Raw genomic sequence first — 72,089 nt, 5'->3', positions numbered from 1 at the left:
GATCTCCATTTTTATGATTTGAGCTTTATCTTTGGATCACTCAAGGCTGTTAGGCCTACAAAAATTGAGCTTTAACTCTGATACCAATTGTTAATGTAGTAAGCTCGATATAAACAAGATCAAGATTGGGGTGAATTGGGCTTCTTGAAAATCTTTGTGAACTTAGTAAAATTAAGTTTCTTTGAAATAAGTTTCACCACTTAAGTTGAAAACAAAGGAGTTGGTTTTCTTGAAATAAGTTTACAGCAAAGAAATTGATTTTCTTGAGTTCAATTGCAACAATAAAAACCAAAGCAAACTAAGAACAAACACACAAGAATTTTTATTGAGGTTTAACTTTTTTCCCTACATCCTTTCGTTTAGCTCAGTAAGTAATTTTTAATCCATTATGAAAAATAATTTTTAAGGCTTAAGTATAAACTTTATATTGCCTTTTTCCAAGCTTGAGCACAACCATCACAATGCCTTTTACAAGAGCCAGCATAACCCACACAATACCTTTTTATGGGAGAAAGCACAACCCACATTAACTTTTCAAGGCTAAGTTAGAACCTTTACAAGAGTGTTTACAATGAGAGAGTAGCAATAAATGCCTTTTAAAGGCTATAAAGTTGAGTGTTTAAGCTTGAAAGAGAATGGGTACAATAAATTTCAAAATATCAACTCAAGATAATTTATGAAAGATTTAAATGCTTTTAAAGGAAAGACTTAAATGAGGTAAATAACCAAAGCAAGTGAAGCTGAGGTTTTTTTCTCAAATCTTGGAGTGAATTTAAGCTTTAAAATAAGTGGGAAGCCTTCTTTTATACTCTTTTAAGGAATTAAAGTTGTTAAAGACAAGTTGGGTTAGAAAATTACTATTAAAAGCATTAAATGCACGCTTGTCACGTCTCTAGGATTGAGTATGGTGAAGGGAAGTCGATCTTGATTTTGAATTTCTTCAAATTTGTGCTTTGAGGATCGAGTTTTTAAAGTGATAGTAGATCCTCAGCCTGAGGCTTGCATCATTTCTTCTTTTCTTGCTCTAAGATCGAGTATGGTAATGTGAAAGTCGATCTTTTAAGCATCCAAGGGCTCTTTGACTTCTTTTCTTCCTTCTAGGATCAAGTATGGCTTGTCTAGAGTCAATTCCTTTAAGCTTCCTTCAATTTTTCAAGCTTTTGCCTTAGGATTAGGTTTTAGAGTATGTAATCGATTCTAAAGCGAAGGCATTTCCTCGTTCTCTTTTCATTTGTGCACATAATATCAAGTATGGAAGAGTATAGTCAATCTTAGATGAGTTTGAATGTTTGCTCTTGGTTTCCTTAAGCTAAAAACTCAAAGTATAAAAGACTTGTCAAACATTTTTTAAAACCTTAAGGGATTAAAACAATGAATCAAATTATTTTAAATGCTTGTGATCGAGCTTTAATCAATGCAATTTTGTCGAATCTAAACATAAGTCATTTTCAAGGCTAACACTCTTTATCAATTCCCTTTCTCACTTTCTTTTTCTTTTTAAATGCCTTATTAGGGGAAGGCAGTGATTGGTGGAAGCCGCATAATCAATCGGCATAAATGATTTTTTATCAAAAATGGTTTAGTTGATCAGTGTCAGTTATTTAGTCAATTGAAGGCAATTACTTCAACAGTTTATCGACTTTGTTGTCGACATGGAAACCTTCTCCCTAACATCGACAAAAAAATTTTTATTAAATGATATGAGAGGAAATTATTAGCCTTTATTAAATCCCCTTCATTGTCCCACTATGGCCCACAACTTGTTGAAACTCTAAATCCCTAATTTCCCCCCACACTTGTATGTTGCAACCTTCCTTGGTTCTTCCCGTTCTGCCTTTCCTTTCATTTAAGCTCCCTGTCGTCAATCGTTACCAAGCTCGAGCTCATCGCCCCTTCCGTCTCCCACATGTTTGCATCTCCATTCCTTAAAAAATGATTAGCTAATTGACCATGGTTGGTTACGATTTTTTTTTGTTCCCCCACCATGGTTGGTTGGTGGCAATTAGTTACTTTAAATTATGGCTTGATCTTTCCTTTATTTAAATTCTTTTTATTATTAAGATTTTTGGAAGGGAAAATAAGCAAACCAAAAACATCATTTTGAATGGTTTAAAGGGCATGAAAGAGCTAGATGGATAGTGTTCTAGATGGCATAAGAGAGAAATCGAGAACATCTAATTTATTTGAAAGGGTTTGAAGGGCTTATTTGTTAAATCATAGTAAAAACAATTAACTTTATATTAAAAACTATTTTTAAAATGAGCTTATGAGATTGGTTATTCTCACAATTTACTTTAATATTATTGCTTCTGCATATGTTTTGCAAATTTCCTACTCAATTCTCATGTTTATTAAATGATAAAGCTTTCTTGCACGCTTCGATCAATACCCATAAAATACTGATATCTCCAGTGCAACACGTAGGGAACACACTAGTATCTATTATAAACAAAGGCTTTATTTGATTAACTATCAACTTTGCATGAAATCGTGCATGAACTAGCATTTAAAAACAAAAAAGCATTTGCTCCAAGCACGTTGACAAAAAGGCCATGATAATTGCTTAATTGGGTCAAAGTAATTGCACTCAACACTTATTCTTTGTGAATCTCATTAACTAAAATAGCAATCAATACAGTTTGGTGCAAAGTTATCATGCAAGAGAACCGAACAAGACAATGACAATCTATTAAGAATTCGGCTAAAGCAACGAATATTATATCAACTCAAGCCAATACCATAAATTATAGTAACCCGATATCAACATAACCCAATATATCAACTCAAGCCACTGCCACAATTGCTAACCTCACTACCATTCTTGTTTTTAATTTCACCTCAACTAAACTCACTCCTGTGCCAAATATATCCATAATAGAAATAAGCTTAGCACTAGTCCTACTAGGAAGTAACCACCACTACGTAGTGGATTTGTAAAACTTTTTAAATTATTTGTTAAAAAAATTTATTAGAGAAAAATAATATTTTTATATGAGAGGTTTGTATTAAATTTTCTCAAATGATATACAAATATGATGAAAAGATATAAAAAAAATTATTTATAAGAGTAAACAATTGAAATAGTAACCCATAAATGGAAAGTAAAACAACAAATAGCTAACGAAAGGTTGTGGCATGATATTGATTGAGTTATGCTTCAGAAAATAAAAAATAAATGTTACAGTAGTTTTTTTAGAATGATATGATTAAAAAGTGTCATGTTATGACAAAACAAAGAAATTGAGAGAGATTTTTGTTATGTTTCTTACAACATTATAAGAAAAAAGATGTTACATAGTATATAACAAAAAGTTATTCGTCTGCAATAAGTTGATATCTTCAGTAAAGGTTGCTATGTACAAAATTAGCAATGCAAAGTAATAAATAATGTTTTAATCATTTTATATATACATTGGTAAAGTAAGCAGTTATACACAACAAGAAAAAAAGAAAAATAGTTTCGAAGGCATAGAAAATGAATCCAAATTCAATGAAAATGGAGGAAACCTTTTGGATGATTTAACCTAAAGAAGAGAAAACTTGGCAATAATGCAAGTTGATCATTTAATACTTGCAAATAAGAAGCACATGATGACAGTTTAAACATAAGATTTTAGTGATATAAAATTTAGAAAATGAGAATAAAAAAAATCTTAATAGAAATTTCATAATCTCCTAAGGCAATAGTTGGTTGTGTAAGGTTGATCAAATTATTGATGATACTATTAAATAAAAAAAAAATTTTTAGTAAACACAGATTTTTAATAGGAAAATGACAAATTTAAGACATAACAATGATTAAATATTTTCATGTCAATAATCCATTTTTGCAATCTACATAAACATTGAAATTTGTAGGGCAAAAAATATTCTCAACATGAGTAACAATTGTTTAAAGAAGAAAATACAGAAAGCATTGAAAAGAATCAACAGAAATATAGGTTTACCAATTCTCATAACAATATTTTATATAAACTCATTTGCTATATCATTCTTAAAATCTTTATTCACACTTTTATCACTTGGTATTGTCATCTCTTATCAATATCTCATACATTCATCTAACCTTTCCCTCACTTCCTCTTTAACCTTTTACAAGATTCACTTTATTTCTTAAGATTTGACTTTAGTCAACATATTATTCCTTTTAACACTCCACATGTTAATTTATTTTTTTATGTAGCCATCTCAAAAACTCTCTAACTTTTCTTTCTCTTACATGCCCATATATAAGGCAATAAAGAAACTCTACAATTTCACTCATCATCTTTATCTTAATACCTCCCTAATGCACTAAAGACTCCAAACAACAAAGCTTAGCATCAAAACCAATAACCATATTTCAACTCATGAATTTCATCTTTATGCCGCTCATAATTTACTCTTGCTTTCTAGCCATTAGGGGTTTTTAACGCGACAGCGCTGATAGTCAGTACTGTGGTGTTGCAACTATTTGAATTCACTTTATTCCAACAATTCTTCCACCTTTAAAACTACTACCTCAATTATTCATACTCGTGTGGCTTCCCTCTAAGTCTATACCACAATTAGCAAGACTAACTTTCTATCACGAGTGGGCGATCAGAACATTGATTTAACGTATTTGTTTTGCCGCTACCATTCATATATCTTTACCATATTATTTAGTACAAATTTGCTTAAGCAAAAATCTCCAAATTTATTCATAGCTACATGTATCTCATATTGCACATCACTTATCACCAGTCAATAAATCTCACTTTAGAACACTCTTTCCATATTGTATAGTAACTTCACCATATAGTATCACGACACTATATTCCTCCATTCTACTATCATGCATACTCCATAGAATTTAATTAGAAGATTTATGTACCTTAACTAATGCCAATTCCATTTAATCATATCTTAAATACTCCAAACTTGTAAATTACAACTCCAACTGTATGTCCATATATTGATAATCCTTATATATTTCATGATCATGAAAACTACAACTTACACACTTGCTTTCTATCATATGCACACTATTAGAATATTAACTTCAACATGTTTAATTCTCCTTTGGTGGTATGTTAAGATCATTTCTGGATACATTTCCATATTAACATTGATATGCCTTTACCATAGCATTTAGTGCAAATTTGATGAAGGAATTGTCTCCAAATAACTCTTAAATACATAATTATCAAATTGTACACCACTAAATGTTAAGATCTTGACTTTACTCATCAATAACCAATCACATTTATTAAGTGAATAATTTACTTAGTTATTACACCTTGCCTTTGCAATCATAAGATCAAAGTTGTCCTAAATTTAGGATGTAGAAGTTCTCTCTCTTAAAGTATATCCAAACATCAACATTTTCTAAATTCTTTACTCTGGGGAGATTACCTTCAAGACTGATCATTTGTATCATAGGCCACACTTTAAACCGAATAAACTTTTAAATTGATCTTCAAGTAATTTGTAATCAGTCTTAATTATAGAACTTTATATGGCACTTAAACTAGATTCAACATTTTCAAGTCATTTAACCTCAAGCTGCCAATTCTACATCTAATCCTTTAATCCCTTGGCTTCCCCTACTATGCATAGCAAAGTTCAAACTCATCCTTAAAGCAGATTTGTTTACTAACTTCTTACTTCATGACCACACATCAATTATAGTAATCATTGATACTCACTCTCGAGTTAATTCACGTGCTTATATCCATGAACTATAATAGGTCCAATTAATTCTTAGAATCTCACAATCGCTTAATTGAAATCAACATCAGTTCCCTCTAAGCTACTATACCTATTCAACACATATTCACATATAAAATATTTCAAAATCCCAACACCACTTTTATATGGGCGTAACAAGCTCAATCAACATAATGTTCTTATCTTCATGCACATAAGTATGGGTTTACTCTTACCTCAATTCTTAATTTATACACTCCAAGTGAATTACAACATCACTATTCATTCTAATCAAAGTGCGCTCCTTATTACTAATATCACACGTGCTCTTTTATATTAACCCCATTACAATCCATAGTCTCCAAATCTTTTTCCAATTGACAACCATGAGTTCAATTATAACTCCACCGAATGAATAAATTATCACGGCTTATTAGTCCAACTCCAAATTTCTCCATCCTTAATCGAAGCGATATATCATTTCATTAATCTTTCATTAGGAGCATTCGTTTTAAGATCTCTCCAACACTGGCTCGTGTCACGGGTGGCATCTTAAACCCAGACGACGACCGTACTTATGACCTTTGCATGACATTAACAAAGAAGTGGATTACTAGGAACAAGAGTTCATATAGCTCCCTGTCTATGACTTATGCTCCCATAAGATCTATAAGAAGAAATAGATCGAGTCTAAACAGCTTCAAATTCTATGTGCAGATGCACGTATTCTATTATATCAAACCTAACTTAACTTAACTCGGGCTACACTGACACTGTAGTTTTTAAATAACTTTAAAACCAAAAACTCTTATATTTAAAACCAAAAGCTCTGATACCAATATAATTGTCATGACCCAGAACTCCCATCGAGCCCGAAACAATCGCCGCGTTGTCCCGATCGACACTCATTACCCAGATTATCAACCAGAACCCCGCAAGGCTTTAATATCAATTTCTCTTTTCCTCGGTGAGCAACCGTTACCAAATATCATGTTCTAAAAGAATTAAAGCTATTTCCAACTGAAATCAATAAAAAAATAATTTTTGTCTCACAGGGGCATTTTGATCATTTTTCCTCAAAAGTTTCGAAACCAGTTAAAAATGTAGTATGCAAGTATAAAACACATAACTCATAATCAAAAATAAATTTAAAAGTCTAAAACTTTCATTTAAAATAAAATTATAACTATTTGAATATAATAAAGATATAGAATAAAATATTCAATTTTTTCATAAAACAATATTTTTAGAACACTGCGTAAATAATTTTTTACAGCGAAAAAGCAAAATAAATTCATATATATTGTAATATAGATAACCAAAGTATAAAATTAAATTTGCAGTGACACATGGGCCTACGAACGATTAAAAGTGTCAAAAGAATTGAACCTACATATTTTGAGGATGCTAATCCAATTGTAGTCCTCGATGAAATGAGTTATTTACCGACTATCCTGATGCCTGATGTCACGACCCGAAACTCCCATCAAGCCCGTGACAACCGTCGCGACTTCTCGATCGACATTCACTACCCGAGATGTCAACTAGAACCCCACAAGGCTTTAATGTCAGCTTCTCATTTTCCCTGTGGGTAACTGTTGCCAAATACCACATTCTAAAAGATTTTAAACCGATTCCAACTTAAACAAATAAAATAATAATTTCTGTCTCACAGGGGTATTTTGATCATTTATCTCAAAAATCTCAAAATCAGTTAAAAATATAGTAAGTGGAAAACACATATTTTATAATCAAAAATAATTTTGGATGTCTAAAACATCTGTTTAAAATGAAATTATGACTGTTATAATAAAATAAAAATATTAAATAAAATATTCAATTTTCACAAAAAACGATATTTTAAGAACACTGCATAAATAATTTTTACAGTGTAAAAGCAAAATAAATTCCTACATACCGTAATGCAGATAACCAAAGTATAGAATTTAATATACAATGACACGTGGGCCCACGAATGATCAAAAGTATCAAAAGAAATGAACCTACAGTTTTTGGATGTGGCAAGTTCAACTGTAATCCTCGCCGATATCAGTTATCTACAATCTATTCTAAGCCTGAAATGGGTGGAAATGAGGGTGATGAGATTATAAAATCCCAGTGAGTAAACAAACATCACTCAAAATATCTAAAGTCGAGTAAAAAGAGACTATTAAAACATTTCATCAAACTGTAATTTATCATCTTTCAACCTATTTCAACCAAATGAAATCAATTTATTTAAAGCAAGTAATCAGTATGGCTTATGAATTTCTTAAAAAGCTTGGCTCATGCCAAAAATTATTATCATACTCAGTTATCTAGAATACCTTGGCCGAGGGCTATCCCAACTGAGTCCACCAAGGCTATTAGAAAGTCAAGTTTTTATTTTGAAAACATAGCCGTTCCTTGGCGTTGGCCGAGTTCCCCTTCATGTTGTGGTTTGGCGTGAAGCGAACTCTAAAAGTTATACCTTGGGAGTTATCCTACTCGCCTCTCCAACTGAGGTAAAAATATAATAGGATTTCGTGGCCCTCTAATAGGCTAGTCCACAGAACCCAGCCCACTGCAGCAAGTCAAACCCACCATACAATAAAATTCGATAACATGATATGGCTATTATTGCAATTCACAACCTTTCAAGGCTAAATATATATTTTATATATTTCAACACAAATATCAATTCAGCCATTCATGCAAATACTGTCATAAGCCATTCGATTCAAATAATAAATTGAATTCATAACAAGTGGTCTCCAATTACTCTATTTTCAAAATCGTTATTTCGTTTCAAGACAATTTATAAAATATTTTCATTTAAACTCATTTTGTTTACAAAACATAAAAATTTACCATTTGAACTCATTTTCATAAAATTCACCAACACCGAATAAAAATATACTTTAGATAATTAAAATGATGGTAAGGTTATTCACAGTGTCTAGAGTGGGAATTTTCGAAATACTCAGACTACTGGTCCTCGGGTGCAATTTCCTTGTCTTTATCGGAGGACTCACCACCTTGACATAGTACAAAATCAAGAAATTCACCACATTGGTACTAAATTGAAATTAAACTAATTTAGACTACTAATGCATGATATGGAATGCAAAAATGTCTAAATTTTGCCTAAACGCGGTGTTAGCCTATTTCGGTCTTTTACCCGATAAATTGATATACACGTTCGTTTAAACTCCAAATTAATTTTTTTCAGTTTCTATACCTCAATTGCACCCAAATTGACTTAATGTCCCTCAGTGTGGTGCAAATTATCAGTCTCGATAGCAAATTACGAAAATACCCCTAGTGGGTAAAAATTGGTATTTTTGCTCTGAAAATTTCCATTATTTTTCTAGGCTCATAATTCATCATTATTCATCATAATTCCTCAAATAAACATCAAGATCAGCAGCCAATATTCTCCTAAAAAATTCGGCATAATGGGTTTCAATGGGAGAAAATTATTTCTCTAGCTTATTTTGCTATATTTCAATATAACCTAACTAAAATCACTTAATTCAATTAAAATCAACCAAAACTCAAGCTCAAACTCATCCATGGAGGTTTGGCCAGCATGGGTGTCCATACCCACTTTCTAATTTTGCATGGAAATGAGAAAAAAATGCATGGGCAGTGAAAATTACAGGGAAAATCAATGAAATTTACCTTTTTAATGCTTGATTTCTCTTGATTTTCTCCAAAATTTTCAGCTAGGGTTCTTATTTCTTTTCCCCCTTTTCTCTCCTGATTTTGGACGGCTTGAAGAAGATGAAAATTCTAGAAATTTTGACCTTTTTAAAGGCTAAAATAATATAATATTATTTTATTCATTTTTTTTTGTTTTATTAATTCCTTAAATACTAGCCATCCATTTGTTTCCAAATTTTCACCATACACTTCTCCCACATATCCATAGCTTAGATAAAATTCTCAAACTTATCCAAAGTCTTGGTGGAGTAATTTTTTTGAAATTTACACTTTTGCCCCCGTAAAAGTCAAAAATTACATTTTTACCCCAAAAACTGAAAAATTACCCATACACATATTTTTCATCCCTTATACTCATACCATTCTCCAATTTGTCAAATTTGATTTAAATTCTCTCAAAATCTCAAATTTTGTCCACGAGTGGCAAAATTATGATTTTGCCCCTACACTCTAGAAATCACTGGAATTAAACTTTTTCACTGCCAAACCTTCAAATTATACTCCAATAAGTCAAATAGGGCCAAAAAAATCTTTTTTAAAAATTCCCATTGTGTCCTTAGGTGGCAAATGACCATTTTACCCCTAGACAGTGAAAATTTCAATTTGACTCCAAATTGATCCTCGAACTCCAAATCACCATATCAAACCATTCTGGGACTTTAATATTCTCAATTTCATTTTAAATTCTCTATTTGATTTAGTTCGAGGCTTAAATTAACTTAATTGTACCATTTGGTGCATTGTCGTCTTTTAACGATTTTTCTTTCGGGGCTTTCCAAGTATGCAAGCATATTGTCAATCATATGAATGACATGGCAAGCATTTTATAAGGTCGGGCTTGACACCTGAAATGGGTGGAAATGAGGGTGGTGAGATTATAAAATCCTAGTGAGTAAACAAATATCATTTAAAATATCTAAAGTGAGTAAAATGAGACTATTAAAACATTTCATCAAACTGTAATTTATCATCTTTCAATTTATTTCAACCAAATAAAATCAATTTATTTAAATCAAGAAATTAGTATGGCTTATGAATTTCTTAAAAGCTTGGCTCATGCCAAAAATTATTATCATACTCAGTTATCTGGGATACCTTGGCCGAGGGCTATCCCAATTGAGTCCGCCAAGGTTATTAGAAAGTCATGTTTTATTTTGAAAACATAGTCGTTCCTTGGCGTTGGTCGAGTTCCCCTTCACGTGGTGGTCTGGCGTCAAGTGAACTCTAAAAGTTATACCTCGGGAGTTACCCTACTCGCCTCTCCAACCGAGGTAAAATGTAACGGGATTTACTGTGCCCCTCTAATAGGCTAGTCCACAGAAACCCGTCTACTGCAGTAAGTTAAACCCACCATACAATAAAATTTTGACAACATGACAGGGCTAATATATTACTACCCAGCCTATAAGGATAAAATAAAACAATTCATACAATTCATAAAACACGACCCAGCCAGTCATGCCAACACAATAACATAAGCCATCAATTCAATCTTAAATTTACAACATATCAGTGGTCTCCAATTACTCTATTTTCAAAATCATCATTCAGTTTCCAAAACAATTTATAAAATCTTTTTATTTAAACTCATTTTTGTTTATAAAACCTAAAATTTGCCATTTAACTCATTTTCATAAAATTTCACCAAAATCGAATTAAAACATACTTTAGATAATTAAAATGATAATAAAGTCACTCATAGTACTAGGAGTTCGATCTCGATCTTCGGACACAATCTCTTTACCCTTGTTAGAGGGCTCACCACCTATACATCATACGTGACACGAATTTCAATAAATTGTGTCAATTTATCATAAACTATTTCAGGCTCTCTAAATCTAAATGAATGCATGCGATGGGATGCAAAATATCTGATTAATCACTTAAATGTGATATTCGACCTAAGTCACACTATACTCGGTCTAATCGGCTAAAATCTCCAATTTAATTCCAAATCAATTCTTCTCACTTTCTACACTCCAATTATACCTAAATTACCTCAGTGACTGTGAATGAGATTCAATTTATCAATCCTGGGTCAATATTCACACATGTCTATATGTTAAGCAAAAATTTATATTTTCACACCAAAATTTCCCATTTAATTTCTAGCCTCACCAAACATCAAATATCACCAAAATATTATAAAATATCATCAATTTCAGCCACAATATCCTCCCTAGAAAATTCGGCCAATGATGTGTAATGGGAGAAAATGAATTTTTCTTGTTGGTTTATTTTTGGACATGATAAACTAACTAAAAACACTAACATAACTTAGAATCAAATCAATCCAACTTCATTCTCTCTCCATACCCATTCCAACCAGCCATGAATTCACCATGAAAACATGAAATCTAACCATGGAAAATGAAAAAGAAAGCATGGGTAGTGTAAATCACAAGTCAAAATCAAGAAATTTTACCTTTATTAGCTTAATCCCTTGAAATTTCACACTTTTTCTTCAATTTTCCCACCTAGGGTTCTTGTTCTTTTTCCTTTCCTCCTTTGTTCTTCTTTGGCCGGACATATGAATGAGAAATGGGCTGATTTTGTGTTAATTTTAAAGCTAAATATTTAATGGTTATAAATATGCCATGTGTCACCATTTTATTGGTCCATTTTTATTTCTTAACTATTAAGCTTTCTCTCTCCACCATATAAATTCCTTCAATTATCTATGATAAAATTGGGTAAAATCCATATGCTGAACAAGTGTTCTGGTGGTGAAAAATTACAATTTTGCCCCTACGGTGGCAAAATTATCATTTTACCCATATACTCCAAAAAATACCGGGATCACCATTTTTCACTTCTCAACCTCAAATCATACTCCAATAAGTCAAATATGATCAAAATCTTTAAAAAAATTCCCATTTTATCCTCAAGTGGAAAAATTACCATTTTACCCCTAGATAGTGAAATTTTCAGTTTAACTCCAAATTGATCCTTGAACTCCAAATCACCATATTAAACCATTCTAGAACTTTAAAATTCTTAATTTCATCTTAAATTGTCTATTTGATCTAGTTCGAGGCTTAATCAACTTTGTTGTACCTCTAGGTACAATACCGACTTTTGTAAATTTTTCAGGACTCTCCTAACATGGAAACATGCTATCCATCACATGTATATTATGACAAATATTTTACAGAGTTAGGCTTGACATCTTCTCCCCCACTTGGATCAACCATATGATCATTCTTCATGACTGATTTCGACATCCGGCTAAATATTAATAGTTTAATATTATTTTATTAATAAAATATTATTTTATTCTAAAAATTTTGTCTTGTCTCTTTGGTTCCCAAAGTTCCTTATTATGTCTCAATTCGCATCTGACCAACTTTATTTATCACCATATCAAAGTATGGGGCATTTCAAAACGACCATCATTGATAGTAGAAACCATTCGTGAACTTAACAAATTGTCAAAAACATAGGTTGACAGTAAGAATTATTAGTATATTTATATAGGATATTAATGACAATATAGCATCAAAATAATTATTTATTTGTTAAATGATTTATTTTTGGTAGGTTTGGTTCATGAAATCTATTAGAATGAGTAATAATTTTTTTTTCATGTGGTAAATTTTGCAGCTTTAAATACTTTTATTCTATTGTATTTATTTTATTTGCAACAAACTTATTGCTACTAAAGAAGAAAGCATGATGAAAATAAAAGCAAATTGCATAAAAAATAATTAAAGAGGCTAGCAAAACAAAAAAGCAAAACAAATAAAGGAAGGGAAACCAAAACTGAAAATAGACGAATAAAAAAGGCGAAGAATTTCAGGGCACTTTACAGATATGCTAACTGCTTGCCTTAACACCATGGCATAAATAACTGCAAATGCTACAGAAGAGAACAATAGCTCAATCTCATGTTTGTTTGTTGGTAGATTCAAAACTTAAACTTGTGTTATTATAACGAATTCATGTACACAGAAAAAAAAATAAAGGAATCTGAAAGCACAAAACAATAATGATTATAAGATTTTTTGCAAGGATCTCTTGAGAAAATGAGAGGAGAAAAGAAATGATAGAAAAAACTGAGAATGCTTTTGAGTAGTACTTTTACTAAGTACTTTGACCATAACGTAATAACATAAATTAAGTAGCAGTTTGCAAAAATAGTGAATGATCTTAGAATGAACAAATAAATAAAAGGATGTCTCATTTACTAGTTCAACAAAATCTTTAGGAGTTTAGAATTTTTAGCAACAGAATTGAATTATATGGTATAAATCTCATTTTAAAGACATGAAATGGAAAAAATCTAGGAGTATTCTCATAAAAGATAGCATGTCGATAAGAAGAAATAACTAGAACAAAAGTTGATACTTACATGATAATTATCCAAGCAATCATGTGAATGCTGCAAAGAAAACATCTGAATTAGAAATTGAACCTCTTAATACCAGCATGATTAAAAACTTTGATAAGATAAATAATCAAGGTCAAATTACAAATCCATTTTGAATTTATATCCAACATACATTTCCATATTTTGTATTTTAAGTACAAAAATTTCTCTTTTGAAGATGTCAAAATTTTAAAAATTATGTTTAAGTACTTTTCCATTGTAAAACAAGCTTATGAAGCATAGAAGTATGTTAGTTTTATATTTCTACATATATTTAGGCTAGTTTTACATTATATTAATTAATACTGTATTTAATTTTCAAATATTTAGGTGTTAGGTGTTCTCGATTTTACACACGCAAGTATACATATCAAACAAGTAATATAGTGATAAAATAGAGTATCGTTCCCATGGAGATTTATTCCTAAACTTTTTTACTAAATATTAAAATCTTATAACAAATCAATCTTATTTAAGTAATCAAAATTTACAAAAAATTAATTAAAACAAAATTAAAATAAACACTAAATTAACTAATAAACTAAATAAGCTGAGAAAAGCAATATATTAAAGACTTAGGATTATGGGTTTATTCAACATTTCATTTGAGACCAGCTTTTCTTGTTATTTATCTTTCCCGGGTGATTTTACTAACCTAGAATCCAAAGCTACGGACAAGTCTCTATCGAGTTGCTTCTATAAATATCTAACTTAATTAGTTCACTATATGTCTATAGGAATCAATTACATTAAGTTCATTAAGCAAGTGTCTTAATGTGGCTATGTATGGTAATTGGCATATGTTTACCCGAATCGTGAATCAGATCACTTAAGTGACGCGAACATACACTATTAAAACCTCAGTCCAATCTAAAATCTCTCTGTTGAGTCTCCATTAGATTAACAAATCAGTTAATTATTGACCAAGTAATCAAAAGCGTTAAAAACATATTTAAATAAGCAAAACTGCAACCATCATAATATATAAAAATGAAACTGAAATTCAAACAACATATTAAGATCCACCACAATCCTAGAAAGATAATTTAACTCATAATAACAAATAAAAACAACATCCAAAGAAATTTAGCCATGAATCCAAGTCAAAGAAAATAAGAAAAACACAAAAATAGAGAAAAAAACTAATTATTGAAGCTTCATGATCTCCATTCTCTCTTAAATTCTCTTGTTTTCTTGCTTTGTTCTTGTCTTCAAATCTTCAGAATAGTTGCTTGTTGCCTCCCCCTTAAAACCTTTGAAAAAGGTCCCTTAAATAGGCTCCAAATAACCTAATTTCCAAAATCTCGTCAAATTTTTATTTTTAAAAAATCGCACAATGCTGCGGCCTTGATTTTTTGGTGTCGTTGCACTTGTTTTATTGCTGCAGCAATGCTGCAGCACTACTTCTCCAGCGTTTTAATGTTGAGCTCTTGGCAAAATTGTATGGTGAGTTTCCTTTCGCCAGCGCTACAACCTTGTTCTTCCAGTGCTGTAGTGGTCTATCAACTTCGAACATGATTTTTACCCTGACCTAGTCTGAATTGGGAAAAGTGGTAACTTAAAAGTTGTATCCCTGTCTCTTAACTTTCCAATGGCTTAAGAATAATGTCAATTGGACATTTGGATTGAAATTTATGCTCCAAATACTACATCATGATTAGTCCCTACATATTGCTGTAGTGCTACAAATAAGATAAATATTTTAACCATGATCCAATCCGAACTAGTGAAGTGGTAAACATAAAAGTTGTAGACCTTCTTCTTATAAGTCTAGTGCTCTAAGAATCACTTCATTTGTAGTTCTGTAGATAGAGATATGGTCAAAATACCACAACATATACGAATCAAGGCATCACCATACTGGCACGGATTTTCATCAAATGAGTCTTTTTCATCAAATTTTCGATAAAAGTAATAAGAGAAATTACCAATACTACTCTCAAAGTAATTTTAAAAAATAACAAAAATTTAACTAAAATAACTCAAATTAACTACTCAACATGTTATCAAATTTAAACTAGAAAAACACCTTAAATGCTACGATTTAAACCTAAATTCTCAAAGATCTAACTATTTAAGCCCTCAAAATGGGTCAAAATAACTCTATATAATAAAGTTATCATTAGGGTTAGATTTTATGTTTGACATTTTATTAAGGTTTTGGTTTAGTTATAAATACTTATGCAATCGTAGTGTTGATGAACTCTTCGATTATTAATATTTGAATTTTTTAGTTAAAACAATGATTACAAAGGAAATACAAATCAAGACCAAAGCTATTATTAAGTACCAATATTGTTACAAAGGATAAATGAAGCAAAGCACACACATTATTAAATATCTTGGATTTGTTAAATATAATCCTTTTTTCTAAAGATGAAAAACAGGCGAGAATTGGAAGACAGAGATGAAATTCACACAAAATAACACACTTAAAGAATAGCACCCAAGAATTGGCTTCAAAGACAATTCTATCAACCAACTATTAATATGCTAACAACTAACATAAGATGCAGATTGTAAATAGACTATTAATCATTTTAGTTTTACAATTCAGCTTACTCTCTGTTATTTCTAAGCTTAGGCACAATTGATCTTAGTGTTCAATGGAACATGTTACCTTGTTGCAAAAAATGTAAAGCAGTGTATTATACAATTGCGAATGAAATACAATAGTTTGTTAATATTACCAGTTGAGCAAAAAGTCTACTGTCAAGTTGTTCTTCTGTCAATGGATTGGTTTGGAGGATAGATTGCATTTAAAAGAAAGAATTACAATATCGCATGTGAAAAGTGCTAGAATAAAATAAAAATCTAGACTTGCTAAACAGTTCATCATTAAAGGCATGAAGTAAATGATGGGAATAATATTTGGTAAACAAAAATTCCAAAAGAAAAAACAAATGCAAGGAGAAATATGAATGGAATTCAAAAATTAGATAGCTATACATACATGTAAGTATTTAAAGTCATAAAATGATTATCTTTTAGTTGGTCAGAAAAGGTTCATCAGACAAATGATATATGATTGTAATTTGCATGTCTGAAATTAAGATCGTTGGTGTGTAAGTGTTATTTATGATACTAGGAAAGATGAGCAATCATATCTTCATTTGTAGTTTAAAGAGAGATCAGAACTACAATTCATCAAGTTTGAAAAAGCATCCGTGAAACAGAGTGAAGGAAAAAGCCAATAGAAAAAGTATAGAAAAAATTTGGAGAACTTTCACACAGTCATCTTGTATTTAAGATAAAACATAATCATAGCAAATTCATATATTAATTGCAGAGCATAGCATAATTGACTGTGTAAGGAAGATTTTGAAAGTATTCACACACTCAAGATACATTATTAAGAAAAACTTAGTTGTACAATTTATGTCGTCAAATTTGTTTAGCTAAAGGTTGGCAGGATATTGTAAAGGCCCATACCCTCGTATAGTAGTCAATGTAACCGTCTCGGTAAGACAAAGGGCTAATTGGTATGAAATTATGTGCTAAAAAGTGATAAAAGGAGCAAAGGAATGCTCAAGAGTAAAATATTCCGCACGCACGAAAATAATAATTAAATAATCATATCCTTATCGGGGATGAATTAGCAGGTTAAAAGATGAATTGGAAGTGAATTGGGACATAATAAGATGTTTCGAGACTAGAGGAGACAAGTGAAAATTTTTTAAATAAAATAATATTTTATTTAATAAAATAATATTAAAATATTAATATTTCATCGGATATTGGAAGAATAAAGTGGGGTGAATGTGGTTTAGATGGGACCATGAAAGAATAAATAAAACATAAAGTAAAAATGGTGTAAAGGTTAAAAGAATAAAAGAATAAATAAATGAAGAAAGTTTAACATTAAGAAAATGAGCACACCTTGGGAATCTGCCCATGAGAAAGATAAAGAAGAAGAAATAAATGGCACAATAAGGAAAAAGGTAATTAAAGGCTTGTTTTGAAGAAGTGGGGTCCGGCCAAGTAAGGAAAGTATAGAAAAAAATATTGACAAGTATCAAATTGTTATGTTGGCCCCCCACATCAAGAAACATCCAAATAATAAATTTTCTTGTCTTCATGCAACAAAAACCGCACCTTTAGTCATAAGTAAATGAGGAAAGTCAGCTTGAAAGAATGGAAAAGAAAGAAAAGAAAAATAAGAGGAAAGATAAGAATGGGGCAAGCCGCCCATGTGATTAAAAACAAGAAAAAGAAAAACATTTTTTTTCAAGGCTCAGCCTTGAAAGAGCCGCCCATGTCAAAACGGGAAAAAGAAAAGGGAAAGAAATAAGAAAAGAGAAAGGAAAGGAAAGGAAGAAAGAAGAGACAAAAGAGAGAAAGAAAGGTGAGGCTCGGTTGGAAAGAAAAAGAGAGAAGAAAATTCAACCAAGAGAAATAAAAGAAAAAAAAGGAAAGAAAATATATGTAGAAAATGGGAGAGACGAGAGTTTAAATTTTTTGGTTCCAGTTTGGGTATTTTCTAAACGGAAAAGGTTTGATCTATTGGAGCTAGTAGAGAAAAAGAGAGCTCAGGTTCTTTGGGCAGCAGTGAGGGGATCCGATTTAGGCAAACAAAAAAAAGAGAAAGCTGGGTTTTGTGGTGACAGGTTTGTGAGTGAGGAAGAAAGAGTTAGTTGTTGCTGGTTTATGAGTAAGGGAGAAAGAGCTGGTGCTAGGAAGCAGCCACATAAGGCTCCGAACAGTGCTTTCCCAAAGCAGACCGTGGGTTTAGAGGAGACTTGGGCCAACCTAGCTCAATTTGGTAAAATTGCTTGGCTCTTTTGCATGGGTTTTTTGTGAAATTGGACTATTTGGGGGCTAGCCCATCTTATTTAATTTAACTCTGGTTATTTGGTGATATGAAGTAAATTTAAGTTGCTTTAATACAACATTTAAAAATTCTTTTATGACATCTCATAGGATTAAAGCAAAGAAGAAAATATGAAATGAATGAATAGTGTTTTAAGTATAGTTAAGAAATTTTGAAATGGTTCATTGTGAGGAATTATTGTTGTCGGAGGAATCTATTTGCATAAGTTAGTTGGAAGTGTTAAGTTGCATGGTATATTATTTGGAAAAAATAAGGAGGAATAATGTGGATGAAAATTGGAAAATAATTGAGTAGATTTGAAATGATTATGGTTGCCGTAAATGTGGTTAATATTATGAAAATATAAGATGGATTTAGACGGAAGTTGCTTAGAAAGGTTGAAGTAGGCACTTAATATCATAAATAAGTTGTCGGTATTTATAATCTAAAGAATTACATGAGCAAATGATATTAGTAATTTTAGTAAAAAATGTATTAAGATGTGAGTTAGTTGAATATGGATTCATGATAAAATGAGAAATAGAAGTGGAATTGATGCACTAAATATATTGAGTTTGAATTGTTGCTAGGAAGTGCCAAAGTAAAGATAGTGCACTATAGTGGCGTGTCGGAGGAAGTGACGAGCCACCGGCAAGTAGAAATAGTGACGTAGTAATCCCGCTATTGTGAGGTGAGTGAACTTGCATTACAAAATGTTTTGGGAAAATGCTTATGTGTTTTAATGAATCATTTGGAAATTTTATTTGTTTTAATGAATCATTTGGAAATTTTATTTGTTTTACTTAAAAATGCCTAGGAACAAGCTTTTGATAAAACATTTTATATTGTGAAATGTGCGATATAATGAATCCTTGTGCCGTATATGATGTTGATATATATATATATATATGTTACGTATTGATAGTTAATATTGTGTAATAAATATATGACCGTGTGTGTGCGCAATGTGAGGGATGCACATGCCGGTGATGACGGGGTGCGGGGAGTATGGATGATGATATTACCTGTGCACGATCTGGGGGATGCACACAACGGTATTACCTGTGCACGATGTGGGGGGATGCACACGACGGTATTACCTGTGCACGATGTGAGGGGATGCACACGATGACACCAGCTATGTGCGCAATGTGGGGGTTGCACATGAGCTAGGTGAGGCGGTGGTGGTGTATGTGCTTGTATATACATATGCTATATTTATGTTTCTATATGCTATAGAAAAAGGTATGAAAATAATGTGTGATTGCATTGAATATTGAGAAAACTTGATTGTTGTCAATGTGCTCAATTTAATATGCAAAGTGGCATGAGGGGATTTTCCTTGTGGTAGTGAAAACCCCTTAGATTTTATCTAGCCAGAATTTCGTTGCAGCGAGAATGTCTTTTCGCTGTGGTGAAAGTCAATCTTTTATGCTTGACTTGCTTAAATTCTACTAAAGTTTTCACTTTTCAACCTCCTTGTTGTTCATGGGTCTTTCGTCATCAAGTGACTAAATGACCAAGGGTTTGAATGAGGGGTTTTTAATAAGAAACAACCAAATTGCATTGTTTTGAGCTTAAGTGCATCATGATTTCTAAACTTTCCTTTACGTTGCTTGTTCCCTTCTTTTGTTCACTCACTGAGTTTATACTCTTGTTTTCAACTTCATGTTTTCAGATTCAATGGTGGTTGGGATGTAGATTGAGATGTCCACTTGCATCCATCTTTTGGTAGGTATCTTGGCATTAAGTAGTCATAATTCCCATCGAGAGTCACTCCGCTGACGGTCAAGGTCTTTGTATATGCTTAATGTGAATTGTTAAGATACATTTGACAAGCTATTTGTGTATATTTTGAATTATGATGCCAATGTGAGCATTCACTTGGGTTCTATGAATTGCGTTTGAAGAAATTGACATTGGGACACTATTAATCATAGATCTTAAAGAAATATGATAAATGGATGGACTAATGTACAAGTGCATATAGAAAAGCTTGCTTGGGCCTAGTGGGCTGTGCTTATTAGGTCCTTCCGCCGGTCATAGCTCGAGAATTGGGCTGTGACATATAGTTTTATATATTGTATTGTTAAACTTGACACTTAACAGGATATATCTCAAAGGTTAAAAGAATGATGCAGGTCAATAACCAGCAATAAGATTATTGGATTAGGCATCGAATAATATATCTTTTGCACCTGGTTTTGTATTTCTCAGTGGACAATTCTTCTCCCTAGCTAGTCATCATCAAATCAAATCAACACATTGCCCTATAAGTAGGAAATATAGCTAAGCAGAGCATAACCATTAAAAAAAAAACACCAAGAAGCCAAGCAAGACCTAAACATACAAATACACCAAACATGTTAATCGAAAAATGAAAAATACAACAAACAAAATATGACAAACAAATTACGTAAAAAGTCTCTTGCCCTCAAAAAATTAAATTTACTCACCTGGATTATATAGATCAATAGAGAACAATCATGACCAAACCAAACAAAAACTGCAACCAAGCACCTACCCATGGATTTAATAGTCTTGTTAATGGAGGAGTCAAAAACACAAGAAAGAAAATATAAGAAACAAATGAGAAAAAAGAGTGCGTTATCCCCAACAATTTAAAAAAACGAAAACAAGCTATGCTATCATGAAATGGTCCAAATTTCGATAAAAGAAAATATCGTTCTCATCACTAAAGGAAAGAAAGATCATAGACATTTTATTCATCTCTTTTAATGACCGATCCTTCTCTTAACGAATAGAATGATTCATTTTTGACGAAAATTGGATTGTCGATGATAACCCAAACTATTACTATGGATTAGTAAACAGGGCAAAGTTATTCGTGTTAATTCTAAAATATTATAGCAACAAATTCAACAAACAATGCTTAAGCAGAATAAAAAAAAGTTAGTTTCTTACAATATTCCTCACAGCTAATGCAGCAAGCAAAGCACAAACTTTAGTAAAAAAGAAAAGAGATATTAAGAAATTAATCAAACCAAACAATCATAAAATCAGAACAGAAAAATAACAACAGACATTACAAATCTGAACACCCTAAATACAATAAGCAAAAAATATCATCAAAATAGAATGGGATGTAAATAATGTGAATAAATAAAGGTTTTAGAACAAAAAAATTAATTCATAATTCAAAGCTTAAAACTTACTGAAATTAAAACACTTTATACCTTAAAGCAAGACATTTTGTCAAAAGAGGACTACAAAAGAAATATAATCATTTGCATCAGTTATGATTATTTGAATGTGAAATACAATCAATCATGTTTAATTCAACAAAGAGAAAAAATATAGTAAGATCTACTATTCCCTACATGCATGAACAGCAATTGTCCTATCATGAGATAGTGCAAATTTCAGTTGGAGAAAATATTGTTCTCATTGTGAAAGATCATACACGCTTTATCCATCTTCCATGAAAAAAAAAACTCGATAAAAAAGAGATATGAGGTTGATAAGTAAGATTTTCCATATGACCTTCATGAATTTGTGCAAACATGATATTAATTAAGAATGAGTTATGTTGAATTATTTTTGTTTGAATTTAAAGTTAAATTTAAATAAAAGAATGTTAGCATATGATTAATAATTATTTGTAGGAAAAGTTAACCAATAATATTATCATTGTGAGGATTTGTCGATTCAGCTTTGAAAAATGCTGAATCATTAAAGTGATGATATTGAGTTGAATCGCCAATGATCAATCCAGCATTACCTGTAAAATAATTACTAGAGACAGATGTATGGAAAGTTGTAAAATCTATTTATGTTGTATTGGAAACAACATTCGTTGAATTCAAACTACAATTAACAGTCATTGGTTCAACTAAAGTTGTTTCCAATTCACCTTGAGCATTTACAGTTGAATGAAATGTCACTATGAGACTCTGTCAAGCTCGATTAAAAGACGGTATTGTACCAAGTGGTACAATTAAGTTAAATCGAGCCTTGAACTAGTTCAAATAGAACTTCTAAGAGAAAATTGAAAATTTTGAAACCCACAGAATGGCTTAGAATAGTGATTTGGAGTTCAAGGTCCAGTTTAGAGTCCATCAGGAAAATTGACCAATTAGGGACAAAACGGTCATTTTACCATTTGATGATAAAATGGAGATTTTTAGCCAAGATTTGATCACATTTGACCAAGAGTAATTATATGAAATATAATTATGATTATTGAAGTATAAAATGATGTTTAGCAGTGAAAAAAAATTATGATTCTTGGTATTTTTGGAGCACAATGGCAAAATGGTAATTTTGCCACTAGAGACTAAACGGAAATTTTTATAAAACGAGTTTTTTTGCCCCATTTGGTTAATATTGATCAATGCTAATGTTATTTGAGGTTGAAAAGTAGAAATAATTTGATTCTGGTACATTTTAGATTATAGGGGCAAAATCGTAATTTTTCTACCTCGGGGGCAAATCGGTAAATTTTTTGCCCCAGCACTTGTCAAGGTCAAGGGATTTTATTCATCCTGCAAATGGATAAACATGAGAAATGTGTGGTGGAGAGAGATTGCTTAATGGCTAAGTATGACACATGGACCAATGGAATGGTGACATGTGTCAAAATCTCATCCATTCATTATTTTCTTTATAAAAGGCATACAAATCAGCCCATTTCTCCCATAGTGATCAGCCAAACTAGAAGAGAAGAGAAACCAAGGAAGAACAAGAAAACCTAGGTGGAAATTCAAAGAAAAAGTGTTGAAATTCAAGGAAACAAGCTAGGTAAGTTAAAATTTATTTAATTCTCCTTGATACCTAGCTTACCCATGCTTTTGTTCTTGATTTCCATGGTTGAATATTGAGTTATCATGATGAATTCAATTCTGAAAAATGGGTATGGAAGAGGAATTGTTGTTGGAATAATTTGATTTTAGACTATGTTAGTGTTTAGGGATAGTTAAGCATGGTTATGAACAAAAACACAAAAGAAATATTCAATTTCTCTAGGGTTCCTTGTTGGTCGAACCATGAGGGATGAATATCAATGGGGGATTGTTTTTATTTCAAGGAAAATGGCTTGGAAAATGATGAATTAAGGTGAAACAGTTATGTAGAAAAATTTTCGGTGCTAGTGCACCAAATGACCGAATTTTTCTATAAGGAACTGTGAGGGTTCTAATGCTAAATTTGGCTCTATTTAAATGGTATGTGGTAAATTAAGGTATTATAGGAGAAATGGATTAATTTTGAGTGAAATTGGACGCATTGGCCAATTGATCGGATGAAATATCGAATTAGGTCACTACCGGGTCTAGATGGCTACCCGTGCATTTTTCATTTCATATCATATATATATCGAGCCTAAAATAGCTTATGACTGTTAGACACAATTTAATTGGAATATATGTCATGGATTATGGCTAGGTGGTGAGCCATTAGATACAGGTAAAGGACTGTACCCGCGAACTGAAAATAAGAGTATTTTTACTCCTAATATCGGTGAGTGGACTTGCATTTCAAACTTGTTTTGGGGAATATGAAAGATTCTATCCAACATGTCTTAGAAAATGTACCTTGAGAATAAGCTTTTAGTAAAATGATTTTATATTGCGAAAATGTGCTATACAATGATTTATGTGTTATCACAATATGATTAAATGCATGATATGCATTAGATGCTTCTTTACATGTTGATTTGGACCCGGCTATGTGCGAGTAGGAGTGCACATAAGCCGTTGCTGACCCGACTATGTGCGAGTAGGAGTGCACATAAGTCGTTGCTGACCCGACTATGTGCGAGTAGGAGTGCACATAAGCCGTTGCTGACCTGGCTATGTGCGAGTAGGAGTGTACATAAGCCGTTGCTAACCCGGCTATGTGCGAGTAGGAGTGCACATAAGCCGTTGCTGACCTGGCTATGTGTGAGTGGGAGTGCACATAAGCCGTTGTTGCCTCCGTAGCTTATAAGGTTGGATGCTTCGTGATCTTCCACCCTATGAGTGCTTTGATAGGTATGATCTGTGGCGAAGTATGACTCTTCGCCCAAGAGCTTGGAAGAGGAGGGAAGGGACTGCTCCGTTGCTTCGTGACCCGGAGTGAAGTGCACCTCTTGCCGAGTGAAGGGGGGAGGGGAAGCTTAGAAGATGAGGAAAGGGACTGCTCCGTTGCTTCGTGATCTGGAGTGAAGTGCACCTATTGCCGAGTGAAAGGGGGGATGCTTCGTGATCTCCCACCCCCTAGTGACAATAGCATAAGCCGTTGCATATGAGATGATGATGATGGGATGATGTGCATGATGATGATGATGATGGGATGGTGTGCATGTTGATGATGGGTATATGGTTGTAAATGCAAATATGTAAGCATTTGTTTTGTTAAAATTTGGAAGTTTACATGTGTTACATGTTGCTATTGTTATTTTAGCAGGATGACTTGTTTTAAGGGAAAAAGGAGACTTTTTCCTTGATGTTCTAGTTCTCGCTGCAGCGAGAATAAAGTTCGCCATAGCGAGAAACTTTCTGTCCATTTTGCTAACTTGTGGGTTTTTGCCATATTTCCCATTTCTTTGGTACCATAGTTGAGCATGGATTTTTGTAAAGTGATTTACTCATGTGGGGTTTACATGAGGGGTTTAAAGGAGCTAAAACAATTGTATGGTTTTGACAAAATGAATGCATCATGATTTCGATAAACATTCCTTATGGTATGCTTGTTCTTATCTTGTTCACTCACTGAGTATTGTACTCACGTTTTATAAAAATCCATGTTTTCAGATCAGGTGACTGTTGGACCCTAGATCGAGGAGTCCCCATAGTGCATATCCTGGGTATGTGTCTAGCATTCGATAGTAATTCCTTTTATTGTAAATGTCTCCCCTAGAAGTCATGGGTCCTTTTGTATTGTGAATACAATCTAACAATGTGAATATGTGTATGCAATGTAAATTGCTAAATACATGACTGATATAGTGCATGTATATTATTATCGATAATGCCATTATGTTTTAGCTATGTTCACACCCGAAAAAGGTGTGTGTATATGCATGATATGATAAATTTGTTAAGCAAAGGTAAATGGATAGGCTTGCTTGGGCTTAGTGAGCTATGCTCATTGAGCTCATGCGCCGGTCATGGCCCAAGAAATCGGGTCGTGACAGTCACATGCCCATTGATAAGCACATCAATAACATTGAATGTGTTATTAGATTGTTGGACATATAGAAGTAATCCAGAGCTTTTATTTGCAACAATATTTAGGTCATTTGGTTGAGGTAAACAACGATTACCTTGTATAGGAAGTGGAGGGTTACTATCAGAAATAAGTGTGGATGGGTTAGCATTTTTCCAAATGTTAAAATTTTTTTTAGCTCTTAATATTTTCAACTTATTGTTTCTATTTTGCCTTACTTGACTTAGTTTATCCACGACTATTACCTCGCCTAAAATTTAAAGATGAAAAATAAGATAAATAGTTCAGGTAAGAGTTACAAATAAGATGCTAAGCACACACGCAACTTTAGTAAAGATATATTGGTTTTGATAATTATACCAAGTTGTAGAAAATGATACTAACTTTAAATAAACTAATCAATAAACAAACAGAGAAAATAGCAAATTAATAATTTGTAAATTAAAAGAAAACTAAACAAAAACACTTTACATTGTGCGCCATTAGCCTCTGTTGGTGGCAAATTTTAAATTAACGAACAATTTGAAAAACAATAAGCAAACATTAAAAGGCATTAATATCCAAATAGGAGCATTTAAATCTAAGCAAATTGTGATAATATATTATGAAAAGAAACAAAATAATGGAAATAATATTCATAGTGTAATGAATTAGATTGCAAATTAGCCAAAATGATAGAATGAAAAAAAAGAAAGTACACATGATATGCACAAAATTAGTAAAATTAAATAGAAACTTTGGACAAATGACAAAATACCATATCATGCTTAGCAGTCAATAATCAACACATTACTCAAATTCATATCATACTACACAATTCGAGAGTTCAAAATGAATAAAAATTTGGATGATAAACATCAGCTAACAATCATATAAAAAAATTAATATTTTTAAAAAAAACCTATGTTTTTGGTTTCTTCGCAAAGCATCAGCAGGTAAACTTCAGTTAATCATTTGATGCATGAATTCCATAGATGAATATAAAATCGATGCCACGTAAACACTTTTTTTTTCTATATTCCTAAACAGTTAAGGGAACAGAACATGGAGAACAATTTTAATGAAATTTTTGTATACATGCAAATCATGTATTGTTAAAACAAATTTAAATAATATATATGAGGTAATGATCAAATAAGATAGAGAACAATTTCAAATTTGTAACAACATAAGGATTTTTTTTTTTTTTTAGACTAAAAGAGAAAAATTTTAATCCAAGTTTGAAAGCATGAATTGCAAAGATTAGTTTAACATCCATGTTAACTACATAATTATTTTTTATCTTCCTAAACAAAATCTTGTTACGCATAAATAATAAAAAATTGTTCACAACAAATTAAAATCATGGACAATGATAAAGGAACCGATGAACCAGAAACAATAGAACCAGTATTTGTATAAGGAACTTCAATATAGAAATTATGAACAAATGATAGAATAGTACATGATTGCCAATAGTTAATGATACACACATCACTCAAAATAAAAGCACACCAATGAATATGTCACGACCCGGAACCTCCCTCAGGCCCATGACAATCGCCGCGACGTCCCGATTGACACTCATTATCCGGAATGCCAACCGGAACCCCGCAAGGCTTACATATCAGTTTCTTTCCTTTCCTATGAGCAATCATTGTTAAATATCGAGTTTTTAGAGAATATTTACTATTTTAGATCAAAAACAATCAAAATAAAATTTTCGCCACACAGGGGTATTTTGGTCATTTTTTTTTTCAAAAATTTTGAAACTGGCTAAAACGTAATATACAAGTACAAAACACATAATTCATATTCAAAATGAGTTTAAAAGTCTAAAATTTTCATTTAAAACGAAATTACGGTTATTTGAATATAATAAGAAAATAAAAGAAATATTAAGGAAAATATTCTATTTTCTTATAAAACAATATTTATAGAGTTATACGTGAATAATTTTTATAGCGTAAAAGCTAAATAAATTTATACATACTGAAATACAGTAAGCCAAAATATTTAATTTAATTTACAATAACAAGAGGGCCCCCGAATAAACAAAAGTAAAGAGAACTGTGAACCTACGGTTTGGAAAATGCAGATCCAATGGTAGTCCTCGATGAGATCAGCTATCTACAGTCTATTCTGAACCTGAAATGGGTGGAAAGGAGTTGGGTGAGATTTTGCAATCCCAATGAGTAAACAGACATTATCATAAATATCTAAAGGCGAGTAAAATGGAGGCAAGTTTAAACAATAAATTTCAACCCATTTCATAATGTTTTCAATTTGTTTCTTAAACCATAAAATATTTGTAATTTACCAAAACAGTTGTTAAGGCTTATGTCTTTTATTAAAACAAGGCTCAAGCCAAAACTAATCCTCGGAGATACCTTGGCCGAGGCATCTAACCGAGTCTGCCAAGGGTGTTAAAATATTCACACGTGAAACACATTTTTATTTTTAAAACCAGCCGTTCCTTGGCGTTGGCCGAATTACACATTCACGTGGGGGTTCGACGTGAAGTGAACTCTAATACTACCCCAGGAGTTACCCTCCTCGCCTCTACAACCGGAGTAACTATATAACTGGGTTTACCGTGCCCCTCTAATAGGCAGTCCACGGAAACCCGTCACTGTAGTGACTAACCCACCAATTTTAATAAAATTTCGACAGTATAACGTGGCTTTTATTTATTTATCCAGCCTGCATAGTAAAACAACTTACATAAATTTCCCAATGCATTCACAAAATATAGTCACATATACTCATTTCGCATAAGCCATTCCTAGGAAAATATATATTTTTCAAGTCAATTTGTAGCCTCCAATTACTCAATTTCATAATCAATACAATATATTTTTATTTATCACATTTATTCCTAAAACATCAAAAATCCCGTTTTAATCTCGTTCTCATTTCATAAAATACATAAAGGGCATTTAAAATAAACTCTAGATAATTTACAATAATAATAAGTTTACTCACCGTTTGTACAAACTAAAAGCTTTCTAAGCGCCCCGATCACTACTTGTCGGGTACGACTTCTTTGCCTTTTCCGGAAGGCTCTCCTCCTAGACACATTACAAAAATTTACACAATTCATCACATTGATGCTAAATCACTATATAATTAACTTAAATCCTATACTAATGCATGGTATGAAATGCAATAGCCTAAAACGGCTTAAATGCGGTATTAACCTATTTTTGGCACTTTGCCCGATAAATTGCTAACGTGCTCCATTTTAGCTCTAAATCATCCCATTCTCTCTCAAACATTTCTAACCATTAAATATCAGCCAATAACCTTCTAAAAACAACAAAATCAGCTCACTCCCTTCCTTGAAAAAATTCGGCCAAAAATGGGACATTAACTCGGTAAATTTTCTACTTTGTTTTTCTATCACGTTTAATCGTTTTTCATCATTTCTCTTCATTTTCCTTAGAATAAAATCAATTCATCATCATTGTACAGCATTGAGCATCCAGCCAAGAGTGGGTATTGTGAAAATTTACTGATTTCTTGCCCAATTTAATTTCTAAACACATTTAACTAACTAAAACTATCAATTTAACTAAAAATCAAAACCTAAAAATTTCAATTTCTCTCTCCTAGAATTTCGTCCAGCCCTTGATATCACTTTTTGATCTCTCTCCTCAAGCATGCTAAATGGAAATAAAGGCATAGGAAAGGTAAAAATCAAGCTAAAATCGAAAAATCTTACTGTTAGACGAATAAACGGTTGAAAACCGCGAATTTCTCTTTGAATTTTCTTGTTTCTCTTTGGTTTTTCTTTTTTTCTTCCTTTCCTCTCTATTTCCTCTCTTTTTCTTCCTTATGGCCGGCCAGCACTCAAAATTTGGGTTTAAATGGCTGACTTTTCATTAAAATAATATTATTTCATTAAAAAATGCCATGTGTCACTTTCCCATTGGCCCATTTTTAAAATTTCATCCATTTGTTTCCAAATTTTCACCATACACTTGTCCCACATATCCATAGCTTAGATAAAATTCTCAGACTTATCCAAAGTCTCGGTGGAGTAATTTTTTAAAATTTACACTTTTGCCCCCGTAAAAGTCAAAAATTACATTTTTGCCCCAAAAATTGAAAAATTGCCCATAGACATATTTTTCATCCCTTATACTCATACCATTCTCCAATTTGTCAAATTTGATCTAAATTCTCTCAAAATCTCAAATTTTGTCCGTGGGTGGTAAAATTACGATTTTTGCCCCTACACTCCAAAAATCACCAGAATTAAACTTTTTCACTTCCTATCATTAAATTATACTCCAAATAGTTAATCTTGGTCAAAAATTTCACTCCATGATCAAATTATTATCTTAGGTGGCAAAAATGACGATTTTGCCCTTGAACATCAAAATTTCCAATTTTACCCCAAATGAACCCTCGAACTCCGAACAATCATTTTTTTCATTCCTGGACTATAAAATAATAAATTTCATCCTACAATTCCTATTTGAACTAGTTCGAGGTTAAATCAACTCAAGTGTACCGTTAGGTACGATATCGGGTTTCGTCTTTTCTTATGTGCTTTCCTAGCATAATAACATGCTACTCAGTGCATATATGTCATGACATGTATTTATAGGGTTGGGTTTTACAATTCTACCCCCCTTAAAATAAAATTTTGACCTCAAAATTTCACTTACCAGATTCGACAAATAGATGCGGGTATTGGTTCCTCATCTGATGCTCTACTTCCCATGTCATTTCCTCCATTCGAGCATTTTTCCACAATACTTTGACCATTGAAATACTCTTGTTTCTCAGTACTCGATCCTTTCGATCCAAGATACTCACAGGTTGTACCTCGAACTTCAAATCGTCATGCAACTCGATCGGAGGTGCTTCGAGGACGTGAGAGGGATCTGGTACATATTTCTTAAGCATGGAGACATGGAAAACGTTGTGGATCCGATCTAACTCCGGAGGTAATTCTAACCGATAAGCCACTGGTCCAATCCTTTCAATGATTCGGAATGGTCCAATATATCTCGGGTTGAGCTTTCCCCTCTTCGCAAATCGAATCACACCTTTCATTATCCAATAAAACACCATAATTTATCATGATAGTATAATCAATAAGATTTAATACTTCAAAGTATTCAAATTATTACCTTTCCAAGGAGAAACCTTAAGAAAAACTTTATCATCGATCTCAAACTCCAAGTCTTTTCTCCGTTTATCTGCATAGCTCTTCTGCCTATCTTGGGCTACCTTTAGCCTCTCTCGTATAACCTTGATCTTGTCATTAGTTAGCTCGATCAATTCCACACTCACTAACTTCCTTTCACCTACTTCATCCCAACAGAGCGGAGTTCGGCACTTCCTTCCATACAAAGCCTCGTATGGTGCCATCCCAATACTAGACTGAAAACTGTTATTATACGCGAACTCCACCAATGGCAAATGTCTGTCCCAACTCCCAATAAAGTCAATGACACAAGCCCGTAACATATCCTCCAAGGTCTGGATAGTCCTCTCTGACTGACCATCCGTCTGTGGGTGAAAAGCAGTGCTAAATTTCAATTTGGTTCCGAGAGCTTCTTGAAATTTCGGCCAGAATCGAGAAGTGAATCTAGGATCTCGGTCTGACACTATAGAAACGGGAACTCCATGTAGCCTCACAATCTCATCTATATAGAGCTGAGCCAGCTTCTCAATAGAGTATGTACTATGGACAGCTAAAAAATGAGCGGACTTAGTCAACCGATCTACGATCACCCAGATCGCATCCTTTCCCCTCTGTGTCCGCGGCAATCCCAAAACAAAATCCATAGTTACATGCTCCCATTTCCACTCGGGAACAGGTAAAGACTGAAGTGTACCTGCTGGCCTCTGATGCTTCACCTTAACTTGCTGACATACGAGACACTTTGCTACGAATTCTGCTACGTCTCGCTTCATACCCGGCCACCAATAATTCTCCCTGATAGTCCTATACATCTTGGTGCTTCCAGGATGCAATGCATAGGCAGATGAATGGGCTTCTTCCATTATCGCTTGTCTCAACTGGTTTCCCTCAGGAACACAAACTCGATCTTTAAACATCAAGACGTTATCCTCTCCAAATCTGAACTCACTGACTCCCCCATCGGTCAGTTTTTGAATTTCTTTTCTTAACTCATCATCAGACCTCTGAATGTCCTTGATCTGATTAAGTAACGAAGGTCGCACAATGAAGTTTGCCAATAAGGATCCATCCTCACCATTTCTCAACTGGACCCCAAGAGATTTCATCTCTATTAATGCTGAAAAATAACAACTCTGAAGTGCTGCTAAAGACGATGAAGACTTACGACTTAAGGCATCAGCTACAACGTTCGCCTTCCCCGGATGATAGTCTATCACAAAGTCATAATCTTTTATCAACTCCAACCATCGCCTTTGCCTCAAATTAAGCTCCTTTTGGGTGAGCAAATATTTTAAACTCTTATGATCCGTAAATATCCGACAATGCTCACCATACAAGTAATGCCTCCAGATTTTTAAAGCAAACACCACTGCTGCTAACTCTAAATCATGGGTAGGGTAATTTGCTTCATGCCTCTTTAGCTGTCTAGAAGCATAAGCCACAACTTTTTCATCCTGCATCAATACGCACCCCAACCCCAACTTTGAAGCATCACTATATACTACAAATCCCTTACCATTAACAGGAAGTGTTAAAACGGGAGCGGAGGTTAACCGGTTCTTTAGCTCCTGAAATCGATTCTCACAAACATCATCCCACACAAACTTAACTCCCTTACGAGTTAGACGGGTCAAAGGAGCTGCTATTAAGGAAAACCCCTGAACAAACCTCCGATAATAACCGGCTAATCCGAGGAAACTACGAATCTCCGTCACTGTCTTAGGTTGCTCCCATTGTAAAATTGCCTCTACTTTCTTAGGATCAACATATATTCCAGTTCTCGATACTACGTGTCCCAAGAATACCACTTCCTGTAACCAAAACTCACACTTTGAAAACTTTGCATACAATTGTCTTTCCCTCAAAGTTTGTAATACTATACGCAAGTGGGCAGCGTGCTCATCATTATCTCTCGAGTAAACCAGTATGTCATCAATGAACACAATAACAAACTTGTCCAAGTAAGGGTGGAACACCCTATTCATGAGATCCATAAAAGCTGTCGGTGCGTTAGTTAACCCGAAAGGCATGACCAAGAACTCATAATGACCGTACCGAGTCCTGAATGCTGTCTTGGGTACATCTTGTTCTTTAATCCTCAACTGATGATACCCAAACCTTAGATCAACCTTGGAAAACACTGTAGCTCCCTGTAATTGATCGAAAAGATCATCAATCCTCGGTAACGGATACTTGTTCTTAATGGTCATTCTGTTAAGCTGTCGATAATCGATACATAACCGAAGTGTACCGTCTTTCTTTTTCACAAATAAAACCGGTGCTCCCCATGGAGATATACTAGGGCGTATAAAACCCTTGTCCACCAACTCTTGCAATTGTACTTTCAACTCCTTCAACTCTGCCGGAGCCATTCTATATGGAGGGATAGAAATAGGTGCGGTACCCGGAAGTAAATCAATAGGGAACTCAAGCTCTCGATCAGGAGGCAGTCCCGGTAAATCATCAGGAAATACATCAGGAAACTCACTTACTATTGGGACATCCTCTAACTTAGGTTCCCCATTTGAAGTATCAATCACGTATGCCAAATAAGCCGGATACCCTTTTTGCACTAATTTCGAAGCTTTGATGGCCGAGATTACACAAGACGGTAATACTCGACGTTTCCCTACAAACACAATCTCTGCTCCCTCCAAATTTCGAAGAACAACTTCCTTTCGGAAACAATCCACGTTCGCCCGATGTGCAGTTAACCAGTCCATACCCAATATTAGATCAAAATCCAGGATCTCTAGAGGAATTAAGTCACCCTTAAATTCTTCCTCGCCTACCCTTACCCCACAGTCTCTATAACAACTGTTTCTAACTAGCTTTTCTCCTAAAGGGGTGTGAATTACAATTTCTTCCTCTAATGGTGACAAGTTTCTATCAGCAATTGATGCAAATGTGGTGCTCACATAAGACCTATCTGAGCCAGAATCTATCAAAACATAAGCATCTTTATCAAATAAAGACATAGTACCTGTCACTGCTCCAGGTCGGACCTGTGCCTCATCTTCCGTCACAGCGAAAACTCTTGTCGAGGTACGAGTCTGTGGTCTCGAAGGTGGATGTGCCGGGGTATTACTCTCCACACCGGACCGTATGGTCACTCCCTGTCTCGGTGGCAACCCAGAAGAATCTCTCCTCTGTATATCAGTGCGAGCTGGTGAAGATGATGCAACTACCGTGGCTCGTCCTAACCGTGGGCAATTACTCCTAATATGACCCGTCTGTCCACATTGGAAACATCTTGTTGGCTCTCTACATAGCCCACTATGATAATTCCCACAATTTTTGCATCTGTCAGAACCTTCGAAACTCCTCCCAGAACCAGTCATAGCAGATCTGCTAAACCTCGAAGGTCTCTGTTGTGATGGTGGAAATGGAGGTCGAGGAGATGTCACGGAAACAGAAGTAGTACTCCCTGAAATCGCTGAGTCCTTGCCTCTTTTTACTGGCTGACTAGAAGACATACCAGGATTCCTCCTTTTTGCAAACTCAGTCCGAATCCTCCTATTCTCAATCGCGAGCTTCTCAGCCCGTAAAGCCATCTGTACCACCTCCTTATGTGGCTCCCTACCAGTCACTGTCATTCGCTCTCTAATCTCATTACGGAGCCCATCCTCGAAATAGCTGGCCTGATCCTGCTCAGATTTCACCAGATCCGGCACATATAACATCAACTCGTTAAAACGAGTCTCGTACTCCTCTACAGTTAGATTTCCCTGTTTCAAACTCAGAAATTCTCTCTTCTTTTCTTTCTGATGGAAATAAGTGAAATACTGACCATCGAATTCCCTGAGAAAATCGGACCATGTCTGAGGAGTAGCGGAACGGGACTTCACCGAATTCCACCAAGTACGAGCCCTCTTCTCTAATAATCTCGTAGCCACCATCAGCTTCATGTCGTCGTCTAATCTCATATCAGAGAGTGTCTCTGAAACCTGATTAATCCAGTCCTTTGCCACAATGACATCCAACTCACCCGTGAAAGATACACAACCCAATTGCCTAGCCTCCTTCAGCTTCTTGGAAATGGATACATCCTGTACTGGTGGTGGAACTAAAGGAGTACTTGGAGGCACTACAGGTGGAACTTGACCAGTCTGAGCTTGACCAGCCATTGCTGCAAAGAAAGCTGCCAATGCTTGTGCTGCCTCAGTAGGCATGGCGGGAATACCCGTAGGTGGCTGAGGAGATGGAGGATGTGGAGGCTATCGGCCTGCTCAGCAGCAGGTGCTGCCCGAATGGTAGATGCAGCTGATTCCTCCTCTACTGTATCCGACTGATGACGTTGGGAACGACCTCTTCCCCTCCCAACCGATCTAGTGAGAGGTGGGCGTCCGCGTCGAGGAGGCATTGTAATCTATAAAAAATACGAGCAAGTTTAAGTAACCTTAGGCTCTATATGCAGATGCATGCATTCTATTCAACCTAACCTAACTTAACTTAATCTGGGGCCACACTGATATTGTAAATTTTTAAAACAACTTTAAAACTAAAAACTTTGATCTTTAAAACCAAAAGCTCTGATACCAATAGAATTGTCACGACCCGGAACCTCCCTCAGGCCCATGACAATCGCCGCGACGTCCCGATTGACACTCATTATCCGGAATGCCAACCGGAACCCCGCAAGGCTTACATATCAGTTTCTTTCCTTTCCTATGAGCAATCATTGTTAAATATCGAGTTTTTAGAGAATATTTACTATTTTAGATCAAAAACAATCAAAATAAAATTTTCGCCACACAGGGGTATTTTGGTCATTTTTTTTTTCAAAAATTTCGAAACTGGCTAAAATGTAATATACAAGTACAAAACACATAATTCATATTCAAAATGAGTTTAAAAGTCTAAAATCTTCATTTAAAACGAAATTACGGTTATTTGAATATAATAAGAAAATAAAAGAAATATTAAGGAAAATATTCTATTTTCTTATAAAACAATATTTATAGAGTTATACGTGAATAATTTTTATAGCGTAAAAGCTAAATAAATTTATACATACTGAAATACAGTAAGTCAAAATATTTAATTTAATTTACAATAACAAGAGGGCCCCCGAATAAACAAAAGTAAAGAGGACTGTGAACCTACGGTTTGGAAAATGCAGATCCAATGGTAGTCCTCGATGAGATCAGCTATCTACAGTCTATTCTGAACCTGAAATGGGTGGAAAGGAGTTGGGTGAGATTTTGCAATCCCAATGAGTAAACAGACATTATCATAAATATCTAAAGGCGAGTAAAATGGAGGCAAGTTTAAACAATAAATTTCAACCCATTTCATAATGTTTTCAATTTGTTTCTTAAACCATAAAATATTTGTAATTTACCAAAACAGTTGTTAAGGCTTATGTCTTTTATTAAAACAAGGCTCAAGCCAAAACTAATCCTCGGGGATACCTTGGCCGAGGCATCTAACCGAGTCCGCCAAGGGTGTTAAAATATTCACACGTGAAACACATTTTTATTTTTAAAACCAGCCGTTCCTTGGCGTTGGCCGAGTTACACATTCACGTGGGGGTTCGACGTGAAGTGAACTCTAATACTACCCCAGGAGTTACCCTCCTCGCCTCTACAACCGGAGTAACTATATAACTGGGTTTACCGTGCCCCTCTAATAGGCAGTCCACGGAAACCCGTCACTGCAGTGACTAACCCACCAATTTTAATAAAATTTCGACAGTATAACGTGGCTTTTATTTATTTATCCAGCCTGTATAGTAAAACAACTTACATAAATTTCCCAATGCATTCACAAAATATAGCCACATATACTCATTTCGCAGAAGCCATTCCTAGGAAAATATATATTTTTCAAGTCAATTTGTAGCCTCCAATTACTCAATTTCATAATCAATACAATATATTTTTATTTATCACATTTATTCCTAAAACATCAAAAATCCCGTTTTAATCTCGTTCTCATTTCATAAAATACATAAAGGGCATTTAAAATAAACTCTAGATAATTTACAATAATAATAAGTTTACTCACCGTTTGTACAAACTAAAAGCTTTCTAAGCGCCCCGATCACTACTTGTCGGGTACGACTTCTTTGCCTTTTCCGGAAGGCTCTCCTCCTAGACACATTACAAAAATTTACACAATTCATCACATTGATGCTAAATCACTATATAATTAACTTAAATGCTATACTAATGCATGGTATGAAATGCAATAGCCTAAAACGGCTTAAATGCGGTATTAACCTATTTTTGGCACTTTGCCCGATAAATTGCTAACGCGCTCCATTTTAGCTCTAAATCATCCCATTCTCTCTCCAACATTTCTAACCATTAAATATCAGCCAATAACCTTCTAAAAACAACAAAATCAGCTCACTCCCTTCCTTGGAAAAATTCGGCCAAAAATGAGACATTAACTCGGTAAATTTTCTACTTTGTTTTTCTATCACGTTTAATCGTTTTTCATCATTTCTCTTCATTTTCCTTAGAATAAAATCAATTCATCATCATTGTACAGCATTGAGCATCCAGCCAAGAGTGGGTATTGTGAAAATTTACTGATTTCTTGCCCAATTTAATTTCTAAACACATTTAACTAACTAAAACTATCAATTTAACTAAAAATCAAAACCTAAAAATTTCAATTTCTCTCTCCTAGAATTTCGTCCAGCCCTTGATATCACTTTTTGATCTCTCTCCTCAAGCATGCTAAATGGAAATAAAGGCATAGGAAAGGTAGAAATCAAGCTAAAATCGAAAAATCTTACCGTTAGACGAGTAAACGGTTGAAAACCGCGAATTTCTCTTTGAATTTTCTTGTTTCTCTTTGGTTTTTCTTTTTTTCTTCCTTTCCTCTCTATTTCCTCTCTTTTTCTTCCTTATGGCCTGCCAGCACTCAAAATTTGGGTTTAAATGGCTGACTTTTTATTAAAATAATATTATTTCATTAAAAAATACCATGTGTCACTTTCCCATTGGCCCATTTTTAAAATTTCATCCATTTGTTTCCAAATTTTCACCATACACTTGTCCCACATATCCATAGCTTAGATAAAATTCTCAGACTTATCCAAAGTCTCGGTGGAGTAATTTTTTAAAATTTACACTTTTGTCCCCGTAAAAGTCAAAAATTACATTTTTGCCCCAAAAATTGAAAAATTACCCATAGACATATTTTTCATCCCTTATACTCATACCATTCTCCAATTTGTCAAATTTGATCTAAATTCTCTCAAAATCTCAAATTTTGTCCGTGGGTGGCAAAATTACGATTTTTGCCCCTACACTCCAAAAATCACCAGAATTAAACTCTTTCACTTCCTATCATTAAATTATACTCCAAATAGTTAATCTTGGTCAAAAATTTCACTCCATGATCAAATTATTATCTTAGGTGGCAAAATGACGATTTTGCCCTTGAACATCAAAATTTCCAATTTTACCCCAAATGAACCCTCGAACTCCGAACAATAATTTTTTTCATTCCTGGACTATAAAATATTAAATTTCATCCTACAATTCCTATTTGAACTAGTTCGAGGTTAAATCAACTCAAGTGTACCGTTAGGTACGATATCGGGTTTCGTCTTTTCTTATGTGCTTTCCTAGCATAATAACATGCTACTCAGTGCATATATGTCATGACATGTATTTATAGGGTTGGGTTTTACAGAATATAATAGAGTAGTGCTAAAAGGGATCAAAATGAGCAATATAATATGCTAGTATCCAAACTGAAGAACCCTCCAATTACAAAACATTAGAAGAATATTAAATTAGGCTAACATCAATATAATAGGATCTAACTTAGAAATTCAACAATAAGATAAAGCATAAAATATTTATAAAAAATAATGGCTAACACTATTAACACCATTAAGGCACAATCATTAAGCATAAACCAAGTTTGATAAAAAAATTTAAGGTTATTGCACTCAAATTAATCAACACTAATCAAGTAACCCTAACTTTGAACACTATTAATAAACAAAAAAGATAATTAGTATGAAACACATGTAACGATTACTTCTCGATCGCTATCAGTGCTCGAGTCTCGCAAGAAAGCCTGCCAAGCCCTAAGCCAACCTTAATGTGGAAATCTCTTATTAATCAAACCTGGTGTTTAATAAAAACGTAAAAAAATATTTCAATTTTACTTTTCTGCATATCCAATCGCAATAGTTAATCAAATTTACTATTCACATTATATATATGGCTTGCTTTACTAAGAAGAGTTGGCACTTGAATAAACTTAAAATGAGACTTATATTTAAGCCTTAATAAAGTACTTGCATTCACCAAGATCACTTAAAACAACAACCATTTAGTTTGTTCATTTCACATAACTCAAGCTATTTAAAACTATGTTTCATTTGGGTTGTCTTAAACACAACTAAGCAACCCTACGATGAACATAACCTCTAGCAGCGGAGCGAGTTGAAGTAAGATTCTAAGAGGTGCCATTACTTACGTCGCAATGAATCAAAACTATGCCGAGGAAAGTGCATTGGCTGATCATTTATCTGTAAAATGAGAATATTGAGGTGAGTCTCACAGATTCAGTGATCATCGACTCAATGAGTAGGGTGAAGGTGGGAAACAAGCATAAAGCAAATATTTTGAATAGTAAAATCAAAGTATAAAACGATAACCTTATGAACTTAAATAAGGTATTTGTTGCCTTGCAAGTATGCCATGTAAATCATAGTGCAATGCATCCATTATCAATTAATACCAAGATGATGCATTAATAAATAGATTTCAATCAAGAAATCATTAAATACTTTTGTAATCACAATAGGGTCAAGTATAAACATGGACGCTCCCATTAAATAGGGTACGTATAGCTACTCATACAAATCTGCATTAAATAAACTTGTGCTCAACACATTATGCACTAAAATCTTTTCTAATAAAAAGGGGAGTTGCAAAAAATCAACATTTCTGCATCATGCAAAGATTATAAGGTAAAAATCGAAAACGGATGCTACTCTCGAGTAAGTAATCAGCCCGTGGACCCTCTTCCAGGTAATAATACCCGAGGAGTCATTTCCCTGGGTTCCCTTTACCATGGCAAAACTCAATGATGTTGGTCGACATCGAAGTAATCGTGTGGTCGCAACCACATATAACAGCTTGTGGCCTTGCCATGTATAATCATAACCTATTGGCCTTGCCATGTATATTCACAATCCATTAGCGACCTAAAAATATCTCTAGCTCGAGTTCACTTGTGCATAAGGGTCACACTATCCCGATGTGACATTTAGATCTACTTTTTATTCTCTCGGTTTGTCCAAATCATTTTTCAATATGGTAACACAAATGTTTTCAAAACATTTAACTTATAACCATTTTGAAAACAAAATATGGCCACCTTTGAAACTTTGTTCACAAAAAGCACTTGGTTTAAAACCCTTACGTAAAGTTTGAAATTTAGTCAAATATGGTTAACATAAAGTTTGGCCGTTTATCATGCATAATCATATATGCATATCACACAAATATTCAAGGCACATTTTGATGTAAATTATAGTAAAGAGCTTGTTTCTCGATTCCTAAAACCCTTTACGTATATAACTTTTATATACATATATAAAGTAAATTTCAAAATTCATTCCATCCACAATTGCCCATCATTTCTACCAGCTCATGCTTTCCACAATAACGTCAAATAAATCATAATCATATAGTTATATATGAAACAATATTACATATATTACAGAGCCTTTTTAAATAGATGACCCTTGCTCACCTTTCTTGGCTAGATATTACTTCACCAATCTAAACTCTTTGTGTTCTCAATCAATCAATATCTCTTGCAGTTTAACCGTTATCCTTCTTGACTTAGACCCACAACAACTATTATTTAATTGTCAATTCCCTGGCAGTAGTTAAATCCAAAACACTTAACAACTTTACAATTCATTCTAACTCACACTAGCTAGCCTTACTTAGCTTGATGCTTTTATAGCTTTTCTTTATTCTCTAGTCTTTTTCAACAACTAATCATTTCTCAAGTAGTTCAATCCATGCTATAGTCATCCTTACTTCAAAATTAATCTCATGCTCATGCACAAATATATATGTGGCAGCAACTTTACCAAAGAAGTCTTAAATTTTTACATGTATAATTGTTGTTTAATTTTCTACTCACGCAAGTGTACGTATTGCAAAGATAATATAGAGATGAGTAGAGTGTCGATCCCATAAAGAATTGAATTAATCCTTACAGTTAACTACTAAAATTAACACACCTTAATTTTATCTAAACAATTAAAATTAAAAATGAAAATTTAAATTAATAAACTAATAACGAAAACTAATCTATGCAAATTTACTTTATTAAATGTGAATGACTACCAGACCAAAGATTATGATATCCCTCAATACTTCATCTGATTATTGTCTCTCTCTCTTAACTTAGTTAATGGATTAAGTTGTTAACCTAGAGTCCTAAATTATTTACAAGTCTCTGTCGAGTTTCTCATAAAAATACCTTTCCCAATTAATTTACTATATGTCTATACAAATTATATCGAAAAAAGATTCATTAAGTTTGTGCTCTAATCTTGGCTACGAATGGCTTATAAGTGTATTTCTACCCTATATGCAAATTAAACCACATAATCAATTAAGTGCATTCAATCATATGCTATTCTATTCAAGGTCTACCTAAATATCTTTCGTCAAGGTTTAACCTAGGTTTCTAATTCAATCTAATTGGTTATCAGACAATTAGAAGCATTAGGAACATAACAAAATAAACAACCTAAATCTATCAAACATAAGTAAAAGAGAGATAAATAATTCAGACTATATATTGAGTTCAATCATAATCTTAGATTAAAAATTTAGTTCCTTATCAAGTCATACATCATCATTGAATAAAATCTAAACATTAAGAACCAAACCAAGAAAATAAGAGAATAAAAGAAAATATAGAAAAACTCAAGAATTTTATTCTTGATCTCCAAATCTCCTTGAATCCTGCAAATTCTTCTTAGCTTCACTGACTTTGCAGCTTGACTTTCAGCTGTTAATCCGGTGTTTCTTCCTTAAGTCCTTCGAAAGGTTGTTTTTATAGGCTTTGAAGTTAGGCCAAGTTAGGTGAAGAAAGAAGTCAATTTCAGTTAGGATTTCCTCATCAAACTATGTAAGTCGTAGCCTTGCCCAATTAATTAATAGACATCGTAATTGCTCTAAGACTACTGAATTGTGTCAAACTTGATAAGATTTATAACCACTCTACAAGCCGAATTAGGTAAAATGGTAAACATCAAAGTTGTAGATATTTCTCTTATCTTTCCAATGGCCTAAGAATCGCTTCATTCAAACCTTTGTAGAAAAGGTTATGGCCAAAATACAAAAATATGTGCATTGGAAGTTTGCACCTTGAAATTGCTCTCCTTCTTCCATTAAAATTCTTCTTTCATCAAATAACTACAAAAGCACATTTAAATCAATAACAACCTATCTTAACCATATTAACACCAAATTAAGTATAAAATTAACCAAAATTAGATTGACTCACCAAAAATAACTAATTTAAAATAATTAAATAAAACCTACTAATTTTTATGTATTACTACAAGAACTAAGCCAAATTATTATCAAAATTAAGCTGAAATAATTGTATATCATAAAGTTATCACACCTCCAAACTTAAGATTTTGCTAGTCCTCAAGCAAAATATAGAAAAGAACATAACTTATGAAAATCAAATTCAGTTAAAGAAAACTAAAATAAATATAGTTACTGCTACTACTACTACAGATAAAGTTCACCAACTCAATGATTCCTTATAATTTCCTCAAAAGTATGTCTATCAATCATTAACCTAAGGAAAAATATAGGCATCATTTAAATTCATGTATCGACTCTAATGCAAACATATTCTCAAATGGATTTTCGTGTGTGTGTGTGTGTGTAATCTTATACCAAGAATATCATGATATCCGGATGAGTTTATGCCAACACAAATTTCAAATTAGTACTAGATTTTCATATGTTTACTTTTCATCTCTCTCTCCACTAATGTAGAGTAATGCAGAGCTACGGATCAATAGGACTTCATAAAGCTTGTAATGTATGGCTAAGGTCAAGGTATGATAAAGGATATTAATGTGGCTCAAATCACCCTAAGCACATAATTATTCTAGGATCGATATATATAGAGCTCTATTTTTCTTCTCCTAGTACACCTTTTCTTCCACATTTGAACTTTGCTTTCATTCAACACTTTTTTTTCACAATTTCACACCTCCAAACTTATTTTCTTTGTATTGTAGGTAGTGGGGTTATTTTTCATATTTTCAACTTCTCTCTTTTTTTTTTTTTCACATCAACATCACCTTTCCACCTTTTTAAACATTTAGCTCAATTTATATTTCCTAAACAATATACATGCTTATGAGTGAGGGTTGCAAAACTAAAAAAATTAATTTTAAAGCTAGGCTCAATATTATGTAGTTAAACAAAGAAAATGGACATTAGGCTCAAAAGGGGTATACTAGGGATAAAGATTTAACAAGGTTGGCTTTTTAGGCTCAAACTGTTCAAAGATTGCCTAAATCATGTCTCTAACTAAGTATTGCCTAGGATTTCACCATGAGAGAAAATCAAGCAAATTCTAGAATTCATGACATAATTTAAAATTTACATCAATATAAGCCTACTCTATATATTCAAAATAATTCAAAGTAAAAGATATACTGCTCAAAATTATGGAAATCACATCCTAACAATGATACTTAACAAAAGACTTTAGCATGAATCCAAACAAAACCTTATTCACCAAAGGCTAAAAATTCAAGTCAACTAGTTATCATCATTGGATAAAAAAAAATCATTGAAAAGAAATTGGCACAACTTTCCTCTAGATTCCTAAAATTCAAACAAAAAACAAATTCATTTACCCACTAATCCTAAATTATTTATAAATACACATGCAAATAAAATTAAATCTAAAACTTCCATAGAATATTCACCATTAGAAAAATAACTTCATTCCCCCAAACTTAAACTAAACATTGTCCTCAATATTAGAAAAAATAAAAAAAGGTAAAGAATACTCCCCTGATGATTGGATGAATTTTTGAGAAGCTATAATCCTCCCCTTTATTGTTATCATCTTCATTGCCACTTGTAGGAAATTTTTTTTTTACTACAAAAAATAAATAAATAATTAATTAATTAATGTAGAGAAATAAAATAAATAAAGAAAAGGGTTTTTTTTTTTATTTGGGTAATTGGTAAATGGGTAAATCGGCTAGCGGGTAAGTGGGTAGTAGGTAAATAGGTAATAGGTAGTCCAAATAAAAAAAAAGATTTGGGTTTAGTTAGTGGGCTTACCCCATAAAAGGCCTTTTTTTTTTCTTTAAGAGAGAGCCGCAGCTTGCGTCCTTTTGTGTCCGAGAAGCCATGGCTTCCCATAGTGGGAGTCGCGGCTTAACATTTTTTTTTTGAATTTTTTTTGAAAATTTTTTTGAAATATTTTTTTTTACATGAAAATTTTTTTTCTTTTGAAAATTTTTTTGAAATATATTTTTTTCTTGAAATTTTTTTTGAAATTTTTTTACATGAACCTGCACAAATAAAAAAAGTGTTAATAATTTAATAATTAAATAAATAAAAATAAAAGTAAAATAAAATAAAATAAAGCAAGTCAGAGTGCTTAGGTTGCCTCCCAAGAAGCATTTCTTTATAGTCACTAGATTGACTATGGTACCTCCTTCTTCACTACTTTATACGGCTCGAGACTTTTTTTGTTGACCTTGACTGTTCCGGTAAGTCCGCTTTAAATCTCGATAACATCATAAGGATGAATCTTTACCACTTAAACTTGTTCCCCTAATATGGTATAAGATTCCGTGGCAAAAGATGGAGTTCTGAATCATAAAGTACTACTTGCTGTCCAACCACAAAATCAAGCTAGCTAGAAAGCGGTGGTGGTTTTGTCTCAAGAGTTGGCGCTTGCGTTGTTGAAGGTCGTGAAATAGGCTTACCTTTACCTTCATTGACTGAATCCACTTTATAGCAACCATCTGTATAGGGATATTGAATTACATTGAACAAATTGAACACCACTTCCTCCTCTCCAACTCTAAAAGTTATTTTGTCATTCTTCACATCAATAATTGCTCCAGCTGTAGCTAAGAATGGTCTTCCCAAAATAAGAGGAATTTCAACGTCATCTTCAATCTCGAGCTCAATGAAGTCCACCGGAATATATAAATGCCCAACTTTAAGTAAAACATCCTCTATAATCCCAATTAGGTACCTGATTGTTCTGTCTGCTAATTGCAAGGCAACTGTAGTGGGTTGTATCTCTTGAAATCCAAGTTTTCTAACAATAGATAAAGGTATTATTGAAGCACTAACACCCAAATCACACAAAACTCTAGAAATTTTAAAACTACTAATAGTACAAGGAATAGAAAAACTCCCTAGATCTTTAAGCTTTGGTGGAAGTTTATTCTAAATTATAGCACTACACTCTTCAGTAAGTGCAACTATCTCAAACTTTTCCAATTTCCTCTTTTTGGTCAAGATGTCTTTCAAGAATTTAAAATAACTTGGCATTTGTTCTAAAGCTTCAGCAAAAGGAATATTAATGTGCAGTTTTTTAAATACCTCAAGAAATCTTTGGAATTGTTTGTCAAGTTTTTGCTTTTGAAAACATTGAGGAAAAGGTGGTGGAGGTGCGGGTGCAGATTGTGATTTTTCTTTAGAATTTTTAGCAGATTTTTCAACTACAATTTCTTTTTCAGCATCTTTTTCAATTTCTTTTTCATCAGATTGAATTCAAATTTCTGAATTTAATTCCTTACTTACCTCTTTACGTACCTCTTTTCCGTTACGGAGAGTGATTGCCATACAATGTTCCTTACCTTCTCTTCTAGGGTTGGGTTCAGTATCACTTGGTAAGATACCTTGAGGTCTAATATTTAAAGCACTAGCAAGTTGGCCTACTTGTGTCTCAAGATTTCTAATTGAAGTTGCTTGATTTTGAATGAATGCATTAGTCTTTGTCATGAATGCATTAGTCTTTGTCATGAATTGCATGAACATATCCTCCATTGAAGGCTTTTTCTCTAGAGTGGAGATTTTGTAGTTGTGGGACTGCATAATCCCTTAAAGGCTTGGTCTCTTCTTCTTGTTGATCAGCCATTGTTTTACTTAAAGCAAAAAAACTTTTCATTTTTCCTTCAAAGTCTATGAAAAGTTTTTTCGATTTCTGCATCAAAAGGAGCAATTTCCAAATTTTGGGTTCTTCGCATTCAACGACCAAAAGTACCTAGAAAAAGAAAAAAGTTAAAGAAAAAAAAGGTCTATATTAAAATTAAGAATGCTTGGTATTAATATTAACAAAAAAAGAATTTAAAATCAATTCCCCGGTAATGGCGTCAAAACCTTGTTGTTCAATTTTCTACTCACACAAGTGTACATATCGTAAAGATAATATAGAGATGAGTAGAGTGTCGATCCCATAGAGAATTGAATTAATCCTTACAGTTAACTATTAAAATTAACACATCTTAATTTTATCTAAACAATTAAAATTAAAAATGAAAATTTAAATTAATAAGCTAATAACGAAAACTAATCTATGCAAATTTACTTTATTAAATGTGAATGACTACCAGACCTGTCACGACCCGGAACCTCCTTCAGGCCCATGACAATCGCCGATTCGTCCCAATTGACACTCATTATCCGGAATGCCAACCGGAACCCCACAAGGCTTACATATCAGTTTCTTTCCTTTTCTGTGAGCAATCATTGTTAAATATCGAGTTTTTAGAGAATATTTACTATTTTAGATCAAAAACAATCAAAATAAAATTTTCGCCATACAGGGGTATTTTGGTCTTTTTTTCTCAAAAATTTCAAAACTGGCTAAAACGTAATATACAAGTACAAAACACATAATTCATATTCAAAATGAGTTTAAAAGTCTAAAATCTTCATTTAAAACGAAATTACGGTTATTTGAATATAATAAGAAAATAAAAGAAATATTAAGGAAAATATTCTATTTTCTTATAAAACAACATTTATAGAGTTATACGTGAATAATTTTTATAGCGTAAAAGCTAAATAAATTTATACATACTGAAATACAGTAAGCCAAAATATTTAATTTAATTTACAATAACAAGAGGGCCCCCGAATAAACAAAAGTAAAGAGGACTGTGAACCTACGGTTTGAAAAATGCAGATCCAATGGTAGTCCTCGATGAGATCAGCTATCTACAGTCTATACTGAACCTGAAATGGGTGGAAAGGAGTTGGGTGAGATTTTGCAATCCCAATGAGTAAACAGACATTATCATAAATATCTAAAGGCGAGTAAAATGGAGGCAAGTTTAAACAACAAATTTCAACCCATTTCATAATGTTTCCAATTTATTTCTTAAACCATAAAATATTTGTAATTTACCAAAACAGTTGTTAAGGCTTATGTCTTTTATTAAAATAAGGCTCAAGCCAAAACTAATCCTCGGGGATACCTTGGCCGAGGTATCTAACCGAGTCCGTCAAGGGTGTTAAAATATTCACACGTGAAACACATTTTTTTTTTAAAAATCAGCCGTTCCTTGGCGTTGGCCGAGTTACACATTCACTTGGGGGTTCGACGTGAAGTGAGCTCTAATACTACCCTGGGAGTTACCCTCCTCGCCTCTACAACCGGAGTAACTATATAATTGGGTTTACCGTGCCCCTCTAATAGGCAGTCCACGGAAACCCGTCACTGCAGTGACTAACCCACCAATTTTAATAAAATTTCGACAGTATAACGTGGCTTTTATTTATTAATCCAGCCTGCATAGTAAAATCAACTTACATAAATTTCCCAAATGCACTCACAAAATATAGCCACATATACTCATTTCTCATAAGCCATTCCTAGGAAAATATATATTTTTCAAGTCAGTTTGCAGCCTCCAATTACTCAATTTCATAATCAATACAATATATTTTTATTTATCACATTTATTCCTAAAACATCAAAAATCCCGTTTTCATTTCATAAAATACATAAAGGGCATTTAAAAATAAACTCTAGATAATTTACAATAATAATAAGTTTACTCACCGTTTGTACAAACTAAAAGCTTTCTAAGCGCCCCGATCACTACTCGTCGGGTACGACTTCTTTGCCTTTTCCGGAAGGCTCTCCTCCTAGACACATTACAAAAATTTACACAATTCATCACATTGATGCTAAATCACTATATAATTAACTTAAATCCTATACTAATGCATGGTATGAAATGCAATAGCCTAAACCGGCTTAAACGCGGTATTAACCTATTTTTGGCACTTTGCCTGATAAATTGCTAATGCGCTCCATTTTAGCTCTAAATCATCCCATTCTCTCTCCAACATTTCTAACAATTAAATATCAGCCAATAACCTTCTAAAAACAACAAAATCAGCTCACTCCCTTCCTTGGAAAATTCGGCCAAAAATGGGCCATTAACTCGGTTAATTTTCTATTTTGTTTTTCTATCACGTTTAATCGTTTTTCATCATTTTCTCTTCATTTTCCTTAGAATAAAATCAATTCATCATCATTGTACAGCATTAAGCATCCAGCCAAGAGTGGGTATTGTGAAAATTTAATGATTTCTTGCCCAATTTAATTTCTAAACACATTTAACTAACTAAAACTATCAATTTAACTAAAAATTAAAACCTAAAAATTTCAATTTCTCTCCCCTAGAAATTCGTCCAGGCCTTGATATCACTTTTTGATCTCTCTCCTCAAGCATGCTAAATGGAAATAAAGGTATAGGAAAGGTAGAAATCAAGCTAAAATCGAAAAATCTTACCGTTAGACGCATAAACGGACGAAAAACGCGAATTTCCCTTTGAATTTTCTTGTTTCTCTTTGGTTTTTCTTTTTTTCTTCCTTTCCTCTCTATTTCCTCTCTTGTTCTTCCTTATGGCCGGCCAGCACTCAAAATTTGGGTTTAAATGGGCTGACTTTTCATTAAAATAATATTATTTTATTTAAAAAATACCACGTGTCACTTTCCCATTGGCCCATTTTTAAAATTTCATCCATTTGTTTCCAAATTTTCACCATACACTTGTCCCACATATCCATAGCTTAGATAAAATTCTCAGACTTATCCAAAGTTTCGGTGGAGTAATTTTTGAAATTTACACTTTTGCCCCCGTAAAAGTGAAAAATTACATTTTTGCCCAAAAAACTGAAAAATTGCCCATAGACATATTTTTCATCCCTTATACTCATACCATTCTCCAATTTGTCAAATTTGATTTAAATTCTCTCAAAATCTCAAATTTTGTCCGTGGGTGATAAAATTACGATTTTGCCCCTACACTCCCGAAATCACCAGAATTAAACTTTTTCACTTCCTATCATTAAATTATACTCCAAATAGTTAATCTTGATAAAAAAATTTCGCTCCATGATCAAATTATTATCTTAGGTGGCAAAATGACGATTTTGCCCTTGAATATCAAAATTTCCAATTTTACCCCAAATGAACCCTCGAACTCCGAACAATAATTTTTAGTCATTTCTGAACTATAAAATATTAAATTTCATCCTACAATTCCTATTTGAACTAGTTCGAGGTTAAATCAACTCAAGTGTACCGTTAGGTACGATATCGGGTTTCGTCTTTTCTTAGGTGCTTTCCTAGCATAATAACATGCTACTCAGTGCATGTATGTCATGACATGTATTTATAGGGTCGGGTTTTATAAGACCTAAGATTATGATATCACTCAATACTTCATCTAATTATTGTCTCTCTCTCTTAACTTAGTTAATGGAGTAAGTTGATAATCTAGAGTCCTAAATTATTTACAAGTCTCTATCGAGTTTCTCATAAAATAACATTTCCCAATTAATTTACAATATGTCTATGCAAATTATATTGAAGAAGATTCATTAAGTTTGTACTCTAATCCTGACTCGTATGGCTTATAAGTGTATGTCTACCCTATATGCAAATCAAACCACCTAATCAATTAAGTGTATTCGATCGTACGTTATTCTATTCAAGGTCTACCTAAATCTCTTTCGTCAAGGTTTAACTTAGGTTTTTAATTCAATCTAATTGGTGATCAGACAATTAGAACCATTAGGAACATAATAAAATAAACAACCTAAATCTATCAAATATAAGTAAAAGAGAGATAAATAATTCAAACTATATATTGAGTTCAATCATAATCTTAGATTAAAAATTTAGTTCCTCATCAAGTCATACATCATCATTGAATAAAATCTAAACATTAAGAACCAAACCAAGAAAATAAGAGGATAAAAGAAAATATAGAAAAACTCAAGAATTTTATTCTTGATCTCCAAATCTCCTTGAATCATGCAAATTCTTCTTAGCTTCACTGACTTTACAGCTTGACTCTTAGCTGTTAATCTGGTGTTTCTTCCTTAAGTCCTCCGAAAGGTTGTTTTTATAGGCTTTGAAGTTAGGTCAAGTTGGGTGAAAAAAGAAGTCAATTTCAGCTAGTATTTCCTCATCAAACTATGTAAGTCGTAGCCTTGCCCAATTAATTAACAGAAATCATAATTACTCTAGGACTACTGCATTATGTCAATTTCAATAAGATTTTTAACCATTCTACAAGTCAAACTGGGTGAAGTGGTAAACATAAAAGTTGTAGATCTTTCTCTTATCTTTCCAGTGGTCTAAGAATTGCTTCATTTAGAGCTCTGTAGAGAAAGTTATGGCCAAAATACAAAAATATGTGTATTGAAAGTCTACACCTTAAAATTGCTCTCCTTCTTCCATAAAATTCTTCTTTCATCAAACACCTACAAAAACACAATTAAATCAATAACAATCTATCTTAACCATATTAACACAAATTAAGCATAAAATTAATCAAAATTAGATTGACTCACCAAAAATAACTAATTTAAAATAATTAAATAAAACATACTAATTTTTATGCATTACTACAAGAATTAACCCAAATTATTATCAAAATTAAGCTCAAATAACTCTATATCATAGAGTTATCAATAATCCTCTATCCCTTACTTTCTTCAAAGCATTACATTCACACAACATCAAAACTTACAACTAGTATAAACATTCTTCCTAGCCGAATCTAAGATAGCACAATCCATTCGCATTGCACGCTTACCTTTAAAATAGCTTGGACTTTTCATGCATCTCCAATATGTCTCTAAGTTTTGATCATCAAGGCTTAAATCCACCATTTAACCAAAGGTTGATAACATGCATGCATCTAGTTCTTTCAAATCTTAGAAACCTTTGCTGCCATAAACACTTCCCAATGTTACTAATTAGTTTTCAAAACATACTTAAACTAAAATCACAATTCTTGCCTTTCCTCACTTGAATCATGAAATCAAGCCACACATCTCCAAATCTCCAAAGTTCTCTTTGAGTGATGAGATGTCAAGACTCAACAAAGTAAAGGAAAGGAAACCTCACGATTTCGTTAGATTTTCTCCAAAAATGAGCCTTCCCTTGAATGTCTGTTTTCTTCTCTTTTCTCTCTTCCTTTCGAGTAGAGCTTTACAAAGACTAAATTCTCTTCTTCTTCTTTCTCTAAGGTGCGGTTTTTGCCAAAGTTCTCTAAGCTTTCCTTGTCTTTCCTTTTTCCTTTTGTTATTTACTACCTTTTGCTCCTTTATGCATCCTATTATTCCACTCTACTATCCAATAATTTTTCATGCACCAATCTTCCCTTTCCATTATTGGTTGAATATCCTTCCCTCGTTATCCTTATCCAACCGCCACTCTCAATGACCAATATCCTACCATTCTTACATTCTTTTATATTCAATCAACCTTATTTACACCCAATAATCTTTCATGCATTTTACCCCTTTTTTACTTCATTTGGCCATCACATGCACCAATCACTCTTCATGCAACAAGATTTATTCTTTCTCTTTTATTTACTTCACAGATGAGAGTCTCACATGTGTCCCACTTACATCACCCTTTTTGCATGCAATCATTTGCATGTAATAATAACTTCACATGCATTATTTCATTACTCTACACATCTTTATTTTCTCAATCAATCAACTATATTTTCATTGTTGCTGGCTCATATATATTTTCATTTGTACTCATGACACTAAAACTTAATTATTTAAATAATAACATAGAATGAATAAAATAATATTTTATTCATTAAGTCAACTAATCGTAGTCACAACTCCCCCATTTAAGCTTGACGCATAAATTATGAGAAGAAAGCCATCATCACGTAAAAATGATTTTAATATTATTTTAATAATATTTTATTAAAATAATATTATTTTATCTTAAAATTTTTCACTTAATTTCTAGGATTTCAAAATATATTAATTTACCCCGATATAGCTCTATAACTCCTTTTTACTCCATAATTCTAATTCTAATAAAATATTATTATTTTAAAATATTCCTTTCATTTTTTACCATTTTTAAACGCCTTAATTGGCCTCAATTGATTTAATCTCGTCCCCAACATCGTATCAACTATCACTCCAAGATACGGGATGTTACAGCACATATAAATGATAATAAATAATCATAAAGAAAACCTAACGGAGAACTTAACCTCATTTGAATAATCAATTTCTTTAGCCAAGTCTCCAGCGAAACAAAAAAAAATAGAGAATAAATCAATTAAAAAACTTAAATTAATAAAAAAAATCCATTCCGAAAGCTGATAGAACCAATATTTACAGCCAATGATACATTTCAATTGCAACTCAAGAAACAGATGAAACATTTATTAAAAGACATCTTTAACCCACCATTAAGCAGAACATATAAGCAAAAAAACTGTGTATTATGTTGCACAAACAAAACATAAACCATCGAATCATTAGAGTAATTACTTCTAGAATATAAAAACTTAAGCTTCAGAGGTTAATCAACTAATGCTAACAGGTTAGGTTACAAATGCAAACTCAAGATCTGTTTTCTACAATTAAAATAGGCTAGCAGCAAAAGAAATATCAGTTGCGGTGAATTAATGACTAAACACTAAAGGCATAGAAACAAAAGTATCCAAATAAAATTCAGATTTTGAATATTCAACAATGACTTGAACATGCTTAATCGAATCAACTTATGCTTAACCGAATCAATAAAGTTTCAAATCTGGTTATTCAAAACCATCAATAAAAGCTCACAATTTGTCCCAAAACAAAACATCAAAAGAGACAAATGGGCTAAAAAAATACAGGAAAATATAAAAGCACAGATGGCGAAACAGGAAAATACTCAAACCAGATAAATGGTTCCGAGCTCAAAAATGCGAAATTGAAGCAGTAAACTCAAGCACGCATAAAACCATAGTTGGTAAAAGTAAAAACACAAACAGTAGGAAAAAGAACAAACAAAAGGAAGAAGAAAATCACAGATTGAATAATCCCTCGGAAACCCCCTAAACAATCCCAATAAAGACAATTGAAGACCCATAATTGACATCGAGAAGACAAGCTTAAAAAGCGAAACATGGCACTAAAGCCACGTCGATCGGCAGTACCAACCAGAGCCATTCGCTACAAATCTCCAAAAACCAAAAACTCAAACGTCACTGGAGACAGAGAGAATGAACAAGGTAAATGAAAGAAAGAATGAGGCGGATGGAGGAAAGGAAAACATAAGACAAGTGCAAAACAATCCCACTAAAATGATTGGGCCATGTAGGCCGCATCGAAGTCCTAAAAGCCCAGCTCAAAATTCAGGAATATAGCCCATCTGGAGTCACAACTTTGCACCTGGAGTTATAAGCTTGCAAACTTTGCACGGGCTTAACAAACAATTCAAAGAAGTATAAGAAATTGCCACTTGTCACCCTCTAAAGCTTCCACTTGTCAACTTCCGAAAAGGCCTCAAAGACATCTTTTAATATAGAGGTATAGATCGAAACCCTTGAACCTTCGTTCAAAGGAGGGTACAACCCGATTAGAGATAGAACCAATGGTTTTGCTAAGAGGTTAATTATAGAAGCAACTTAAAAGATAAATTTTCTTTTATATTCAATGAAATAATGATTTTAGATCCTATCAGGCTTATAGTTCAAAAGATTTGTTTCAATGATAAATACGAGATATTTTAAAATTTTTTTTAAGTCTCAATTCCAAGTTTCCAATTATGTGTAAGAATTTAATTCAACATTATATTAGTTTTATTTAATTTTATTTGTTTTCTTGATCGATTTATTATTTATTTTTTTCTCAAAATAAAATAAAAAATCATTAGTAAAGTAACAAGAAAAGTTAAAAATATCCAACCGCTAGGCTAATATTGAAATATTGTAGATAGTTTTGGGTCGGGGTTTTGTCACAAACCCCTTCTTATTCACTAGCTGCGTTAGTTGAGCCCCTTTTGCCACATTTTCTGGCTAACTCTTCCCCGCTCCCCACTGCACTGCTTGTGCTACTCTTGAGCGGTATTTGTATTTCATTCATTCTCTACTACTATTATTAGGAGAGGATTCATAATTTAACATGAAAGTAATTAAAAAATAATTATATAAAATTATAAATTTATAATTTCAAATTTTATAATATAATAATAAAAATTAAAAACTAAAAAACAACTACTATTAATCTTACCACCACGTTGGGTTAGCCCCTACCTTTCCTCCCATAGTATTTCGACTTTTTAACCTACAACACAATTCAAGTTCTAATGTATTCAATATTATTAAACTTTCTGTCCATTTTTTTTCCTTCTTTCAAGTTACATAAAGAAAAGTAATTCGAACGTGAGAGCTCTAAACTGAAATCTCAAATCTAAACAACGGTAGAGCTAGAAGATTTTTAAAAAAGATGTCAAATAGAAAGAGACACTAAACAGTCAAAAAGAACTTTATATATAATTTAATTCTTTCTGATTTACAAGATTAAGTAAAATTCACAAGACATTTGATATACAAAATATATATATATATATATATATATATATATATATATATATATATATATATATATATATATATATAACTATGAAAGAAGTCTTTCTCGCTCTCCGCTCCCAAGAGTGGAAGAGAAAACAATTTTTCAAACTCAAATGAATTGCCTTTTTACTTTATGTGTTCTACATGAAATGGGTAGCTTTTTTAATAAACTCTTTTTTTTTCTATTTGCTTCTTAAATTGCTAATTAACATATTGGGTTATTAGGTTGAACTTTTGAGATATACTATGTTATGATAATCTTGAGTTGGACTGTTAAGATCTAATATGTTATGATAGATTTAGATTTATATTAAAACTTAATGGATTTGGGTTTGTAAACTTACTTTTATTTTTTAAAAATTTGATAGGCTTAACATTTTATGTTAAAATTTATTTGCTATGCTTAACTAATAATATGTTAATCATAATGACTCTAATTTTATCAAACGATTTGAGGATTAAAATTAATTATTAAATAAAAATATTATGTTGAGAGTCATTAAAAATATATAATAAATAAAATTGAATTGAAAGAAATACAATCATTTCCTTCTATCAATTTGTATGTATATCTTTGTTATTTAAAGTTTGCAACTTATATAACAGAACACATTGGTTATTCTGAATGAAAATGATACATTGATGAAATTCTAAGTAACAGTACAACATTGCAACTTATAATTAAGAATTACATAATAATTTATTAATTTTTAAAGATTAAAATAATTAAAAATAAAATCTAAATAACAGAAAAAAGAAAAACATGAGAAGTGTAAGATAGAACACACATATGACATAATAAAAAAGAAAAAAAATATGATTGATGGTTCATAAAAATTTATGGAAGAAAATCTATGAAGATTTAAAACATATGTGTCAAGCCCGACCTTATAAAATACTTTCCATGTCATTCATATGATTGACAATATGCTTGCATACTTGGAAAGTCTCGAAAGAAAAATCGTTAAAAGATGACAATGTATTAAATGGTACAATTAAGTTAATTTAAGCCTCGAACTAGATCAAATAGAGAATTTAAAATGAAATTAAGAATATTAAAGTTCCAGAATGGTTTAATATGGTGATTTGAAGTTCGAGGATCAATTTGGAGTCAAACCGAAATTTTTACTGTCCAGGGGCAAAATGGTCATTTGCCAACCAGGGACACAATGAGAATTTTTAGAAAAGAATTTTTTTGGCCCCATTTGACTTATTGGAGTATGATTTGAGTATTGGAGTATAATTTGAGGGTTTGGCAGTGAAAAAGTTTAATTTCAGTGATTTCTAGAGTGTAGGGGCAAAATCTTAATTTTACCACCCACTGACAAAATTTGAGATTTTGAGAGAATTTAGATCAAATTTGATAAATTGGAGAATGGTATGAGTATAAGGGATGAAAAATATATCTATGGGTAATTTTTCAGTTTTTGGGGCAAAAATGTAATTTTTGACTTTTACGGGGGTAAAAGTGTAAATTTTAAAAATTACTCCACCAAGACTTTGGATAAGTCTGAGAATTTTATCTAAGCTATGGATATGTGGGACAAGTGTATGGTGAAAATTTGGAAACAAATGGATGGCTAGAATTTAAGGAATTAATAAAACATTAAAAAAATGAATAAAATAATATTATATTATTTTAACCTTTAAAAAGGTAAAAATTCCAGAATTCTCATCTTCTTCAGCTGTCCAAACCAGGGGAGAAAAGGGGGAAAAAAAACAAATAAGAACCCTACCTGAAAATTTGGGAAAAATCAAGAGAAATCAAGAAATCAAGCATTGAAAAGGTAAATTTCATTGATTTTTCTTGTGATTTTCACTACCCATGCATTTGTTTCTCATTTCCATGCAAAATTAGAAAGTGGGTATAGACACCCATGCTGGCCAAACCTCCATGGATGAGTTTTGAGCTTGATTTTTGGTTGATTTTAATTGAATTAAGTGATTTTAGTTAAGTTATATTGAAATATAGCAAAAATAAGTTAGAGATATAATTTTCTCCCATTGAAACCCATTATGCCGAATTTTCTAGGAGAATATTGACTGCTGATCTTGATGTTTATTTGAGGAATTATGATGAATAATGATGAATTATGAGCCTAGAAAAATAATGAGAATTTTCGGAGCAAAAATACAAATTTTTACCCACTAGGGGTATTTTCGTAATTTGCTATCGAGACTGATAATTTGCACCACACTAAGGGACATTAAGTCAATTTGGGTGCAATTGAGGTATAGAAACTGAAAAAAATTAATTTGGAGTTTAAACGGACACGTATATCGATTTATCGGGTAAAAGATCGAAATAGGCTAACACCGCATTTAGGCAAAAATTTAGACATTTTTACATTCCATATCAAGCATTAGTAGTCTAAATTAGTTTAATTTCAATTTAGTACCAATGTGGTGAATTCCTCAATTTTGTACTGTGTCAAGGTGGTGAGTCCTCCGATAAAGGCAAGGGAATTACACTCGAGGACCAGTAGTTTGAGTATTTTGAAAATCCCCACTCTAGACACGGTGAGTAACCTTACCATCATTTTAATTATCTAAAGTATGTTTTTATTCGGTTTTGGTGAATTTTATGAAAATGAGTTCAAATGGTAAATTTTTATGTTTTGTAAACAAAATGAGTTTAAATGAAAATATTTTATAAATTGTCTTGAAACGAAATAACGATTTTGAAAATAGAGTAATTGGAGACTACTGATATGTTGTAAATTTAAAATTGAATTAATGGCTTATGCTATTGTATTGGCATGACTGGCTGGGTTGTGTTTTTTATGAATTGTATGAATTGCTTTATTTTACCCTTGCAAGCTGGGTAGTAATATATTAGCCCTGTCATGCTGTCAAAATTTTATTGTATGGTGGGTTTGACCTACTGCAGTGGGCTGGATTCTGTGGACTAGCCTATTAGAGGGGCACGGAATCCTGTTATATTTTTACCTCGGTTGGAGAGGCGAGTAGGGTAACTCCCGAGGTATAACTTTTAGAGTTCACTTTACGCCAAAACACCACGTGAAGGGGAACTCGGCCAACGCCAAGGAACGGCTATGTTTTCAAAATAAAAATATGACTTTCTAATAGCCTTGGCGGACTCAGTTGGGATAGCCCTCAGCCAAGGTATCCCAAATAACTGAGTATGATAATAATTTTTGGCATGAGCCAAGCTTTTTAAGAAATTCATAAGCCATACTGATTACTTGCTTTAAATAAATTGATTTCATTTGGTTGAAGTAAGTTGAAAGATGATAAATCACAGTTTGATGAAATGTTTTAATAGTCTCCTTTTACTCGACTTTAGATATTTTGAGTGATGTTTGTTTACTCACTGGGATTTTATAATCTCACCACCCTCATTTCCACCCATTTCAGGCTCAGAATAGATTGTAGATAACTGATATCGGTAAGGATTACAGTTGAACTTGCCACATCCAAAGACTGTAGGTTCATTTCTTTTGACACTTTTGGTCATTCGTGGGCCCACGTGTCACTGTAAATTAAATTCTATACTTTGGTTATCTGTATTACGGTATGTAAGAATTTATTTTGCTTTTATGCTATAAAAATTATTTATGCAGTGTTCTTAAAATATCGTTTTATGTGAAAATTGAATATTTTATTTAATATTTTTATTTTATTATGACAGTCATAATTCCATTTTAAACGAATGTTTTAGACATCCAAAATTATTTTTGATTATGAAATATGTGTTTTCCACTTACATACTATATTTTTAGATGATTTTGAGATTTTTGAGATAAATGACCAAAATACCCCTGTGAGACGAAAATTATTATTTTATTTGTTTAAGTTGGAAACAGTTTAAAATCTTTTAGAATGTGGTATTTGGAAACAGTTACCCACAGGGGAAATGAGAAGCTGATATTAAAGCCTTGCGGGGTTCCGGTTGACATTCCGGGTAATGAATGTCGATCGAGACGTCGCGGCGGTTGTCACGAGCTTGATGGGAGTTCCGAGTCGTGACAATATGAGTAAATAAAATAGAAATAAATAAATAAATATAAAGAATTTTTATGAAATAAATCTAAAAGAACAACTATAAGAAAAATATAAGAGAAAGTATTTAGAGGGAGTAAGAAGATCTTATTCAAGTGTATCTTTACAAATAAAGTGAAGAGGTCTATTTATAGGCTAACAACTCCTTATCTAGATTGAATTTACAAGATAAAGATAATACTAAGGGATTAGATGAATTAAATCCTAATATTCATCCAATCTAATTTACATCTAAATCTAGATATTGATAACATAAATGGATATTTACAAAAATATTCATAACACTCCCCCTTGAATATCCATTGTATTAAAAATATGCCTCGTTAAAACCTTACAACAAAAAAACTTCACGGGAAAAAATTCGAGTGAATGAAAAAGAGTACATAATCTTTTCAAGAATACGCTTTTGAAATACTGTCTCATTAAAAACTTTATTAAGAAAAACTCAGTGGAAAAAACCTTGATGAAGGAAAAGAGTACAGTGCATATTTTGCTCCCCTAATGACTACATGATAGAGATATTTAAAATGATGCATTTCAACTATTCAAATGTTGCAGTAAGAAGGGCTTTAGTGAACAAATCTGCTAGATTGTTACTTAGTTGAATTTGTTGAACACTTATTTCACCCTTTTCTTGGATATCATGAGTAAAGAAGAATTTTGGCGAATTATATGTTTTGTTCGATGGCCTTTAATATATCATTCCTTTAGCTATGCTATGCAAGCAGTATTATCCTCATATAACGTTGTTGGAATTTCCTTCTTGGTTGACAAACCACACATTTCTCGAATATATTGAGTTACAGATCTTAACTAGACACACTCATGATTTGCTCATGAGTTGCTAAAATTTCTACATGGTTAGAAGAAGTAGCAACTATAGTTTGTTTTATAAAATGTCATGAAATAGTCGTACCTCCATATGTGAACAAGTAACCTCTCTAGGATCAAGCTTTGTGTGGATCAGATAAATATCATGCATCTACATAACTAATTAAATTTTATTTTGATGCATTTGAATAATATAAGCTTATATCCATTATTCCTCAGAGATATCGAAGTATATGTTTAATTTCATTCCAATGTCTTCGAGTTAAAGAAGAACTATATCTTACTAATAAATTCACAGCAATTAATATATCAAGTCATATATTGCTAGCAAGATACATTAGTGTTCCAATTGTAATAAGATACAGTACTTCAGGACAAAGAAATTCTTCATTATCTTCATGAGGTCGAAAAGAGTCTTTTTTTTTTTATATCTAGTGACCTTACAACCATTAGTGAACGCAATGGATATGTTTTCTTTATATAAATTGTTTTAGCACTTTTGCTATACAATTAGATTGAAGGACAAAAATTCAATTTGTCAAGTGTTCAATCTAAAAACCCACACAAAACTTTATTTTTTCAAGGTCTTTCATCTCAAATTCTTTCTTTAAGTAATCTACGATTTTTAATAACTTTTCAGGAGTTTCAATAATATTCAAGTCATCAACATAGATAGCAATTATAATAAATTCATATCTAAACCCTTTTATAACATACATGGGCATATAGGATTATTTCTATAGCCTTTTTTTCAATAAATATGCACTAAGGCGATTATACCACATGTGTCTAGATTGTTTTAATCCGTATACATATTTATTTAATTTGATTGAATAAATTTATCGAGAATTCAAATTTTGTGATTCAAGCAACTTAAATCCTTCAAGGATTTTCATATAGATATCGTTATCTAGTGAGCCATATAAATAGGATGTAGCTATACTCATTAGACGTATTTTAATTTTCTCATTTATTACCAGACTAGTTAATATAGATTTGTAATTGTATCCACCACAGAGAATATCTCTTCATCTCTAATATTAGATCTTTAGAGAAAACTTTGTGCGACAAGCCGTGCTTTATATTTCATAATCTCATTTTTCTCATTTCATTTCCGCACAAATACTCATTTATATCCCACTGGTTTTACATCATTTGGTGTACGGACTATAGGTTCTAAAACTTCACATTTTGCAATTAAATTCAATTCCACTTTGATTGCGTCTTTTCACATTGGCCAATCATTTCTATGTCTACATATAAGTTCAAGATCCTCGCTTTTCTTTCATAATATTGAGCTCTATATTATATACAAAATATCGTCGATGTTTATTTATCGCTTCCATCTTTTCCCGTTATGACATAATTGATTGAGATCTCTTTATTTTTACTGATTTCAGGTACTTGAATTTCTTTTGAAATTTTTTTAAATTATGTCAAGGGTCTCTTCTAGAGTTTCTACTTCCGTTTTCTAACCATCTTATATATTTATTCCTTTTCTTTTTCAAGGATTTTATCTTTGGAACTGATTGGTCTCAACGCTTCTGGTGTGCCTTGTCCTACAAGGACATTAATGCTAATAATAGCATTTGCAGCTGGTATATAAGATTTAATTATTCTCTTTAGGTCAGTAAATATATCTGGTAACTGATTTACTATATTTTACAAAATAATTATCTTTTGAACTTCAAGTTCGTATTGATTTATGCGATGATCAAAACTAGATAATAATAATTCATTCTAAGAAATTTTCTTTTGCAGCTACTTATTTTCTCCCCCTAATGTTGAAAAAATTGTTTCATCAATATGACAATCGACAAACTTTGTCATGAATAAATCTCCTATTGATAATTCTTGATATTTAATTACAAATGGAGATTCGTATCCAACATATATTCCTAACCTCCTTTGAGGACCCATCTAAAAGAACAATTATAAGAGAAAATATTTAGAAGGAAGGAAAGTATATAGAGGGAGTAAAAAGATTTTATGCAAGTGTATCTTTACAAATGAAGTGAAGGAGCCTATTTATAGGCTAACAACTCCTTATTTAGATTGAATTTACAAGATAAAGATAATACTAAGAGATTAGATGAATTAAATCCTAATATTCATCTAATCTAATTTACATCCAAATCTAGATATAGATAATATAAATGGATATTCACAAAAATATTTATAACAATAATAATAATATAAACTACAAAAAAATTTAAAACTGAGTCAAGTAAATGGAATCATTTTGTTATTTTTTATTTTTATTAATTATTAAATAAAAAATTATTTTAAAGAGATCATTTAGAGAATTTATAAAAAAAATTAAAAATTTTATATAATATGAAAAAAATTTTAAAAATTTTGAGGGGTGTAGGCCCCCATCCCTTGAGAGGCTCCGCCGCTGAATCTAAACGTTTTAACCTTTTATATCGTATTCCGCAATTTATTTGAGTATAATATTTCCACACATCTTTACAAAAGAACCTACACAAATGTAAAGAGAGACCTTTTTCACTTCACTGCAGTTTGCTTCAATATAATATTACCTCAATCATTTATAAAAGAGCCCTGAGATGCATTGGCAGATAAAGTTGTCATTTTACCCTTATACAGGTGTACTACTGCAAACAAAATGGCGGAAAAGGAGCAAAAGGAAGAAGATTCTTGTAACCTAATCATTTATAATATCGAATTTTCACCGTCAAAAAGAAACATCCTGGGAAAACTTTGGAATCCTGGTAAGGCTAAAATGTTAGGAAATCTTGTTAATGCGCCAAGTGCTATTAAACCGATAGGCTAACTACATGGTGTGCAACTATTAAACTAAACGTGGTCCAATAAGGCCTAAACACCCCTAAATAAGGATGGCCCTCGAATCGATAATTCCAGTATGAGATTGACTTGAATCAATCCACTTTCCTTCCTGGAATGTAAGATTCCACCCAATCAGCTTCTGAAACCCTCTTATGAACACGGATCAATATCTTTACAACTTTCCCAATGTCAATTGCCTTCTTTCGGTGTTCTTTGAGAACCAAAGCATATATTCTTTGGGCAGAATTAGCCCAGCTCATTAACGCGTATTAACCCTTTTTTTTTATTTTTTATTTTTTATTTTGGGAATAATTGTTACGCGTATTAGCTTTATTCCATTGGTCTCAAACTCTACTCTTGCTCTTATGCGTGATGTCCCTCCTGCCTTTTGTTTTTCCTTACTGACAAAGTAATGGTTTTTCTTCTTTGGGTGTAGCTTTTGGTATACTTTTTGAATGTGAGGAGGTGGCTGGGATTCCTTCTCGTTAATTCTTGTTCTATTTGTACCAGATATAACCTGATTAAAGTCGGCCTCTGCCTCCATATTTTTTAATTATCGCCCCTAGAGAGGTAAATATAAAATTTATGTCCATTGTTTCACATAACCCACTATAAAATGATATGTAGCTAGCTACCAAAGATTCATCGTCTCGACAACTTCCTTGGACACAATAGTCATCTAGAAACACATTCCAACAAAGCTTCTGTTTATTCCAATTTCCGAAATGCCCAAGTCAGATGCACAAGAGAATCAACCCCCAGCAGGTTCCACCTTTCTTCCAAAACACCCATTTCTACTCACAGCATTTTCTAGATTATTATTTTCATGATGGAGGATTTGAGAACTTACTTTTCTCTTTGTTTTTGACCAAAGGATATCCTACTGCGGATCTTCCTGCTCAGAAGAAGAGCTTCTCTCGGACAAAGAAGAAAGGAGATAGAGGCTTCATTGAGGGATGGTAAGACAGACAAATACCATATCAGTTTCTGCAACAAATTTATGCAAATGCACCTGCAGAATTCTATCAAAAGAGTTGAACGCATTTCTAGATATTGGCTTCAAATATTATGACAAAGTATTCCAGATTGCCATATCCGTAACTGAATACTACTCGGCACCTAATTGATGATGAGGCATTTTGACAACTTAATACAATCAAGATCACTAACCTTGTATTTTATGTTTTTCTTCTTCCTTCACGCTAATAATAACATTTTTTTTTCTTTTGCTGTCATTCTTACAACTGCAGCCTATTCGCGCTTTGCTGCTGTTGGCTCTGTGAAACTTGCTTCTAAACGCTGCTTTCAAGAAACATGAAGCCTATCTTTGTTTGAATACTGTTGATTGTTCTATAAACTGTTATTCTATGATTTTGGTCATATGTTGTAACAGAGTATACAAGAGTTGAATTTAATAAAGATTATACGGAGTTGCTCATTGTACACGCCTCAAAAAGATTCTATGGCTTAAGACTAACCTCAAAAAGATTGCACACGCCTGACTTCCGCCAAAAAAATCCCCTACAATTAAAATAGGTCCAACCAGTAATATACTGAATCCAAAATGGATAAAAACCAGCATCAAGGTTAAAGTAGCAAGGCCAAGGTTTGAGGATAATATCCAATCGTTCTCTAGCTATATAGTTCGAAATTGGGATCAAGTTCTCTTCTTAGCACGAATTTAAGCTCTATCACCAAAGCCCAAAGGCTTTGCAAAATAGCAATCATGCTTCACATCAAAAAAGCTAAAAGATGCATAGAACACCACAGTTTCAGAGAGCAGAATTTGCAAACCATAATTCTCAAAGGCTCAATCAAATGGTATTGATAATAAAAAAAAATCATAGATATGCTTCATATAGTAACCCAAGGAGACAGTCAAGAAATGCATATTGTCTAGGCAAAGAATATTGCTTAACCTCGAATCGTTTAATTAGCTTGCACTTTAAAATACAAGATTAATTTATGAACTTTATTTAAGGGAATAACCTATAAGGTAGGACTAATATCATACAGTTCCGAAATTACTCTCAAAATTACTTTTTCTACTTACTGACCACAGATCCAGTTGAACTTGATTGAATGTTGGGTAGCATCAATAAGTACTCACACTTGGAAGGACATATAATTCGTATAAAAATTCTAAATAATACATGGAATGTCCTAATATCCTTCTATTTTGGTGTACAAGCTTATTGCTGAAGATGCTTCCACTAAATTGGCCAAAAGTACAGGCCATATGCCATTTTAAAATTCATAAGATTTGCAATGAATAAAGAACTAACCAATAGGGTGTGTTTTCAAACATTATCTGATAATGGAAACAGCTTCTCCAGCATGTTATTAGAAAGGATCCTGTTGGGATCCAATTCCCTTCTTGCTTTGTTATATGCCTCCACTGGAAAACGATTTTTGAGCCTAGCTTGCAGAGCTTCAAGTTCTTCCTTATCCTTTGGAACCTGCACAGTGCATTAAATTACTGATGCTTAAACAAGCAGCATGAGTTTTATTAGACATTAACTTACTTTTGTGTGATATTGACACCATAAATGACCTAAATTCAGTCACAAAATACATGTTCAAGTGCATGCACAAATATGCATACCCCTGCATAAGCTTTACCTGATTTCTGCATAACATTTACAGGATTCACACAGAGACATGGATGACACAAACATCAGACCCTATGGACTAATCTGAACAAACTTTCACAGAACAATGTTCAAGGACTGAACTATCAGCCATATTCGTCGCAACATACCTGCATAAGAGAATGGCCAATTTCCTATTGTAGTATTGGAGCAAGTATCGGTTTTTTTAATAACAGTCAAGCATTGAAGCCCTATACCTTAATCCCATTGGAAGTTTCAAACTGAATTTGGTGAATGCGAGAACTTCAAGAAACCTTAAGTTATGAGACAGAAACATTCATCTGGAGACAATGCAGACACTATATAGATCATGGCTTTGATTTTACTCTTAGACGATGCTAAAAAAGAAAAATTTTCAAGATATATTCACTACCTCAATCTTAGCCCAATGTTCATATGCAGCATATTTATCCCACAACTGTGCCTGTGTAAGATGCCTGTAGTGGAAGAATTCTTCTGTTATTTCCTTTCTCTGACGAGCATCCATTGTAGGAAGGTACATGATAATACCAACCTGACACAAAAATAAAGCAGATTTAAATACGAGAAGTACAAGCCACTAACCCACAAATATTATCTACTTAGGACACATAGCAGACCTTGCATTGATTTTATCGTATCAAGAAAAGGTAAGGTCATTAGTAACAAGTTCTCTAAGAAACTGATACTGGTTTGACTTTCAAACATTGATATCGGAGGTTGTACAAGATTCCAAATCTTTTATCTGACTCTTTAGAACTCTGGCCTCCATGTCTAGCCCAGGTCCAAAACAATATTTACTCATTTAGAACAAAAAGCTTCTCAAAATACCAACTAATTTCAAATTATCAGAGGTACTTAATATTCTGCATGCTTACAGCATAAGAATTTCAATTCACCAGGGGAAATAGTGGGACAAAATCAAACAGCAAAAGATTATGGATTTCTGAAGTCCTTTAGGCTTTGATTGATTTTGCAGAAAAATGACTTCTAGAAGACATTTTCCTCATTTATTCTGTTTGGATGCCAGAAAATGGCATGGTCAACTGGAAGCCAACTTCCAGTCAACAGAAAAAGCTCCTAAATTTGGGAAAATTGTCTTCCATTTTTAAAAAGTGGGGGACAATTTCTGAGAGCCTAATCTCTTCAAACCCCTGAACCCCTTGGACAAGGACCAGCCACAATCACTACCCATTCCCTCTACCAGAACCAGCAACCAGGCTGTCACCACCCTCTGCCGCTGTCAAGACCAATGACATTGATCCATCCTTGTCCTCCTTCCTTCCCCTTGTTCAATCTCCCTTTCCTCCCCCCCTTTCTTCTTAAATTTCCTTCATTTTCCTCTTCCCTTCCTTCAATCTCCCTTTGCTCCTCTTGATCCTCTCCTCTTTGAGTTTGCCCTCAGTTTTGCCAAGCTCAAGGAGACCCAAACCTGTCAAGACATCCTTTTGCTGCATTTGAAGCTTCAACCATGAAAAGTTTTTGAAACAAGTCAAGCCAATGAGAACTTTTGGGTTCTTTCCAACTGAGACAAAAGCATTGATTTTTGTTTTTTTTTTTCAAAATTTGCTACTCAAATCAACATATGAATTGAAATTTTATTTTGAGTTTTGAATAATTTACTTTGGGTATTTATGAAGTTTGAAGTTTGGAGTTTTCCTTAAGTTGGTTATAAATTACGGAAGTTGTTAATAATAATGAAAAATGCATAGTTCAATTAGCATGAACAAATTTATGATATTAAGAAACTGTAGACTTGATTAAAATTTGAAATGCTTTATGAGTGTTTCTCCATATTAAGAATTCATGAAAAATTTAAATGAAAATAATAAGTTTTGAAAAAATATTTTCCATTGTGTAATCCAAACATCAGAAATTGTTTTTCACAATATCATCAAAACAATAGAAAATGTTATGTTTTCCAGAAAATGCCTCATATCGAAATTTTAAATTTTTTGGAAGTTCATTTTCGTGAAGTTAATGGAACCTTAGCTTCATGTCTAGTAGGAAGAATGCAATTTTTTTTTCATAACTCTCTTTTAATTAGTATGAGGTCAATCCAAAATTAAACTCCCATGTTTTATTACTTACACTACCAAATAGATTCCTGCCACAAGGTGAGTTGGCCAAGGATTATGCTGTCGAGGGATAAGAAGGAATGTAACTAATGTAGCATGTAAGCAAAGGAAAATACTTCCCTAGTTTGGATATTTATGTGAGGAAATAAGGGGAAGGAATAGATTAGAAAAGTTTCTATTGAACACTCAAATTTTTTGTCATGATCCATTCATGAATAGATTTATTTTGTCATTGTAAGTAAGATAATTATCTTCTCATCCTGTTAGCGGCCCACAGAAAAGTGTACTGGAACCTTAACTTCATGGCTAGTAGGAGGAAAAGTGCACACTTCAGATCATATTTGAGAGGAAAAGGCAACACCTGACATTGTCTTTTCCTCAAAACTTATGCAAAACCCTGGAAGAGAAAAGAGAGAAAGACAGAAGAATGAATATGAAGGGAAAACAATTACCCATGAAAATATGTCATCTTCTGCTGAGCTTGAAGCAGGACTCATCGGGCTCTGGCTGCAAGCTGTCCAGCGCTGCTCTATAGGAGCAGGAGCAGGTATTTCTTCCTTCTCAATGAGTTGCTTCAGCTCTTCTATATACTCAAGGTCCTTCATGCTAGGCTTGGAAAGAGTTCCAGCAGGAAAACAGTTTTCTGATACCCATTGTTGCCCCCCACAATCAAAGCCCAAGATTTCATCACTCCATTCAACTCGATATCCCTCAGACCTTCTCCAGAATTCAGCCTCAGCATGATTAACCTTCATTACATGATCTTTGTTGAGAGGATCAAGAGCAAGCAGTTTATCTCTTAACTCTGTGAATGAAAACTCATTTACATCGGGTTCATTGCTATCAGGAGATGTAGAAGTAATTTCTCTAGCCCTGCAGAAAACTAAGTTAAGCAGTTAATTGACTGAAAATCTGAAATTGACACATAAACATAACAAAAGTCATATAAGAAGTGAATACCGATACATTAGCAACAGGCAGGGACAAAAAATGAAAACTATAAGACCAAAATGGATACCTATTCCCCTCATGTAAAACCCAAAAAAGAGGGATGGTTCTCAGCTGCTTGAGTGCCAAACCAGAATTAACCTTTAGCATTCAGAATAAAGTTCAAAGTCACGTGAAATTTGGCCAAGGGACAACCTAATTGTTAGCCATACCTCTCCTCTAAAAAGGTCATCATATGTTGAAACTCCCTCACTCTGAGGATATATGCAAAGAAAAAATGGTTTGGTTGATTCCATTTTTATAGGTTATTATAATTCAATTTGGTCAATAAATTGAGGACATAATTGCTTTTTTTGTTCATAGAACAATGTAGAAATCCCATTCTCTGAGGTTATTAGCCATCGTATTTAGAATAGACAGTGTTGTGGAAGTTTTCAAGCAGATAATAGGGATCAACTACATCAGTACCCTAAACAATAGTAAAGAAGAAACAACAGAGCTTCCACTTTCCAGCCAGCAACTCCTGACAAACCAATCCACATGAGTCCCTGACTAAGACACATTACTATACTGACGATGGACAAGAAATTCAATAGTAAGAAAGTTAAAACAGAGAAAGAAACCAAATTCAAAACAGTCATGCATTTAATATATCAAATTTATTCTTTCCTCACCTTTTCTCAGTTACTTTAACAAGGCTATTCAAACCAATAAAAACCAATAAATATGACTAAGTAAAAGAAGATTAAGGGGAAAAAAAAAGTAATTTCCAGCCAGGCTATTACAAGGCAAAAAGAAACAAGACCATCATTTCCATGGGCCTTATTTCAACAAATTGGAAATGTATCAAAAGACACTAGCAGTACCTATACTTCTTAAGAGATTCCTTGTAGAGCTCACGAACATGTTGCATAGCCTCATCCTTAGTATATTTGGGTTTGAATTTGGGTGGACCTCTCCATTTTGAAACAGGGTTGCACGTCACAACCACAACAGTGTCAGTGTAGGGAATGTAGAGGTACTTGACATGCTTATTCTCAGACAGCATCTTCCTACAAGGAAAAGGTAAAAAGCTTTAAATGTTTGAGAATCAAATACTTCCTCCATTAATTCTTTGATATATGAGAAGAAAAATAAGACTATATTTCCAAGTCAAACTCACTTCAAAAGAATGGATTGTCAAGCGTCATAACCATTTGCAAAATATGTAATGCATGACTTAACACCAATCAAACTTCATCTTGATGCAAATTTTGAGCATCTAATAATTCATGGTAAAAGCATATATATTACAAATTGACATGATCAACGCTTATTATCCACAAGACAATTATCGAAAGTCAGAGAGGGCTAAGTATTGATAATCAAGTTGCAAGTTGCCAGTAATTTTATGAGATATTAGGAACTTATGTTTCTTCCGAGATCTGGGAACAGGGTAACAAAAGGATAAAAAAGAAATTACTTGTGGTTTTTCTTGATGTCTTTCATGTTTGAGACACTTGTGTGCTCCACAAGCTCTTGTCTTTCAACACATTGAATGGTGACTTCAGCAACCACTCCAAGGCCACCAAGACCACAGCGAGCTAAATAAAATAACTCTGGGTCTTCCTCTTTTGAAAGCTCAATCGTTCCCTTGGCAGGAGTAACAAGTTTCATGCTAATGACCTGTTCATCAATGGGAGGCAATTTTGCTCCAGTACCATGGGCACCAACCTGAAGACAAGAAGATGAAAAAGAGGAAGGTCAGATAAAAATAGTTAACTAAAAAAGGCCACACCTTCAAGCAATTGACTTCATTAAATTATTAATGAAACAAGCTTTGCTCCCCAACTTTCCACTTCATCCAAAATTCACATGTAGAACCATCAGGACATTGTATGCCACCACCGGACAGTCCTATATAATGAAAAATATACCAAAATAAGACAAACCTGACACTTGGACACCATCAAAACCCCAATTCCATGTAATACAAGCAACAAGATGTGAAATTATCTTTTTCTTTCATTGTGTTTCTTCTCTTCCTTTTACAGAACCAAAAACCTGTATATCATAAAAAGTTCTTAGGATTTGTCTAGCCATTTCCTTCAGAAAACTACCAGTCTACCATGGTCCAAAAGTTCCCAACTCTTGTATTTGAAGCACAAGAAATCAGTACATTCTAGAGGACATAAAAAGTTCTAAGGCATGAAAAATTTTGTCACTAAGAACTGAGTAGAATCATATCAACTACGCTTAAGTTGCACTTCAGGCATACATAGCAAATAAAAGCCAAATTGAAAGGGAACTAAACATGCCTCCTCTACAATCTTGATTATTTTTAAGGCCGAAAATAAACACTGTTTCTGAATCAAAGGTCAAACACACCATGTACATAAGATATATAGAGGTTTAAGGCTTCATCAGGTTGCTACTTTTGCTACTTGCAATTTAATTTTTGCACCTTACTTCTTCAAAAAAATGTACAAAGTAAATGCTAATAGTTAAAACAAAAAACCAAAATTACTACTCATTAAAAACAAAGAAATGAAATGCATCGACAAATTTTGATATAATCATTTTATAAAAATGTAAAATCATGCATTTTATAATAAAATAATTAGATATTTAATTTTTGAAGCAAAATGCAAGTATCAGAAATAACAATAAAACAGGCTTTTTCTGCTATTAGATGCAGGCAAAGTAGCAAAAGTAACAACAGAATGAAGCTCGCTTAAAATATAATCCACATCCTAAAGATAAATAACTTTAATAAAAGACAAAAGAACGTAATGAAAAGAACAAACCTGAAGAATGCCACCAATCTGCTGCTCTCTAATGGAAGCGAAATTCTGAAGAGTTAAGCCATATTCCTTAATCTCATCCACCAATTGCTGCACTCTTATACCCGCTTGAACCCTCACCCTCTTCTTCTCCTTATCCACCTCCACCACTTTATCCATCAACGCCAAATTCACCATCCCTCCACGGGCCAACCCAATCCCATTCGGAGACAACCCAGACCCGACGGGCCGAACCTTAGTCCGCTTATCGTTCGACTCCTTAACCAACTGCTCTAGTTGCTGAAGATTCTCGGGCTGGTGGAAATGTCGGGTCTGGACCTCGTGGGTCCCACTCCAGTTGGAGACTGTGTGGAGGTCGTCCGGGAGTGGGGCGTAACGGAAGATTTGGGCCTTTTTGTGCTTGGCTTTGTCGGGGAACGGGAAGGAGTAGTAAGTGGCGGCGCCGCAGAAGATGAGGAGAGCGGTGTAGCCGAGGTATTTACGGAGCTCGGAGTCGGAGGAAGAGGCGGTTGAGAGCGTGCGGATTGGAGAGAAAGGGAGCGGCAGTGGAGGAGGTGGTTGAGGGCAATGGATGAGAGTTTTGAGGTGGGTTTGGAAAGAGCGCTTAAGGGAAAGAGTGCGAAACATGGTGAAAAGGGGGGTTTGAAGGATGGATCAATGGATGAGAGGTTTTGGGTTTATTTGGTTTAGGATCATTGCTTTGCTTTGCTGGTTTGTAAAGGAAGGAGGAAGGCAGCTGCTAATGTTGTCTTCTAGTTGGGATAGTGAAGCTGGGGAGTAAGTAGCATGTTTTTTACTTTCATGGACCACGCTTCCAACTTTTTCATTTTCTCCTTATAATCTTGTGTTTATTTACCCATGTCATTTTCTTTCTCTTTTTTCTTTACTCTAGTCTTGTGTTTTTTTTTTAATGATGGTTTATTCCTCCACTATCAGCAATGTCATAACAAGTCTTTAAGCATATTATGCTAGAGACTCCAATGGCATAAGAAACTGAGATGGGCATACCAAATTGCACAATTACACAAATTTAGGCTGCACAAAAAGCCTTTGGCATTATAGGGATGTCGACGGGTACCTTATTATAAGATAAATGTCGTAACGTGCGGGTCCGAAAACTCTACAGCCAAACGTCGGTGAAAATAAAGTAGTTTAGGAGTTGCCACCAATTTTTTTTATCTAGGTGTGATTGGT

General features: G+C 33.1%; 2 protein-coding genes and 1 long non-coding RNA gene across 6 annotated transcripts; 1 reads left to right on the top strand and 2 right to left on the bottom strand.

Moving 5' to 3' along the window:
• Positions 1-43,881: 43,881 nt before the first annotated feature.
• Positions 43,882-51,936, bottom strand: LOC18598810 (uncharacterized). 3 transcript variants are annotated; one of them, XR_016026200.1, is made up of 7 exons: positions 51,000-51,913; positions 48,683-50,664; positions 47,944-48,029; positions 47,049-47,114; positions 46,492-46,612; positions 44,196-44,428; positions 43,882-44,007 (listed from the first exon to the last, which is right to left on the bottom strand). It is a non-coding gene; the product is annotated as an uncharacterized LOC18598810 (long non-coding RNA). The 3 variants fall into 3 exon arrangements; XR_016026199.1 differs by lacking the exons at positions 43,882-44,007; positions 44,196-44,428; positions 46,492-46,612; positions 47,049-47,114; positions 47,944-48,029 and adding an exon at positions 45,556-46,491 and having other exon boundaries at positions 49,593-50,664; positions 51,000-51,901; XR_001927855.2 differs by lacking the exons at positions 43,882-44,007; positions 44,196-44,428; positions 46,492-46,612; positions 47,049-47,114; positions 47,944-48,029 and having other exon boundaries at positions 50,046-50,664; positions 51,000-51,936.
• Positions 51,937-63,140: 11,204 nt separating this feature from the next.
• GLDH (L-galactono-1,4-lactone dehydrogenase) lies at positions 63,141-71,674 on the bottom strand. Of its 2 annotated transcripts, XM_018121817.2 has the most exons (7): positions 70,899-71,674; positions 69,575-69,825; positions 68,979-69,164; positions 67,617-68,037; positions 65,481-65,621; positions 64,742-64,915; positions 63,141-63,977 (listed from the first exon to the last, which is right to left on the bottom strand). In XM_018121817.2, exons 1-6 carry the CDS (start codon positions 71,520-71,522, stop codon positions 64,757-64,759), a joined length of 1,782 nt encoding a protein of 593 aa, XP_017977306.2. In that variant the 5' UTR covers positions 71,523-71,674; the 3' UTR covers positions 63,141-63,977; positions 64,742-64,756. The 2 variants fall into 2 exon arrangements, with proteins under 2 accessions (XP_017977306.2, XP_017977304.2); XM_018121815.2 differs by lacking the exon at positions 63,141-63,977 and having other exon boundaries at positions 64,481-64,915; positions 70,899-71,673.
• On the top strand, positions 63,182-63,895 carry LOC18598809 (cysteine-rich TM module stress tolerance protein). The gene is made up of 3 exons (XM_007028500.3): positions 63,182-63,221; positions 63,331-63,415; positions 63,707-63,895. The coding sequence occupies exons 1-3, from the start codon at positions 63,182-63,184 to the stop codon at positions 63,750-63,752; spliced, it is 171 nt and encodes a 56-aa protein (XP_007028562.2). The 3' UTR covers positions 63,753-63,895.
• Positions 71,675-72,089: the final 415 nt, after the last annotated feature.

The sequence above is a fragment of the Theobroma cacao genome, chromosome 5 (assembly GCF_053813885.1).
Source record: "Theobroma cacao isolate CCN51 chromosome 5, ASM5381388v1, whole genome shotgun sequence".
Lineage (NCBI taxonomy): Eukaryota > Viridiplantae > Streptophyta > Magnoliopsida > Malvales > Malvaceae > Theobroma > Theobroma cacao.
The sequence above is the reverse complement of the archived record's forward strand: the minus strand, read 5'-3'. Positions and strand labels throughout refer to the sequence as shown.

Coding starts and splice junctions, on each gene's coding strand:
- LOC18598809 (XM_007028500.3), top strand. CDS start 63,182: ATGCCCAAGTCAGATGCACAAGAGAATCAACCCCCAGCAG. Junction 63,222..63,330: donor AGAGAATCAACCCCCAGCAG/GTTCCACCTTTC, acceptor TTTTGACCAAAG/GATATCCTACTGCGGATCTT. Junction 63,416..63,706: donor AGAGGCTTCATTGAGGGATG/GTAAGACAGACA, acceptor TTACAACTGCAG/CCTATTCGCGCTTTGCTGCT.
- GLDH (XM_018121817.2), bottom strand. CDS start 71,522: ATGTTTCGCACTCTTTCCCTTAAGCGCTCTTTCCAAACCCACCTCAAA. Junction 69,165..69,574: donor GACATCAAGAAAAACCACAA/GTAATTTCTTTT, acceptor TTTTCCTTGTAG/GAAGATGCTGTCTGAGAATA. Junction 68,038..68,978: donor GAATCTCTTAAGAAGTATAG/GTACTGCTAGTG, acceptor AGTTTTCTGCAG/GGCTAGAGAAATTACTTCTA.